Raw genomic sequence first — 71688 nt, forward strand, 5'->3', positions numbered from 1 at the left:
CAGTGTCACGGGCACTGGGTTCACTGGGAGGTGCAGTGCCGCTGGCAGTGGGTTCACTGCAGGCTGCAGTGCCACTGGCACTGGGTTCACTGGAGGGTGCAGTTCCTCGGGCACTGGGTTCACTGGAGGGTGCAGTGCCGCGGGCTCTGGGTTCACTGCAGACTGCAGTGCCACGTGTACTGGGTTCACTACAGGCTGCAGTGCTGCTGGCACTGGGTTCACTGGAGGGTGCAGTGTCGTGGGCACTGGATTCATTGGTGGGTGCAGAGCCACGGTCTCTGGGTTCACTGCAGACTGCAGTGCCACTTATACTGGGTACACTGCAGGCTTCAGTGCCGCTGGCACTGGGTTCACTGGAGGGTGCAGTGCCACGGGCACTAGGTTCACTGAAGGGTGCAGTGCCTCGGGCACAGGGTTCACTGGAGCGTGCAGTGGCGTGGGCACTGGGTTTACTGCAGACTGCAGTGCCACGGTAATTGGGTTCATTGCAGGCTGCAGTGCCGCTCGCACTGGGTTCACTGGAGCCTGCAGTGCCGCGTGCACTGGGTTCACTACAGACTGCAGTACCACGGGTACTGGGTCCACTGCAGGCTGCAGTGCCGCTGGCACTGGGTTCACTGGAGGCTGCAGTGCTGTGGCACAAGGTTCACTGCACGATGCCCTGCCAGGGGAACTGGGTTTAGTGGAGGGTACAGAGCTTCGGGCACAGGGTTCAGCGGAATGCAGTGCTGCGGGAACTGGATGCACTGGAGGGTGCAGTGCCGCTGGCACTGGGTTCACTGGACGGTGCAGTGCCACGGGCATGGGTTCACTGGAGGGTGCAGTGCCGCTGCACTGGGTCGCTGCAGACTGCAGTGCCACAGACCCTGGGTTCCCTTCAGGCTGCAGTGCCGCTCGCACTGTGTTCATTTGAGGGTGCAGTGTCATGGGCACTGGGTTCACTGGAGGCTGCAGTGCTGTGGTACTAAGTTTACTGCATGCTGCAGTGCCAGGGGAACTGGGTTCACAGGATGGTGCAGTGCCTCGGGCACAGGGTTTACTGGAGGGTGCAGTGCCGCGGGCACTTGGTTCACTGAAGGGTGCTGTGCCTCGGGCAGTGGGTTCACTGGAGGTTGCCGTGCCGTGGGCACTGGGTTCACTGGATGGTGCACTGCAGCAAGCACTGGTTTCACTGGAGGGTGTAGTGTTTGGGCACTGTGTTCACTGGAAGGTGCACGGCTGTTGGCACTGGATTCACCTCACACTACAGTGCCACAGGCACTCGGTTCTCTGGAGGGTGCAGTGTCGCTAGCAGTGGGTTCACTGGAGGGTGCAGTGTCATGGGCACTGGATTCACTGGGGGGTTCAGTGTCACGGGCACTGGGTTCACTGGGAGGTGCAGTGCCGCTGGCACTGAGTTCACTGGAGGGTGCAGTGTCACGGTCACTGGGTTCACTGGGTGGTGCAGTGCCACGGGCACTGGTTTCACTGCAGAATGCAGTGCCGCCGGTGCTGGGTTCACTGAAGGGTGCAGTTCTGTGGGCACTGGGTTCAGTGGAGGGTCCAGTGCCGCGCGCACTGGGTACATTCCAGACTGCAGTGCCGCTGGCACTGGGTTCACTGCAGACTGGAATGCCGCGGGCACTGGGTTCCCTGCAGACTGGAATGCCGCGGGCACTGGGTTCCCTGGAGAGTGCAGTGTCACTGGCACTGGGTTTTCTGGATGGTGCAATGCCGCGAGCACTGTGTTCACGGGAGGGTGCAGTGTCATGGGCACTGTGTACATGGAGACTGAAGTGCTGTGGCACTAGTTTCGCTGCATGCTGCAGTGCCAGGGGACGTGGGTTCACTGGAGGGTACAGTGTCTCGGGCACATGGTTCATTGGGGAATGCAGTGTCTTGGACACTGGGTTCACTGAATGGTGCAGTACCGCGGGCACTGGGTTCACTGCAGACTGCAGTGCCATGGGTATTGGGTTCACTGCAGGCTGCAGTGCCGCTGGCACTGGGTTCACTGGAGGGTGCAGTGTTGCGGGCACTGGGTTCACTGGAGGGTGCAGTGCCGCGCGCTCTGGGTTCACTGCAGACTGCAGTGCCACGTGTACTGGGTTCACTGCAGGCTGCAGTGCCGCTGGCACTGGGTTGACTGGAGGGTGCAGTGCCACGGGCACTGCGTTCACTGTAGACTGCAGTGCCACGGTCACTGGGTTCACTGCAGGCTGAAGTGCCGCTGGCACTGGGTTCACTGGAGGGTCAGTGTCGCAGGTACTGTGTTCACTTGAGGATGTAGTGCGTCTGGCAGTGGGTTCACTGGAGGCTGCATTGCCTTGAGCACTGGGTTCACTGGAAGCTACCATGCCACAGATCCAGGTGCACTGCAGGGTGCCGTTCCGCAGGCACTGTGTTCATTCTAGGCTCCAGGGCCGCGAGCAGTGTTTTCACTGGAGGATGCAGTACTGTGGGCACCGGGTTCCCTGGAGGATTCAGTGCCACGGACACTGGGTTCACTAGATGCTCCTATGCTGCTGGCAATGGGTTCCCTGGAGAATCCAGTGCTGTGGCCCTGGTTTCACTGGAGGATGCAGCTCCATGGGCCCTGGGTTCCCTGGAGGCTGCAATGCTGCTGGCACTTGGTTCACTGGAGGCTGCAGTGCTGCGGGCAGTGGGTTCACTGGAGGTTCCAGTGCCTCGGGTACTGGGTTCATTGGATGATGCAGTGCCGCAGGCACTGTGTTCACCAGAAGATGCAACTCCTTGGGCATTGGTTTCACTGTAGGCTGTAGTGCCTCGGCCTGAGGGTTCACTGTTAGCAGCAGTGGTGGCGCAGTGGGTGTCCTGCAAGCAGAAGTGCTTCGGGGAGTGGATTCAATGTCAGCTTCACTGCATTGGACAATGGGTTCATTGGAGGCGGCAGGGCCTCAGGCACTGGGTGCACTGTAGGATCCATTGCCGCAGGCATTGGATTCACAGTAGGATTCAGTGTCGAGGGCACTGGGTTCTCTGGAGGCTGCAGTGCCACCGGCAGTGTGTTCACTGGATCTCCAGTGCTGTGGGCCCTGGTTTCACTGGAGGATGCAGTGCCGCCGGCATTGGGTTCACTGGAGGATGCAGTATCGAGGGCATTGTTTTCACTGGAGGCTCCAGTGCCACAGGCACTACGTTCACTGGAGGAGTCTATGTCCCAGTCACTGGGTTCACTGGAAGCTGCCGTGTCACGGTCACTTGGCTCACTGGAGTCTCCAGTACCGCGGGCACTGGGTTCACTGGATGATGTAGTGCCGCAGGCACTGTGTTCACTGGAGGATGCACCTTCGCAGGCCCTGGGTTCACTGTAGCCTCCAGTGCCACGGGCACTAGGTTCACTGGATGATGCAGTGTCACGGGCCTTGTTTTCACTGGAGTGCCGATATCAGGCACTGAGATTGACGACTGCAGTCACTCGGAGTCACCGCAGACACTGAGTGTGACTTTGACTTCAGTCACTGGGAATGGCTATGACATCAGCCACTGGGAGTAACTTGACTTGTCAGTGGTAGTGACATCAGGATTGATTTCAGTCACTGGGAGTTACTTCGAGAGTGACTTCCGTCAGTGGGAGTGACTTCAGTCATTAGGGGTGAGTGACTTCACTCACTGGGCATGACCTCAGGCACTGGGTATGCCTGTGCCCTTCAGGCAGGGGGCTAGCCTTCAGGCACAGGGTGAGAATTCAGGCGTGGGGCGTGCCTTCAGGCAAGGGGCGTGCCTTCAGGCACTGGGCGGGGCTTCATGCATGGGGCAAGGCTTCAGGCACGGGGCTTGCTTTCAGGTGCTTGGCTTGACTTCAGGCACGGGGCTTGTCTTCAGGCACGGGGCTTGAGTACAGGCACCTGGAGCTGTTTCAGGCAAGAGGCATGCCTTCAGGAACAGGGCGCGGCTTCAGGCGCAGGGAGCGTCTTTAGGCACGTGGCGCACCTTCAACCATGGGGCTTGTCATCAGGCACTGGGAGCACCTTCAGGTACAGCAAGCGGCTTCTTGCACAGGGAGCAACTTAAGGCACAGGGGGAGTCTCTGCTATAGGCACGGAGCGCCCTCTGGCGAGGGGTGCGCTGTCAGGCATGGTATGCGCCTTCAGGGAGTGCCTGTGCTCTTCATTCAAGGGGAGCGCCTTCAGGCATGGAACATGCCTTCAGGCACAGGGTGTGCCTTCAGGCACTGGGCGAGGCATTATGCATGGAGCGCTGCTTCAGTCAAGGGGCTTGCTTTCAGGCAGTGGGCTTGCCTACAGGCATACAGAGCTCTATCAGGCATGGGTCCTGTCTTCTGGAACAGGGAGTGGCTTCAGGCACAGGGAACATCTTCAGGCAAGGGGTGCACCTTCAGCCATGGGGCTTGTCTTCAGGTACTGGGAGCGCCTTCAGGCACAGGGAGCAGCTTCATGCAAGGGGCGTGCCTTCAGGCAAGGGGAACATCTGTGCTCTTCAGGCATGGGGCACGCAGTCAGGCATGGGGCGAACCATCAGGCATAGGGAGTGGCTTCAGGCATGATGCATGGCTTCAGGCAAGAGGAGGTCCTGTGCCATTCAGACAAGGGGAGTACCTGTCACACTCAGGCACGGAATGCCCCATCCTGCAGGGGAGCTCAGTCAGACTCAGGGCATGCCTTCAGGCATGGGGTATGCCTTTAGAGAGTGCTGGTGACTTTCAGGCAAGGGGAGTGCCTTCAGACAAGGGGAGTGCCTTCAGGCATTGGAGGCTCTGTCCTGTGAGCACAGAGCCTGGGGTTTCTGTGCTGGGAGTACAGAGCATGGAGGGGCTTCTTGGGATTCTATGTCTCCCTCTCTGTCCTTCCCCAGGAGGCTCTGTGGTGAGAGCACAGAGCCTGGCGCCTGCTTGGGGTTCTGTGTCTCCCTCTCACTCTGTCCTTCCCCTGGAGTGTCTTCAGGCACTGGGAGTGCCAATTTCAGGCACTGGGAGTGATGACTGCAGTCCCTGTGAGTGGAGATTCCAGTCACTGGGAGTAACTGCAGACACTGAGAATGACTTTGACTTCAGTCTCTGGGAGTGTCTGTGACATCAGTCACTGGGAATGACTTTGACTTCAGTCACTGGGAGTGACTTCATTCACTGGGAGTGACTTTGGGAGTGACTTCAGTCACTGGGAGTGACTTCGAGAGGGACTTCCCTCACTGGGAGTGACTTTGGGCATGACTTCTGTCACTGGGAGTGACATCTGGAGTGACTCTCATCACTGGGAGTGATTTCAAGAGGGACTTCCCTCACTGGGAGTGACTTCAGGCGGACTTCTGTCCCTGGGAGTGATATCTGGAGTGACTTCCGTCACTGGCAGTCACTTAGGGAGTGACTTTCATCACTGGAAGTGACTTCGGGAGAGACTTCCGTCACTGGGAGTGACTTTGGGATGACTTCCTTCACTGGGAGTGACTTTGTCTTCAGTCACTGGGAGTGACTTTGACTTCATTCCCTGGGATTGACTTTGGGAGTGACTTCATTCACTGGGCATGACTTCAGACATTGGGAGTGACTGACTTCAGTCACTGGGAATGCCTTCAGGCACTGGGCATGCCTAACCCTTCATGCAAGGGGCGAGCCTTCAGGCATGGGGCAAGCCTTCAGGCAGGGGCGAACCTGCAGGCATTGGACCTGCCTTCAGTCATGGGACATGGCTTCATGCTCGGGGCATAGCTTTAGGCAAGGGGCTTGCCTTCAGGTAAGGGGCTTGTCTTTAGGCATGGGGCATGCCTTCAGGCCCTCTGGGGGACCCAGAGGAGGGTGCATGGGAGGGTGCCAGTCATGCTTATTCTTTGGGTGCCAAGGCCAGCCTCTTGTGTGGGCCACTCTTCGGTTGGTCCTCAGCAACCCCCTTGTGCAGGTCCCTCTGGGCTTTGGAAATGACATGGTGATGTTCCCCGTTCCATGCCAAGTAAGCCTGCACCACATCTGGGGCCCATGTGCGTGGTTTTCTCCGAGTTAGGAATTGGGTCCCCATCGGGAATGAGCCATAGCTAGGGCAAGGGTTTGATCCAGGGACGGGACGTAAGCAAGGCCGAAGGAACAACAATCCCTTTACCTCCATGGAGGGCTGAATGAGGGTTCATGCACGGATGTGGGTCACGATAGGGTTAGCGTTAGACTTAGGGTGAGATTCCAATTGAGGAGTATGGAGTGGGTCATGATTAGGGTGAGGGATAGCTCCAAGGAGTCCCCAGGTGATGAACCCCATGCAGTGCAGTGGTCTCCTGGGAGGGCTCAGTGGAGGGCACATGGGAGGGTACTGGTCAGGTTTAGTCTTTGGTTACCAGTGCCAGCCTTGCATGTGGGCCATTTTTGGGCCTCAGCAAGCACTTTGACACCTCCCTCTGCTATTTGGACATGACATGGTGGTGGTCCACGCTCCATGTGGAGTAATCCTGCACCGCTTCTGGGCCACAGGTGCGTGATATTCTCTGCATTAGGAATTGGATCCCCATCGGGATAGAGAAATAGCTAGGGTTAGAGTTAGATCCAGGGACATAAGCAAGGCCAAAGCAACAAGAATCCATTTATCTCCAGTGAGTATGAATGAGGGCCAGCGGTAGCTGGTCAGGTGTAGGGTTAGTGTTAGAATTGGGGTGAGGTTTAGGTTGAGAAATACAGCGAGGATCATGGTGAGGGTTAGGGGTAGGTTCCAGGAGGCGCTTAAGTGCAGAAACCTAAGTAGTGCAGTGGTCTCCTAGAGGGTTGAGTGGAGGGTGCAAAAGATGGTGCCATTCCTTCTTAGTCTTAGGGTGTCAAGGCCACCCTTTGGTGTAGGACACTCCTTAGTTGGGCCTCAGCAGAGCCCTTGTTCAGCTCCCTCTTAGCTTTGGAAATGACATGGTGATGTTCCAGGTTCCAAGCCGAGTGATTTACACCATGAGCATGCTGTTGTCAGTCATTGGAATTGGGTTCCCATGAGGAGGGAGACATAGCTAGGGTTAGGGTTCAGTGCAGGGACATAACCAGGGCAGACTGACTCCAGTCTCATGAATTTCATGGAGGGCTTAAGTGAGAAATCTTGCGAGGGTACGGGTCTGGTATAGAGTTAGTGTGAGAGATAGGTTTAGGTTTAGGTTGAAGGTTCAGGGTTCTGGTTACGGTTGGGGTTAGGTCCCAGGAGGCTCCGGATGCTGAACCCGCAGCAGTGCAGTGGTCTCCCTGAAGTGCTGACTGGAGTACACAATGGATGCTGCGGGTCAGGATTAGTCTTTCGGTTGCCAGGCCAGACAACTCTTTCTGGCACTCTTCGGGTAAGCCTCAGGAATGCTCTCGGGCACAACGGAGGCTGCCGGTCAGGATTAGTCTTTGGGTTCCAAGGCTGGACAAGTGTATTGGACACTCTTTGGGGGAGACCTCAGGAATCCTCTTATGCAGCAGCAGCCGGGCTTTGGAAATGACATGGTGATGTTCCACGTTCCACGCTGAGTGATCCTGCACTGCTTCTCGACCCCATGTGCATTCTATTGTCAGACATTGGGATTGGGTACTAATGGAGAGTGAGTTTTAGCTAGGGTTAGGGTTCAGTGCAGGGATGTGGCCAGAGCCAAAGGACTCCAGTCTCGTGATCTCCCTCGAGGGCTGAAGTGAGGGCACATGCGCTGGTGTGGGTCTGGTGTAGAGGTATTGTGAGATATATGGTCAGGTGAGATTGAGGGTTATCATCAGGGTTATGGTTAGGGTTAGGGTAGGTCAAAGAAGGATCCAGGCGCTGTACCCACAGCAGTGCAGTTGTCTCCCCGAAGGGCTGAGTCAGTGCACAATGGAGGCTGCTCGTCAGAATTAGTCTCTGGGTTCCAAGGACGGACAATTCTATAAGGTTTGGTGTAGATAGGTGGGTCTAGTGTGATAGAAACTGTTAGATTTAGGTTGAGGGTTATGGTTAGGGTTATGGTTAGGTTTAGAGTTAGGTCCCAGGAGTCTCCAGGCGCTGAACCCTGCACAGCAGTGCAGTCGTCTCCTGGAAGGGTTGAGCGGAGTGCACAATGGAGGCTGCCAGTCAGGAATAGTCTTCGTTTTCCAAGGCCAGACAACTGTATTGGGCACTCTTCAGTTAGGCCTGTTGAATCCTCGAGTGCAGTGGCAGCCGGGCTTTTGAAATGACATGATGATGTTCCACATTCCACACCAAGTATTCCTGCACTGCTTCTCAATTCATGTGTGTGCTGATGTCAGACTGTGAATTGGGTCCCCATGGGGAAGGAGCCTTAGCCAGGGTTAGGGTTTGGAGCAGGGAAGTCACCAGGGCCAAAGCAACTCCAGTCTAGTGATATTCCTCAAGGGCTGACCTGAGATCCCATGCGAGGGTGCGGTTCAAGTGTAGGGTTAGGGTTAGAAACAGGGTTACGATTAGGTTGAGGGTTATGGTTAGGGGTACAGTTAGGGTTTTCTTCATTCCCAAGGCTCCATGCGCTGAACCCACAGCAGTGCAGTTGCCTCCACAAATGACTGAGTGGTGTGCACAACCGAGGCTGCAGGTCAGGATTAATCTTTGGGTTCTAAGGACAGACAACTGTATCTGGTCTGGTGTAGATAGGTGTGTCTAGTGTGAGTGATAGGGTTAGGTTTAGGTTGAGGGTTAGCATTGGGTCCTGGTTAGCATTAGGGTTAGGTCCCAGGACGTTCCAGGCACTGAAACCACAGCAGAGTAGTTGTCTCCCCAAAGGGCAGAAGGGAGTACACAAGGGAGGGTGCTGGTCAGGAGTAGTATTTTGGTTCCAAGACCAGACAACTGTATGGGTCACCCATCGTTAGGCCTCAGGAATCCTCTTGTGCAGCTGCAGCCGCGCTTTGGAAATACATGGTGATGTCTACATTCAATGCTGACTGTTCATGAACCGTTTCTGGTCCTGGTGTGTGTGCTGTTATTAGTCTTTCGATATGGATCCCCATGGGGAGAGGGCCTTAGGTTATAGTTTTAGATTTAGCGGATAGAGTTAGAGCGTTAGGATGAGGGTTTTAGGGTTAGAGTTAGAGGCTTAGGGTTAGAGGGTTAGGGTAAGATTAGGGTTAGTTCGGGTTATGTTTATGGTTAGTTAGAGGTAGGGCTAGGGTTAGGGGAAGGGTAGGGGCAGGATTTAGCATTAGGGTATGGTTAGGGTTAGGTGTTAGGTTTAGGTGGTGGGATTTTGTTTAGTGATAGGGTTGGAGTTGGGCAAGGAGTAGGTCATGCTTGCATCCCCACTTTGAGCGGGAAGGTGTTCATATGTGGACACCGCCCTCCATGTTCAAGGGATTGTGTTCTTGCGCTCGCCCCAGTGTCTCTGCACTGTAGGTTGTTCTTGCCTCGCCCATTCCAGCTTTGCTCTGGAGTTTTTCACACCGTCACCCCACCCCCTCTCGGTATGGTAAGATTTCATGTTCCACCCAATCGCTTTTGGTGCAAGGGGTGTGTTCACACATGCGACCCTCCACACTCTCTATGTGCGATGGTGTCACCCATGAGCCTCACAGATCCTTAGATTGGGATTACTGATGCCAGTATTAAATCATGAATATCTATTTTCACTTTCACAACTGAAGAAGTAGGCGTTTTTTAAGGTAAGGTTTATGGTTAGCATTAATGTTAGGTGTCAGTTAAGGTTTAGGGCATGGTGCAATCCCCCTTGGTGTGGGATGGCGTGACGATTGTGTCCCATCTGCTTCATTTATCCGCGATGTAGCAGTGATATTCCTTTTAATTCAGATGATTTCCTTGGCACCCGGATGTCTCTGAGTTACGCGTCCCACTTCGTCTTGGTTCATGATCTCTCGGTTTCTGGTTTTGATCCCTGGGTAGCCACTGTGCCTATAGCTGGGAATCTGGAGCCTGCTTCAGATACTATCTGTCTCTCTCTCTCTCTGCCCATGCCCCACTTGTGTTCTTTGTGTCTTTCAAAAATTAATGTACCTAAAATCATTTTCAATCTGATATTTCCTGGATGGTTCTTTTCACTTTCATTGCTGAAGAAGCAGGCGTCTGTCTCGTTCATTGTTCTTTTGTTATCTTTGGCATAGCTGACACATATATGACATTTCCCCAGCCAGCATCGGGGATGTGCAGCATTTCTCCTACCAGCCGGACACCTCTCATCCACTGTAACACTGCATTCCTCTAGAGCATCCCACATGCTCTCGGAAACTGGATTGTAACTGTGGATGGTAGCAGTGTCCCATAGTCTTCTGATGGTATTTCAGGAGGTTCCTCATTCGCATCTTTGGTTACCTGAGTGTCTTCTGACATCTCTCATGTTTCCACTAGGCCGCTGCTATGATGCTCAACAGGGAACCTGAAGCACACAGGGATTCAGGAGCAGACCAACTACCGCTTGGCTCCCACAAATGGTTGCCTTGGAGCTCTTTATGGAAGAGGAGAAAACACCCACCACCACCGTTTCACAACCCTGCACCGAATGTGGAGACAACAATCACCCACCCCCAAAGGAAACTCTAGCAGGGTACATGTATCAAACCTAAGGTGTTGGTTATGTATTTTGGGTCAATAAGTGAGGTTGTACTTTTGACTGGTAAGTGTACATCTAAATCCCTCAGGGGGGATATTCTCTGAGGTCACCCCAACCTAAATTGTTGGCCCATGGGGAGATGTGTTGTCCCTATTGACTGTATTGATGTTGTCTCTGTAGGCCAGTGAATTAAAGCTCCATAGGGTCTTGTCCTGTTCATGCCTCTTCACGGGAAATTCCATTTCACCTATTGAAAAAGACAGCAAAGGAGTAGTGTTGCCACTATTAAATCTGACGTTTCATGAATGAGTCTTTTCACTTTCATGGCTGAAGAAGCAGCATCTCTTATAATGAGGGTTAGGGTTTGGATTACCCTGAGGATTAGGGTAAGGGTTAAGTCATGCTTGCATCCCCGTTTTGGCAAGGGAGGTACGTCACACCTGACCCCCACCACCCTCCTTGCGGAAGGGTGTTCAGGCATGCAGCCTGCCTCCCCTCCACAAGGGAGTAGTGATGCCACTACTTAATGTGTTGTTTCATGAATGGCTCTTTTCCCTTTCACAGCTGAAGAAGCAGGCATTTCTTAAGGTAAGTGTTATGGTTAGGATTGCCGTTCATGGTTAGGGTAAGGGATAGGCCATGCCTGCACCCTCCCTTGGAGTGGGAGGGCGTTCACACATGAGCCACGCAACCCCTCATCTCGGGAGGGTGTTCACCAATAGGAACCAGTCCCCTTCAGCGGGGGGGATGTTGATGTATGCGCCTGCACCCATCTCGTGTGCGAGGGTGTTCATGCATGGACACCACAACCCTTGGCGAGGGAGGGCATTTGTCCATGCACCATGCCCTCCTTGGCTCAGGAGGTGTTCACGCATGAGCATAGTGCCCCCTTAGCTTGAGAGGGTGTTCAGGTAGGTGCATGAACCTGCCCCCCAGAGTGGGAGGGGGTTCACGCATGTGCCCTCCCCCCTTAGGCACTGGAGGGGGTCACCTGTGCACAGCACCACTAGTCAGCAAGGGAGTAGTGATGCCACTATTAAATCTGACGTTTCATGGACGGCTGTTTTCACTTTCACAGCTGAAGAAGCATGCATCTCTTAAGGTCAGGGGTAGGGTTAGCATTACAGTTAGGGGTTAAGATAAGGGCTAGGTCATGCTTGCTCTCTCCCCTCAGCACGGGAAGACTTCACACATCACCCCACTATCCTGAGCAAGGGAGAGAGTTCACCCTTTCACCCAATCCCTGAGAGTGGTAAAATATTGAAGCACGTGCTCCACTCCACTTCCGTTGGGGGGGCTTTCACACATGCGTAGATGCCCCCTTCAGGACAGATTCTTCACATATGTGCATGACCACCTGTCGGGTCGGGAGGGTGTTCAATCATGGGCACACCCCACCTCTGCATGGGAGATGGTTCATGCATGTGTCTTGCTCATCTCAGCAGGGAGGGTTTTTACGCATGTGCACAGCCCCACCTTGGTGTGGGAGGAGGTCACCCATGCAGAGCGCCACCCTTCAATCAGGGAATAGTGATGCCATCATTAAATGTGACGTTTCATGAATGGTTCTTTTCAATTTCACAGCTGAAGTAGCAGACAACTCTTAAGGTAAGGGTCTGGGTTAGCATTACCAATAACGGTTAGGGTAAGGGTTAGGTCGTGCTTCCACACCCAACCCCTTGTCTCTATAGTGTATTCACGCAATAGCACCGCCCCTCAATGTGGGAGAATATTCATGCATGTGTCCCACCCCCTTCAGGGTGGGAGGGTGTTCACACATGTGCCCCATCCTCTTCAGCTTGTAAGTGCGTTCACGCATTCTCACATTTGCACCACCCGTCCCAAGGTGAGGGAGGGTGTTGACACATGTGCCCTTCTCCCTCGGCATGGGAGGTGGTTCACACATGCTCCTCATCCCCTCGGTGATGGAGGGTGTCACCCATGAACAGTGCCACCCCTCGGAGAGGGAGTACTGTTGCCACTATCAAATGTGACCTTTCCTCAATGATTCTTTTCACTTTCACAGCTGAAGAAGCATGCATCACTTAAGGCAAGGGTTAGGGTTAGCATTACATTTAGGCTTTAGGGTATGGGTTAGGTCATGCTTGCTCCCCCTCTCTGCACGAGAGGTGTTTCACTAATACTCCATGCCCCCCCTGGCACAGATGGGTACAGCCCTCCGTCCGTGTAGAAGGGTGTTCTCACGCACAACCCTCCTTGTTGACGGAGGGCATTTGTGCACGCACCCTGCCCCATTAGTGCGGGATTTTGTTCTCGTGTGTGTAAGGCCCCCCTCCTGGCAGAAGGGCATTCACCCATGTGCACCATCCCCTCACTTTGGCATGGGAAGGTGTTGACCTATGTGACGTGACACATCAGCATGGGGGAATATTCACGCATCTGCCCCGAACCCCTCTGCCCGGGAGGGTGTTCATGCATGTGCACAGACACCAGTCAGTGAGGGACAGTATTCATGCATGCGCACAACAACCCCTCCATGAAGGAGGGAAGTCACAATGCGCTATGCATCCCTCAACAAGGGAATGGTTCAAGCATGTGCCGCATACCCATTTTGGCTTGGGAGGGTGTTGACCTATGCACCTTACCCCCTCAGCGCTGGAGGGTGTTCATAGATGTGCACAGCCTCCGTTGTGGCGGACGTGTGAACCCCGGCTAGGGGAGGGATGCCATTCACACGTAGGCCCCACCCATACCCCTGGGTGCTGTTCACACATGTGCACAGCTCTCCCTACTGGCGGAAGAGTGTTCACACATGCACAAAACTCCTGCTCCAAGAGGTAGGGCGTTTCCACATGAGCACAATCCCCATCAGTGAGGGAGGGCATGCATGCATGCTCCTTACACACTACCACAGGAGGCAGTACAGGCATGCGCACAGCCCCCCTTACTGGTGTATGTTCACGCATGCACACAGCTCCCCTCAATGAGGGAAGGCATTTGCACATGCGCCCCCCTCCCCTGGGCAAGGAAGGGTGTTCAGGCATGCACAGAACCACCACCTCAGCCAGGGAGGTCGTTGGTGCATGCGCCCTGCCCCACTTAGCACAGGAGGTGGTTCAGGCTTCCGCCTGGCCCCCTGTCAGCATGTGAGTCGGTCACCCATGCACAGCGCCACCCCTCAGGGAGGAAGTACTGATGTCACTATTGAATGTGATATTTCATGAATGGTTCTTTTCACTTTCACAGCTGAAGAAACACAGCTGAAGAAATGCGGCCAGGGAGGGCGTTGACGTATGCTCCCCGCTCCCCTTGCCAGGATGCTGTTCACACATGTGCAAAGTCCCCCCTCCTTGCCAAAGGGGGTCCAAGCATGACCACAACCCCTGCTCTGTGAGGCAGACCATTTGTACAGGCACACAACCCTCCCTCAGCAAGGGACAGTGTTCATGCTTGGCCCCAGTCACCTCGGTGGGAAGGGTGTTCACACATGCACATAACCCCCCTCAGCACGGAGGGCGTTCAAACATGTGCCCCACCCCACTTGACGCCAGAGGTGGTTCAGGATTCTGCCTTGCCCCTGCTTGGTGTGTGAGATGGTCACCCATGCACAGTGCCACCTTTTAGGGAGAGAGTAGTGGTGTCACTATTAAATGTGATATTTCACGAATGGTTCTTTCACTTTCACAACTGAAGAAACACACATCTCTTAAGGTAAGTGTTAGGGTTGGCACTGACATAAGGGGTAGGGTAAGGCTTAGGTAGTACTTCCTCCACCCTGGGTATGAAAGGTTTTCAAGCATTATCTTTCCCCCCCTTAGGACAGGAGGGAGTTAACACTTGCGCCCTCCCACATCAAGGGAGGGGGTCACCATTGCACCACTGTCTCTGTGATGGACGGGTGTCACTCATGTTCTTTCCCACACCTTGGCACGGGAGGTGATCATGCATGTGCCCCTTCTGCATCCCTTCATCGGCGATGTAGCCTTGATGTTCCTTTTAGGCCAGACGTATTTTGCACTGCCTCGGCCTCTCAGTGGATTAAGTTTCCCACTTCAGGTCATGGTCTCACGGTTTGTGGTTTCAAACCCTTGGTTCACCTCTGTGCTGATGACTCTGAACATGGAGCCTGCTTCAAATACTGTGTCTCACTTTCTGTCTGCCCCTTCCCCACGTGTGTTCTGTCTGTCTGTCTATCTCTCTCTCAAAAAAAACAGTGAAGAAAAAAACATTTTAAAGCAGCTCCATCAGTCTACTTGTCTTCTTGCCATATATCCACCTCTTCACGGGATGGTCCATTTCACCGATTGGAAGAGACAGTAAAACCCTCGTGTGGCCATTCAAATGAGTCACTATTTAGGAAACAAGTGATTATGCTACTTTTCCACGGTCAGGATACCATGGCCATTTTATGATTGTCCCTAGGCAGGCGGGGCCTCTAAAACTAGAAATGCTAGAGGTGATTTTACTGGTAAACAGGTGGGGTTTGTGTTCACCGAGTTCCTTTTACTTCGTTTCATCTTTCCTTGATTGCCTATCTGTGTTGGGTCAACAATTGGTTTGATATTGACTTTACAGTTAGGTTATTTTTATCTAATGGTTAACTATCCATGGTTATCTGCTCTGATAGAGCTTAAGCAAGTACAAATATTTCATGTTGCACATACTAGCATTAGTGTTTCCTGTGCACCTGCAGCTGTTTCTCCTGGCCCACGGGGAGCAATCACTTCCCATCCAGCACCACCTGCTTTGTCTTCCTATGCCTAGCAGTGCACGTGCCGGTGCCTGCAGAACTTCCCTTGTTTCTCTGTCAGCTGAGTCTGAATGGGCTTCCTCTCCCACTCGTCCCTACTTCTCATCTCTTTAATGGATGACACACATCGCTGAAGGTCACAGTGAAGTCTCAAACTTCAGTATGTGGATTACGTGGCACCATTTTACGGTCTCACTTGATTACCCCCTTTCTTTAAAAATTACTTCCTTCCTCCTCCCACCGTCTGGGCCACTGCTCACCAGTGTCTGTGTTGGTAGGTCCTCGTCTTCTTCCTGTCCCCCATCTGCTTTCCATCCGCCCTTACTCTGTGGTGATCTCAGCTAGCCTCAGGCTTCTATATGCCAGCATCTGGGGCCTCTAAGTCTTTATGCGCTGCCCACAGCTGTTCATGTCTCCAGACACCTGACTCCAGCTGTGCACCACACAGGTGCTGCCCTCCCCAGACTCTGCTACCTCCCTGTAGGCCTCTCCTATTCCCCTCCCCTTTTTTACTGGGCTGCTGCCACACTGGCCCCTCCCTGTTCCCTGAGATTGTGAGCCACATACTCCTGCTTCAGGTCTTTGCACTCACTTTGCCTCTCTCTGTCGGGGATATACTTCCACGTGCCAACAAGACATACTCCCTCATTTCCGTCATAACCTTGCTCTGACATCACCTGCTCAGTGGAGTCTCTGCTTGCTCTCTATGTAAAACTGAAAACTGTTCCTTCTCTGACCTGAACACCCCATATCCCTTTCCTGCATTCTTTTTCTTCCTGGCCCTTGGCACCATCTGTTTTTCTTTCTTGCTTGCTGGATGTGGCCTACTGTAGTCCCTGCCAGATTGTTGGCTCCATGGGATCCAAAGACCAAACTAGCTTTGTTTAGGGCTGGTTCCTTAGGGCCCTCGAATAGTGCCCAACTCCTTCAAAGGCTCACACACCATTTGCTGAGCAAGTAAATATTAGGATTTCTTATTATTTTGCTGGGTCCGCCATCACAATGTACCACAGACTGGGTGGCTTAAGCAACAGAAATTGATTTATTTATTTTCTCACACTTCAGATCAAGGTGTGGCCAGGGTGGGTGTCCTCTCTCCATGACTGGTGGATGGCCTCCTTTCCACTGTCTTCACGTGGTCTTCCTTCTGTGTGTGTAGTTGCCCACTCTCTTCCTATAGGACACCGGTTATCAGACTAGAGTCCCTCCCCACAAATGAGCTCATTCGACCTCCACTTTACCTTTCAAGATCTGGTATCCAAGTACAGTCCCATGGGTAGTTAGGACTTCAATGTATGGTTTTGGGGGGCAAATCCATTCCATAATAGGTTTCTGTCTGTTGTACCTAGTCACTACCTACATGGGTTTTTCTTTTTTCCTCTATGCCCTTGTGCCCGTTATTTGCTCACACAGTGCTAATCCCAGTTTGCCCTTAGCTCAAGTTATAACTCTATTTATTTGTATAGGCTTGCATCTTCCCTCTACCTCTATACTCCAAGTTCCTGGCTGGCACTGGAATTACATCTTCAGCATGGACATCATAACCTCCAGGTGAGGTAAGTATGATTATTTTCATTTTGAAAATCAATAGTCTGAAGCTCAAAAGAGAGTAGGTCATGTTTCTGAGATCACAGTACTAGTAAGTGCTGTCCTTTGGATAACTTTGTTCTTATGGGCTCCAAAGCCCACTTTCTTTCATCTACCATATGTCCCCAAGATGAACGGGGAAAAGCCATACTTCAGCCTGGTATAATATAAGCAATTGTACGTGTAAAGCTGGTGTAACAATTCAGGAAATGGGATTAAGTTTAGTATCTGAGTAATTATACCCACAGGTTGAATTTCATTCTCACATCCTTTGATTTTTTACTGCTGTAATTTCTGTTATCCTTAATGATTATATAAACGTATTCTTCCCTTTGCAAAATTTAGCCAGTAAGAATACTGAGTGAGTTTGTTTCCTTTGTAACAGGTCTGAATTATACAATGAATTCATAATGTCAAGATAATAGCGGTTATTTTTTTCCTACAATATAGAGGAAAAGGTCATTGCCTTTGTTGTAAGAGTTTACCATGTGTTCTTGGTAACATGACTGAGCTGTATTGGTGAAAACAAGTTGTAGATTTTGAAAGCCAGTTATTTATAGTTAAGAGAGTATCGTTCTTTCTTTGGGTGCAGCTGATTGTTTGAAATAGAACTTAGGATTTGTCTGCATAGATTGTCTATTTCAGAATGATCTTTGTTTTAAAAAGTATGTTATATTTGCATTCATGCAAGTTGTGCCATCATTAAATTGACAGGAAAGCAGCTGTTAATAGTTGTCATTTGGACATGTAGATGGAAATCCTAAGGGTCATGGTGTGACTCCTTACACGTGTTGAGCTCTGGTTTCATTTGGCATTTCCAAACCATTGCCATGACCTTATGAATGTTGATCAAGTGGCCATATAATGGTTGTTTTAAATTGGCATCAGTGGTGTAGAGATGATTCTTAAGTTGTGTATGAGGAAGCTGTTGGTTTTCTGCTTCTATGTCTGTGTAGCTCCTAAAAATAGAAGACTAGCGCATCTTATCAAAATTACTTTTGTTCAAAGTCATTGCAACTTGTGAATGAGCTAAAGGCTTAGATAATAGTACTTTTGGAGTCTGATATTTGGAAATTTAAAATAGGTCTTCGGGTATCTGTGTGGCTCCGTTGGGTAATCATCTGACTTTGGCACAGGTCATGATCTCACTGTTCGTGACTTTGAGCTCCATGTTGGGCTCTGTGCTGGCAGTTGGGAGCCTGGAGCCTGATTGCGATTCTGTGTTCCCTCTCTCTGCCCTTCCCTGGCTCATGCTCTTTCTCTCTCTCTCAAATATAAACTTAAACATAGAAAATAGGTCTAGAATAAATCTGTAGACCATAACATATTTATAGGTGACTGCTGATTGAAACAAAGAAATAGCCTGAAATTCCAAAAATACATTACTGTTGTTTCCCTAGGCTCCCATGAAATGCCAGGTTGACCATTAAGCTGAATACAAGCAGTAATCTTTTAGTAACTTGGAAGAGATACGCATACTATCATAGCTAGTAAGGTTTGGTATATGTCGTTTTGGTAGACTTATTTTCTTTAATGATCAAAAAATTGATTTCAGGTCTCTTTTACTTGGGTATTCAGGATTAAGAGAAGTTACCCAAGGCAAATGAATTAAGACCATTTTAAAACTGACCTGGACTTAAAAAACCAGAGACTGGAGTCATGATAAAGATAGTTTGAACATGCCATTTCATCAAAAAAAAAAAAAAAAAATACAGCTCCTGAATGACAATCATCATGTTGGAGGAGAGTTTCTGGTGTTCCCTCCACAAATGGTGCATGATTTTCAGTCAAGGATACAGCCTCACTGACTGTACTTTTACTGACATGATGGTTCAGATACCAACAATGTTGTCTGTTGGGATTGTCTTTTACAAAACTGATATCCTTTCAGTTTTCAGCTTAATTAATATATTAAGGAGAAAAAAATGTTTCCCTCTTTCTGAAAAATAATTCCATTTGTATTTAGAGTTATCATTAAACATAGTATTTCTAAAAATGGCTAATAAATTGGAAGTGAATATAAATTTGCTTGTGAAGTTATCAAATGGAAAACTGTTGCCAAAGCAGTTATTTTATGTTTTATAGGAAAACTAATCTTTTATGTCCTTACTGCATTTATGTTATATCCTATTCACTTTTATTTCATGCTATTTGTGTGTGTGTGTGTGTGTGTGTGTGTGTTTGCAACTAAGTGAAATGTGCAATATTTGGTCATTTAAATAGATTCACTAATTTAGGCAAAGTCAGCCATAAACAAATGCAATACATTATGTCCAAAGTAGTCAAGCAGATTTTGCATCATGAGTAAAACTTGCTTATGTTAAATGAATTTGCTTTTCTCTTTTCTTTTTAACAAGCCAAGTCAAAGGTGAATATATTCTTTCTGCTCACCTTGAGGCAGGGCAAGAGCAGATTTGTGTCAGAGTGCACTGTCCGTATTTATGACAAACTAGGGAAATTAAGAAAGCCACTTAGGTACAAACCTTAGTGGGGACTCATGACTGATACCTTTTCAACAATATTCTGTTGGGATATCTTTTATTAACTGGGTTAATTTTTTTTAATCTTTAGTTAATTTATTTTTAAAATTTACATCCAAGTTAGCATAATGTGGAACAATGATCGCAGTAGTAGATTACTTAAAGTCCCTTACCCATTTAGCACATCAGCCCTCCCACAGTCCTTCCAGTAACCCTGTTTATTCTCCACATTTAAGAGGTTTTTTTTAATGTTTTTGTCCCCCTCCATGTTTTTATATTATTTTGCTTCCCATCCCTTATATTCATCTGTTTTGTATCTTAAAGTCCTCATATGTGTGAGGTCCTATAATATTTGTCTTTCTCTGACTAAATTCGCTTAGCATAATACCCTCTAGTTCCATCCATGCAGGTTAAATGGCAACATTTTATTCTTTTGGATTGCTAAGCAATACTCTATTGTGTGTGTGTGTGTGTGTGTGTGTGTGTGTGTGTGTGTGTGTGTGTGTGTATACACCACATCTTCTTTATCCATTCATCCATCGATGGACATTTGCGTTTTTTTCTATACTTTAGCTGTTGTTGATGGTGCTTCTATTACTTTGGGGTTCACCTTTCCCTTCAAAATAGCACATCTGTATCATTTGGATAAATACCTAGTAGTGCAACTGCTGGGTTGTAGGGTAGTCCTCTTTTTCAATTTGTGAGAAACCTACTTACTGGTTTCCAGAGTGACTGTGCCAGTTTGCATTCCCGCCAGCAGTGCAAGAGTTCCTCTTTCTCCGCTTCCTCGCCAACATCTGTTGTTGCCTGAGTTGTTAGTGTTAGCCATTCTCACAGGGGTGAGGTGTTATCTCATTGTGTTTTTGATTTGTACTTCCATGATGATGAGTGATGTTGAGCATTTTTTCATGTTTCATTTGGCCATCTGGATGTCATCCTTGGAAAGTGTTTGCTCATGTCTTGGCTCATTTCTACACTGGATTACTTGTTTTTTTGGGTGTTGAGTTTGATATGTTCTTTATAGATTTTGCATACTAATCCTTTATCTCATATGTCGTTTGCAAATATCTTCTCCCATTCTGTTGGTTGCCTTTTAGTTTTGCTGATTGTTTCCTTCACTGTGCAGAAGCTTTTTATTTTGATGAGGTCCTAATCATTCATTTTTGCTTTTGTTTCCCTTGCCTCTGGAGACTTGTTGACTAAGAAGTTGTGGAAGCAAACATCAAAGAGGTTTCTGCCAGCTTTCTCCTCGAGGGTTTTGATGGCTTCCTATGTTAAATTTAGGTCTTTCATCCATTTTGAGTGTCTTTCGTCCATTTTGAGTGTGAGAAAGTGGTCCAGACTCATTCTTCTGTATGTCGCTGTCCAGTTTTCCCAGCACTCTTGCTGAGGAGACTGTATTTATTCCATTGGATAGTCTATCCTTTTTGTCAAAGATTACTTGGCCGTACGTTTCTGGGTCCATTTCTGTGTTCCTATTCTCTTCCACTCATCTGAGTGTCTGTTCTTGTGCCAAGAGCATACTGTCTTGGTGATTACTGCTTTGTAATACAGCTTGAAGTCCAGGATTGTGATGCCTCCTTCTTTGGTTTTCTTTTTCAAGATAGCTTTGGCTATTCAGGGTCTTTTCTGGTTCCATACATATTGTAGGATTCTTTGTTGTAGCTCTGTGAAGAATGATGGTGTTATTTTGATAGGTATTGTGTTGACTATGTAGATTGTTCTGGGTACTATTGACATTTTAACACTATTTGTTCTCCTATCCAGGAGCATGCAATGTTTGTCTTTTCTGTGTGTTTGCCATCTGCAGTTGCTTTCATAAGCTTTCTATAGTTTTCAGTGTATAGATTTTTCAACTATTTGGTTAGATTTATTCCTAGGTATTTTATGGGTTTTGGTGCAATTTTAAATGGGATCGATCCCCTGATCCCATTTCTCTGGCTTCATTGTTGGTGCGTAGGAATGTAACTGATTTCTGTGCATTGATTTTATATCCTGCCAGTTTGCTAAATTCCTGTATTATTTCTAGCAGTTTTTTGTTGACTATTGTGGGTTTTCCACATAGAGTTTCATGCCATCTATGAAGAGTGAAAGGTTGAGCTCCTCCTGGACGATTTGGATGCCTTTTATTTCTTTGTGTTATTTGATTGCTGAGGCTAAGACTTCCAATAGTATGTTGAATGCCAGTGGCGAGAGTGGACATGCTTGTCTTGTGCCTGACCTTAGGAGGAAAGCTCTCAGTTTTGCCCCTTTGAGGATGATATTAGCTTCGGGTCTTTCATATATGCCTTTTGTGATCTCGAGGTATGATCCTTCTATCCCTACGTTCTTGAGGGATTTTATCAAGAAAGGATGCTGTATTTTGTCAAATGCTTTCTCTGCATCTATTGAGAGGATCATGTTGTTCTTGTCCTTTCTTTTATCGATGTGATAAGTCACATTGATTGTTTTGTGGATATTGAACCCGATTTGCATTCCAGGTATTAATCCCACTTGGTCGTGGTGAGTAACGTTTAAATGTATTGTTGGATCGGGTTGGTTCATATCTTGTGGAAGATTTTTGTATCCATGTTCATCATGAAAATTTGTGTATTCATCTCCTTTTTAGTGGGTCTTTTTCTGGTTTTGGAATCAAGGTAATGCTGGATTCAGAGAAAACGTTTGGAAGTTTTCCTTCCATTTCTTTTTTTGGGACAGCTTCAAGAGCATCGGTGTTAACTCTTCCTTAAATGTTTGGTAGAATTTCCCTGGAAAGCCATCTAGCCCTAAGCTCTTTTTCTTGGGAAATTTTTGATTACTAATTCAATGTCTTTACTGGTTATGGGTCTGTTCAAATTTTCTATTTCTTCCTGTTTCAGTTTTGTTAGTTTATATATTTCTAGGAATTTGTCTGTTTCTTCCAGATTGTCCATTTTATTGGCATATATTTGCTGATAATATTCTCTTATTATTTGTATTTCTGCTGTGTTGGTTGTGACCTCTCCTCTTTCATTCGTGATTTTATTTCTTTGGTTCCTTTTTTGATCCAACTGGCTAGTGGTTTATCAATGTTATTAATTATTTCAAAGAACAAGCTTCTGGTTTCATTGATCTGTTCTACTCTTTTGTGTGTGGGTGGAGGGTGGTTATTTGTTGTTTTTTTTTTTTTTCTGTGTGTGTTATTGTTTTTGTCTTCAGTTTCGATAGCATTGATTTTTGCTGTAATCTTTATCATTTCTTGTCTTCTGCTGGTTTTGGTTTTATTTGTTGTTCTCTTTCCAGCTCTTTAAGGTATAAAGTTGGGCTGTGTATCTGAGACTTTTTACCTCTTTTGGAAGGCCTGGATTGCTATAAACTTCCTCTTATGACAACCTTTTCTGAATTCCAGAGGCTTAGGGGTGTGGTGTTATCCGCTTCGTTGGCTTCCATGTATTTTTTAATTTTCTCTTTAACTTCTTGGTTCACCCATTCATTCCTTTTTTTTAATTTTATTTTTTATGTTTTAAAATTTACATCCAAATTAGTTAGCATATAGTGCAACAATGATTTCATGAGTATATTCCTTAATGCCCCTTACCCATTTACCCAACCCCCTCCCACATCCCATCCAGTAACACTCTGTCTGTCCTACATAGTTATGAGTCCATTCTGTTTTGTCCCCCTCACTGTTTTTATTTTATTTTTGTTTCCCTTCCCTTATGTTCATATGTTTTGTCTCTTAAAGTCCTCATGTGAGTGAAGTCATATGATTTTTGTCTTTCTCTAATTTCACTTAACATAATACCTTACAGTTCTAACCACGTAGTTGCAAATGGCAAGATTTCAGTCTTTTTGAGATATAGATATATATATATATATATATATATATATATATATATCTCGCATATCTTATATATATAAGTGATATATATATCACTTATACATATCTATATATCTATATATCTATATATCTATCTATATCTATATATATTTATATCACTTCTTTATCCATTCTTCTATTGGTGGACATTTGGGCTCTTTCCATACTTTGGCTATTGTTGATAGTGCTGCTATAATCATGGGTGTGGTGCATGTGTCCCTTCAAAACAGCACACCTGTATCCCTTCAATAAATGCCTAGCAGTGCAATTGTTGGGTCGTAGGGTAGTTCTGTTTTTAGTTTTTTGAGGAAACTCCATACTGTTTACAGAGTGGCTGCACCAGCTTGTATTGCACCATTCATTCTTTAGTAGTATGTTCTTTAGTCTCCAAGTGTTTGTTATCTTTCCAAATTTTTTCTTGTGGTTGTTTTTGAGTTTTATAGCATTGTGGTCTGATAATATGCACGGTATGATCTCGAACTTTTTGTACTTGTTGAGGGCTGATTTGTTTTCCAGTATGATATCTATTCTGCAGACGTTCCATGTGTCCTGGAGAAGAATGTACATTCTGCTGCTTTATGATGAAATGTTCTGAATATAACTGTTAAGTCCATCTGGTCCAGTGTCTCACTCAAATCCATTGTTTGTTTGTTGATTTTCTGTTTAAATGATCTTTCTGTTGTCATAATGGGGTGTTGAAGTCCCATACTATTATGGTTTTATTATCAATGAGCTTCTTTATATTTGTGATTAATTGATTCATATCTTTGGGTGCTTTCACATTGGGAGCATAAGTGTTTACAATTGTTAAGTCTTCTTGGTGGGTAGACCCCCTCAATTAAGATACAACACACTTATTCATCTCTTGTTACAGTCTTTATTTTGAAGTCTAGATTGTCTGATATGAGTAAGGCTACTCTGTCTTTCTTTGGCTATCATTAACATGATAGATGGTTCTGCAGCCCCTTACTTTCAATCTGAAGGTGAGTTTAGGTCTAATATGGGTCTCTTGTAAACAGCATATAGATGGATCTTGTTTTTTTCCCCACCCTGTTACCTTGTGTCTTTTGATTGGAGCATCTATGCCATTGACGTTTAGAGTGAATACTCACAGATATGAGATTATTGCCATTATGTGTCTTGTAGCGTTGGATTTTGTGGTGGTATTTGTTTGTGCTATCCAGTCTTTGGTACTTTTGATGTTTTTTTATTCTTTTTTTTTTTTTTATCTTTTCTCCCCTCAGGGAGCCCCTCAGGTTCCATGCCAAGTGTTTCTGCACCTATTTTCGAACCTGTGTGCGTGTTGTAGTCAGACTTTGGAGTTGGGTCCCATGGGGAGAGAGCCATAGCTACGGCTAGGGTTCGGACCAGGGACATCGACAGGGCTAAGGCGACACCAGTATCATGAATTCCATGGAGGACTGAGGTGACGGCACATGCACAGCTGTGGGCCTGCTGTAAGAGTTAGTGTGATAGATAGGGTTAGGAGCAGGTTGAGGGCTAGGGTTAGGATTACGGTTAGGGTTAGGGTGTGTCCCAGGAGACTCCAGGCACTGACCCCACATCAGAGCAACTGTCTCCCCGAAGGGCTGAGTAGAGTACACAAGGGAGGATGCCGGTCAGGATTAGTCTTTAAGTTCCAAGGCCAGACAAATGTATGGGTCACCCTTCAGGGAGGCCTCAGGAATCCTCTTGGGCAGCTGCAGCCAGGCCTTTGAAAGGACATGGTGATGTTCCAGTTTTTTTGCCGAGTGATTCTGTATCGCTTCATGCACCCAGACACGTGGCGTTTTCAGACTTTGGTATTGGGTCCCCATGGGGAGAGACCTTAGCTAAATTTAGGTTTCGATTGAGTGACCTCACCAGTGCCAACGCGAATCCAGTGTCGTGATCTCCATGGAGGGTTGAAGTGAGGGTCCTTGCTAAGGTGCAGGTCATGAGCAGGTTTGAATTGAGATAGGGTTAGGTATCTGTTGAGATTTCTGGCTAGTGTTAGGGTTAGGGTTAGTTCCCAGGGGGATCCAAGCGCTGACCGCACAGCAATGCAGTTGTCTCCCTGACGGGCTGAGTGAGGGCACAGTGGATCGTGCTTGTCAGGATTAATTTTTGGTTTCAGTATCCAGACAACTGTATGGGCCACTGGTCGGGTAGGCCTCAGGAATTCTCAGGGGCAGCTACAGTGGGGCTTGGAAACAAGATAGTGATGTTCCAGGTTCTATGCCGGGTGATCTTGCACCGCTTCAGGCCCCTAGGCACGTGGGGTTGTCATACTTTGGTATTGGGTACCCATGGGGAGAGAGCCTTAGCTAGGGTTAGGGTTCAATCCAGGGACGTCAACACTGGTGACCTTCCTGGAGGGCTGAAGTGAGGGCCCATGTGACGGTGCGCTTCGAGTATAGGGTTAGAGTTCGAGATAGGGTTTGGGTTCGCCTGAGGGTTCTGGTTAGAGTTTCTGTTAGGTTTAGGTCTCAGGAGCCTCCAGACACTGAACCCAAGGTAGTACAGATGTTTCCCCGAGGGGCTGAGTGGAAGACACAAGGGAGGGTACCGGTCATGATTAGCCTTTGGATTCTAGGCCACACATATATATGGGCCACCCTTCGGGTAGGCCTCGGTAAACCTCTCTTGCAGCTGCAGTCACCCTTAGAAAATGACATACTGATGTTCCACGTTCCATGCCGAGTATTTCTGCACCGATTCTTGAACCCTTGAGTGGGCTGTTGTCAGACTTTTGAATTGGGTCCCCATGGTGAGAGATTCTTAGCTAGGGTTAGGATTTGGTCCAGGGAAATAGACCCGGCTCAAGCGACTCCAGTTTTGTGATCTCCCTCAAGGGCTGAAATGAGGGCACATGGGAGGTGCACGTCAAGTGTATGGTTAGTGTTAGAGAATGGGTTAAGTGTAGGGTGAGTGTTACGATTAGGGTTATGTTTAGGGTTAGTGTCAGGTCCCAGGAGGCTCCAGGCACTGACACCACAGCAGAGCCTTTGTCTCCCCAAAGGGCTGAGTGGGGGACACAAGGGAGGGTGCTGGTCAGGATTAGTCTTTGGGTTTCAAGGCCAGATGAATGTATGGGCCATCCTTCGGGTAGGCCTCAGGAATCCTCTTGTGCAGATGCAGTCACGCTTTGGAAACGACATGGTGATGTTACACGCTCCATACCGAGTATTTCTGCACCGATTCTTGAACCCATCTGCGTGGTATTGTCAGACTTTGGAATTGGCACCCCATGGGAAGAGAGGCTTAGCTGGGTTTAGGATTGGGTCCAGGGAAGTTGCCAGGGCTGAAGCGACACCAGTGTTTTTAATTCCATGGAAGGTGAAGTGAGGGAAAATGTGTGGCTGTGAGTCCGCTATAGAGTTAGTGTGCTAGATAGGGTTAGGTGTAGGGTGAGGGTTATGGTTTGGGTCATGGATAGGGTTTGGGATAGGTCCCAGGAGACTCCAGGCACTGAACCCACAGTAGACCAGTTGTCTCCCTGAAGGGTTGACCTCACTACACAAAGGAGGGTGCCGGTCAGCATTAGGCTTTGGGTTCCAAGACTAGAAAAATGTTTTGGCCACCCTACACGTAGGCCTCAGGAATCCTCTCATGCAGCTGCAGTCGCGCTTTGCAAATGACATGGTGAATTTCCATGTTCCATGCCGAGTATTTTTGCACTGATTGTCGATCTCATGTGTGTGCTGTTGTCAGATTTGAAATTTATTCCACATGGGGAGAGATTGTGCTGCTCTTTGGCAGGTATACTCCAAGTCTGCCCTGTGGGGAGGTGTCCTGCGGCCACCTCTCTCACTGCCCCAGGCCCTGTTGGATTTTCCCCCTCCCCCACTAGCTGGACTTCCTCAAGTTCTGAACCCAGGCATCAGGCATCGTGTTGCCCCCAGGTCCTGAAGTCTGTACCTGGCAGAGGTGGACTGCTGATATTGATTTTTAAAAATTGACAATAAGGTCCATATCCTCCCTCTGGGACTAGTGGTGTGCATCCCAATCGTGGGTTGCTATCCTCCTGTCCACAACTAATCTGAGGATTCCAGAAGGTAGGTGAACACTATAAAACACTCTAGTCTTCTCTTACATCAAATTCAAAGACATTTTCTTGTCCCAGCTTTCTTTTAATTCTGAAGAGATGGCAATTAGTAATTGAAGGCATAATGGTCCTATAGGATATTTACCTATATGACTGCTGGACATTATTTCATCCATCTGTGTCCCTAAAGCACATTTCATTGGAAATATTAGCCAAGGATACATACTGTAAATTCACAACTGATTCATAGCTCCCTGTAAGTTTCATTCTGACCTTGTCACATATGTGTCATCAAAGATATTATTAGTGACTTTTCAGGTAAGCTCCCCACATCAAGATGGTGATGTTAGAGAATCTGGTATAAATGGAATTTCACAGATCCCAAATTAGGAATTATTTTTCATTTTTAATGTTTCTTTTCTCTTTTTTTGAGAGAGCCTGAGCTGGGGAGGGGGGAGAGAGTGGGAGATACCGAATCTGAGGCAGGCTCGAGACCCTGAGCTCTCAAGACAGACCCTGACGCGGGGCTCAAACTCATGGACTGCAAGATCACGACTTGCGTCAAAGTCGGACGCTTAACCGACTAAGCCACCCAAGCGCCCCAGGAAGGATAGTTTATTGGCAAAGAGGGAGAAATTAAAGATAGTGTAAAGGATGTCTATTTTTAATTGAAATATTGTTCACACATTTGTTGTATGAGTTTTAGGCATACATTGTAGTCATTCCATATGTCTATGAATTATATTGTACTTAAGCACAAGTGTAGCTATCCTGTGAAAGCATGCAACAGTATTATTATACGATTGACTCCATTACATTGGCTGTCCCTTGTATCCCTAGGACTCATTCATTCCATAGCTGTCGCCGGTATCTCTCTCAAAGGTGTTCATTCTTTATCTAACCTAAGTATGTTGGTGGTAAACACAATTACCACTTGCTCAGCAAGTGTAAATTGGCGGTCTATTTTTCTGTGAACATTGCTTAAACCATTACAAGTGATGTCATTACGTTAATAAATTCGGTTTCTTTCTTCACTCACAAGAAAGAAGGAAAAGATTTCTTTGTGTCCCAGGCCCTGTCATTAAAACCTTTCCCAATGTGGAGAACAGGTTTAGTTGCCCAGGCACCTTCAGTGTCTCAGCTGAGTGACCAGGGCCTTGCACATTGCAAAAATTCCCATGATGGCCAACAGAGAGAGCTCGAGCACCACAGACCCGGAGAGGCTGGTTCCTCTGCCCAGGCAGTGATGGCCAGCAGAAGGCGCACCATCGGCTTTTCTGACCCAGGGCACCTGAGAGCAGGAAGGGCTTTGATTGCTCCCAGAGTACTCAGGGCCTCTGCCGCTGCCTGAGTACAGAGAGCAGAGCTGCATTTCCAGCAGGTTGTGCCGCCCGCCCCAGGGGAGATCTTGGGAGCTTTGTAGCAACTTGGCATCTCCTGAGTCGCCAGAATTTGTCTTATTGTACTGAGTGCTGAGGAATGGGCGCTGGGTGGCTTCCCTGGGCAAGCTGGTTGCTGAGATGCACAGGCCCTTGCATTTTCTGGGCTGTTCCTGTGTTTCATTCCTCCCCTTCCTGGACAGTATTTGAACAAGACATATTTTACTAAAGGTCTTGTGGATTGCAGAGTCCCACGACATCACCTCAAGATGCAGTCGATGGTTTGTTCCAGATTCAGGCTTGTTTCCGGGAAGAAACCCTGACAGAAATTCAGAAGAACAGGAGCTGCATTCCGTTAGGACATGAATACATGAAATGCTCGTCTTGGGAACTCCTAGAAGAATGAGCTGGGACCCACTTTCCGAGTCCTGCTAGAACCAGTGACCGAGGTAAGGGCACAAACTGTCCCCCACATCATACATGCTTTTTAAAAAGTTTCATGGTTATTTTTCCAACCTAATTAAGTGATTGCAAACTACAGAAAACCTGGTAGGTACCTGTCATTAACGTACGTTATCTTTAATTTAAATTGCAGTGAGTGAAGATACAGTGTAATATTAGTTTCAGGTGTAAAATATAGAGCAACCCTTCCACACGTCATCCGGTGCTCATCCCAGGTGCACTTCTTAATCTCCAGCAGCTGTTTCACCCATTCCCCACCTTGCTCTGGAAGCCCTCAGTTTGTTTCCCAGAGTCTGTTTGTCACTGCCCCCCCCCCGCTTTGTTTTGTTTTATTTCCATGTGTTAGTGAAATCATTGGGTATTTGTCTTTGTCTGAAAGGCTTATTTCACCCAGGATAACATTCTCTCGCTCCATCAAGCTCATGGCAAATGACAAGATTTCATGTTTTTACGGCCTAATAATATTACATTCCATAGACCACATCTCAATTTATTCATCAGTTGATGGATGCTTGGATAGTTTCTGTAACTTGGCTGTTGTAGAAAATGCTGCTGTAAACATCGTGGTGCATGTATCCCTTTGCAGATTTTGTATTCTTTGTGGAAATACCTTGTAGTGAAATTGCTGGATCGTAAGGTACTTGCATTTCCAGTTTTGTTTTTTTTTTTTTTTTAGAAATCTCCATAATGTTTTCCAGACTGGCTGCACCAGTTTGCGTTCTTACCCACAGTACAAGAGGATTATTCTTTCCCCACTTCCTTGGCAACACCTGCTGTTTCATCCTTCATTGATTTTCGTCATTGTGACAGATGTGTTGTGTTATCTCATTGTACTTCTGAATTGTATTTCCCTGAAGATCAGTATTGTTGAGTATTTTTTCATGTGTCTCTTGGCCAGGTATATGTCTTCCTTCGGGAAATGTCCATTCGTGTCTTCTGCCCATTTTTAATCAGATTTCTCATTGTTTGGGTGCTGTATAACTGTATATATTTTGGGCACTAACCCTTTATCTGATGTCGTTTGCAAATATCATTCTGTAGGTGTTTTAGTTTTGTTGATTATTTCCTAGGTGACGGAAGGTTTTAATTTTTATGAAGTCTCATTATTTTTGCTTGCGTTTCCCTTACCTCTAGAGATATATCTACAAAGACATTTGCACAGGCAATGTCAAATAAGATACTACCCGTGTTATCCTCTGGGATTTTTATGGTTTCCGGTTTCACATATAGGTCTTTGTCCATGTTGGATTTATTTTTGTGTACGTTGTAAGAAAGTGGTCCATTGTTGTTTTTGTTTTGTTTTGCAGGATGCTGTCCAGTTTTTCCAAAACCATATGTTGAGGAGCCTTTTTTAAAGTTTATTTACTTATTTTTGAGAGAGAGCATGCAGAAGAGGGGCAGAGAGAAATGGAGACAGAGAATCCTACCCATGCTCTGCACTGCCCTGAGATCATAACCTATGCTGAATTAAAAATCACACACTTTGTTGACTGAGCCACCCCTGTGTCCCAAGACTATCTTTTTTTCCAGTGGATGTTCTTTCCTGCTTTGTTGAGAATTAATTGACCATATAGGTGTGAGTTCATTTCTGCGTTCCTATTGATCTATGCCTCTGTGGTTTTTTGTTGTTGTTTTGTCAGTACCATACTGTTCTGATCAGTACAGCTTTGTAATATTACCTGAAGTCTGGAATTGTGATGTCTCCAGCTTTGCTTTTCTTCTTCAAGTTTGTTTTGGCTGTTTGGGGACTTTTGTTATTCCATACAAATTTTGAAATGATTTGTTCTTGTTCTGTCACAAATGTTTTTGTTAGTGTGATAGGGATTTCATTATATGTGTAGATTGTTTTGAGAAGTGTAGACATTTTAACAGTATTTTGTGCTTCCCATCCATGAACATGAAATGTATGTCCATTTCTTTGTGTCCTCTTCCATTTCTTTCATCAGTGTTTCATAGATTTTAGAGTACAGGTCTTTCAATTATTTGGTTAGGTTTATTCCGGGTTTCTTGTGGTATTTGTGAGCCTGTCAATGGGATGGATCCCTTACTTTCTCTCTGTGTTAATTCATGATTTGTGTTAGAAATGCAATACATCTATGTAGCTTGATTTCTGTATATTGTGACTTGTGGAATTCATATATCAATTCTAGCAATTTTTAAGGGAATCTTTCATGTTTTTTATAGAACACATCATGTCAGTTCCAAACAGTGAAAGCGCTACTTCTTCCTTGCCGATTTGGATGCCTCTTATTTCTTTTTGTTGTCTGAGTGCTGTGGTTAGGGTTTCCCGTACTATGTGGAAAAACAGTGTGAGACGTGTCATCCCTGTTTTGTCCCTGACCTTGGAGGAAAATTTTTCAATTTTTCCCCATTGAGGATGAGATGAGCTGTGGGTTTTTCCTAGATGACCTTTATTATGTGCAGGTAGGTTGACTCTCAATGTACTTTGCTGAGGGGTTTTATCATGAATGGATGTGACATTTTGTCAAATAGTTTTCCCGCATCTGTTGAAAGCATCGTATTGTTCTTATCCTTTCTCCTATTACTGTGGTGCATCATGTTGATTGATCTGTGAATGTGGAACCACCCTTGCAGCCTAGGAATATATCCCACTTGATTATGGCAAATGATTCTATTAATGTATTGTTGACTTTAATTTGAAGGTATTTTAATAAGAATTTCGTCATACATAGCCATCAGGTGATTGGGCTGCAGTGTTATTTAAAAATTTTTTAAACATCTTTTTAAATGCTTATTTCTTTCCTTAGATAGAGTACATAAAAGTGAGGGAGGGGCAGAGAGACAGGGAGAGAGAGAATCCTGGCCATGTCCCACACTGTCATGGCAGGGTCCAACATGGGACTCGAACCCACGCACAGCAAGATAATGTCCTAGTCCGAAATTAAGAGTTGGACAGTAAACACCCCGAGGCACACAGGCGCCCCGCCAGTTTTCGGTTTTAGTGGAAGCTTCATCTCGTTTTGGTATCAGGGTAATGATGGCCTCATTAGATGAATTTATAAGTTTTCCTTCTTTTTTATTTTTCGTAATAATTTGAGGAGAATACATATTACCTCTTTCTTAAATGGATGGTAGAATTCATTCAGTTAAACCATCTGGCCCAGAACTCTTGTGTTGGGGGGAGATTTTTTTTATTACTGATTTGATTTCTTTCTGTTTTCAGATTTTATGCATCTTCCTGTTTCAGTTTTGGTAGTTTGTGTGTTTCTAGGAATTTGTCCATTTTTCTCAGTGTCCAATTTGTTGCATATAGTTGTTCATAACATTAACTTCTAACTGTATTTTTGTGGTGTGGACTGTTATTTCTCCTTTCTTATTTGTGATTTTATTTATTGGAGTCCTTTCTCTCTTCTTACTGAAAAGTCTGCCTAGAAGTTTTCATGTTGATTAGTGTTTTCAAAGAACAAGCCCCTGGTTTCATTGATTTTGTCTAGTGTCTTTTTGGTTTAAATATCCCTTATTTCTGTCTGAATCTCTATTACTTCCTTTCTTCTGCTGTTCTTCTTCTAATATGTGACCTAGAATATGATCAATTCTGGAGAATGTCCCATGTGCGCTTGAAAAGAATATGTACTCTGCCATTTTAGTATGGAGTGTTCTAAATATATCTATTAAACCCATCTGGTCCAGTGTGTCATTCAAAGCCATTGTTTCCTTGTTGATTTTCTGTTTACAGCTTCTGTCCATTGATGTGAGTGATGTGTTAAAGTCCTCTACTATCGTTATAGTATAAAAAATGAGTTCCTTTATGGTTGTTGTTAAATATTTTATATACTTGGTGATCGCATGTTGGGTGCATCAAAATTTACAATCATTGGATCTTCTTGTTTCATTGTCCCCTTTAGTATGAGATAGCGTCTGTCTTCATCTCTTGTTATAGCTTTATTTATTTATTTATTTATTTATTTATTTATTTATTTAAATTTAAGTCATAGTTGACATACAGTGCATTCTCGGATTTGGGAGCAGAATTTGGTGATTCATCCCTTACATACAATACCCAGTGCTCATCACAACAAGTGCTCTCCTTAATACTCATCCCACATCTAGCCCAGTGCTGACCCATTTCCCTTCATCAACCTTCGTTTTTTTTTCTCTAACATTAAGAGAGTCTGTGGTTTGTTACCACTCTTCTCGTTTCCTGCCCCCTTCCCATGTTTTCATCTGTTTTGTTTCTTCAATTCCATATGAGTGAAATCATATATTTGTCTTTCTCTGATTGACATATTTCACTTAGCATAATACATGCTAGCTCCATCCACATCATTGCAAATGGCAAGATTTCATTCTTCTTGAAGTTGAGTTATATTTCTTTGTATATACATATGTTTGTATATATGAACGTACACATATGTACATATGTATATATGCGTATACATACACACACACACACACACACACACACACACACACACCACAACTTCTTTATACCTTCATTAGTTGATGGATACTTGGGCTTTCTCTATAATTTGGCTACAGTTGATAATGCTGCTATAAATACTGGGTTCATGAAATGTCACTATTAGGTATTTACCCAAAGTGTACCAAAATAGAGTCTCAGTTTTAAAGGTTATTTTGCCTGATACAAGCATTGCTACTGGCTTTCTTTTGACATTATTGGCATAATAAATGTTTCTTCATTCCCTCACTTTAAATCTGAAAGTGACTTAAGTCCAAATAAAGCTTTGTAGGCAGCATCTAAATAGGTGTTGTTTTTGTTTGTTTGTTTGTTTGTTTGTTTTGTCCATTCTGACTCCCTATCCAATGTCTTATGATTGGAGCATTTAGTCCATGTACATTTAGAGTGATTATTAATAGGTATATATTTAGTGCCATTCTACTAGTTGTTTTGCCATTGTTTCTTGATGTTTTCTCTGATCCTTTCTTGTCTGTCACACTTTTAGTCCTAGATTTCCACTCAAAGAGCCCAATTTCAATATTCTTTTCTTTTGACTGGTAGTACATTTCTTTACTTCTTTTTAATATTTCTTTTTTTTAATATAAGCCCACGTTAGTTACTTTAGAGTGGAATACAGTTTCAGCAGTAGAATTTAGTGATCCATCAAGTACAAAATATACCCAATACTCATCCCAAGTGCGCCCGTAATGCCCATCACCCATTTAGCCCATACCCCTATTCAGTAACCCCCCTGGAACCCTGAGTTTCTTCTCTGTATTTCACAGTCTCTTATCGTTTGACTCCCTCTCTGTTTGTATCTTATTTTTGCTTTCCTTTCACTACGTTCATCAGTTGTATTAAATTCCACAGATGAGAGAAATCATATGATGTGTGTCTTTCTCTAACATATTTTGCTTAGCATAATCAAGTCCGGTTCCATCCATGTTGTTTCAAATAGCAAGATTTCATTCTTTTTGACCGCCGAGTAATATTCCATTGTATGAATATACCACATCTTCTTTATCCATTCATCTGTCAATGGTCATTTGGGCTCTTTGCATAATTTAGTTATTGTTGATAATGTTGCTATAAACATTGCAGTGCATGTTCCACTTGGACTCAGCGTTAGTGTATCCTTTGGATAAATACGTAGTAGTGCAATTGCTGGGGCCTAGTGTAGTTCTATTTTAAGTTTTTCTGACAAATCTCCATACTATCTCCAGAGTGTCTACATCACTTTCCATTCCCATCAGCATTTCAAAAGCGTTCCCTTTCTCTGCATCCTTGCCAACATCTGTCTTTTTCAGAGATGTTAATTTTAGCCATTCTGATAGGTGTGAGGGGATATCTCATTGTGGTTTCGATTTGTATTTCAGTGATGACAAGTGAGATTGAGCATCTTTTCATGTGTGACCAATCTGGATGTCATCTTTCTTAAAGTGTCTGTTCACATCTTTTGCCCATTTCTTCACCGGATTATTTGGTTTTTGGGTGTTGAGTGTGATAATTTTTTATAGATTTTGAATACGAACCCTTCATCTGATATGTCACCTGCAAATATCTTCTCCCATTTCATTCAGTGGCCTTTCAGTTTTGCTGATTGTGTCCTCTGCTGTTCAGAAGCTTTTTATCTTGAGGTCCTAATAGTTCATTTTGGTTTTTATTGCCCTTGCTTTGGAGACATGACAAGCAAGAAGTTGTTGTGGCCAGGATCAAGGAGGTAGATTGCCTGTTTTCTACTCTAGGATTTTGATGGTCCCTTTCTTACATTTATATCTTTCATGCATTTTGAGGTGTGTGTGTGTGTGTGTGTGTGTGTGTGTGTGTGTGTGTGTGTGTGTGTGTGGTTTAAGAACATAGTCCAGGTCCAATCTTCTCACTGCTTAGTTTTCCCAGTACCATTTGCTGAAGAGACTTTTGTTTTTCCATTGGATATTCTTTCCAGTGTTATCAAAGATTACTCGGCCATATGTTTGAGGGTCCATTTATGGGTTCCCCATTCCATTCCATTGATGTCTGTGTCCGTTTTTGTTCCCGTACCATACTGTCTTGATGATTGCGGTTTTCTGATACACCATAAACTCCAGATTTTAATGTCTCCAGCTTTGTTTTCTTTTTCAACATGACTTTGGCAATTTGGGGTCTTTTCTGGCTCCCTACAAATTTTAGGGTTGTTTGTTCTAGTTCTGTGAGGAATGCTGGTGTTATTTTGATAGGGATTGCATTGAATGTGTCGATTGCTTTGGGTAGTATTGACATTTTAATAATATTTGTTCTTCTCACCCATGAGCATGGAATATTTTTCCGTTTCTTTGTGTTTCTTCCATTTCTTTCATAGATGTTGTGTGGTTTGTTCCTTTATTTTTTTATCTTTGTTTATTTTTGAGAGAGAGAGAGAGAGAAAGAGAGAGCACATGAGCAGGGGAGGGGCAGAAAGAGAAAGAGAGGGAGACACAGACTCTGAAGCATGCTCCAGGCTCTGAGCTGTCAGCACAGTGCCCATCACGGGACTCAGACCCACAAATATGGGATCATGTCTTGAACCGAAGTCGGCACTTAACCGACTGAGCCACCCAGGCGCCCCTCTATTGTTTTAAGTGTACTGATCTTTTTCCCGTTTGGTTATGTTTACCCCTGGGTATTTGATGGTTTTCAGTGCAGTTGTAAAGTACATCAATCCTTGATTTCTCTCTGCTGACTCATTATTGGTGTATAGAAATGCAGTCAACTTCTGTATATTGATTTTATATCCTGAGACTTTCCTGAATTCCAGTATCAGTCCTAACAGTTTTTCCATGGAGTCTTTTGGATTTCCTTGGAAAGTATCATGTCTGAAAACAGGGAAAGTTTGACCTTCCTTGCCAATTTGGACGCCTTGTATTTCCTTTTGTTGTCTGCTTGTTGAGGTTAGGACTTCCAACAGTTTGTGGAATAACAGTGGTGAGAGTGGACATCCCAGTCGTGTTCCTGACCTTAGGGGGAAAGCTCTCAGTTTTTCCTCATTGAAGATGATACTAGTTGTGGGACTTTCGTATCTGGACATACTGATATTCAGACAAGATCTTTCTATCCTTCATTTCATGCGTGCTTTTTTTTTCATCAAGAAAGGATGGTGCATTGTGTCAAATGCTCTTTCTGCATCTATTGAGAGGATCATATGGTTGTTATCCTTTCTTTTCTCAATGTGATGTATCACATCAGTTGATTTGCAGATATTGAATTGGTGGTGCATTCCAGGAACAAATCCAATTCATTGTGGTGAATAATTATTTGTATGTATTGTTGGATCCGGTTAACTACTTTTTGTTGAGAATTTTTGCATCCAGGTTCATCAGGGAAATTGGTCTGTAGTTTCCGTTTTGGTGGGATCTTTGTCCAGTTTGGACTCAAGGCCAAGCTGGCCTCATAGAATGAGTTTGGAAGTGTTCCTTCCATGTCTCTGGCCATGACCTTATCTTGTTCTTTCATTTGGGATGCATTCCTCTTGTCTTGGCATTTTGGCTGAGTATTTGCCTTCTCTGTGTTACAAAAGCTCATTATGTTAGCTGCCTGTGATATGAATGGCTTTATGAAATGGGGGTCATCTAGTGTCCAGGGCCTGACACATCAGGGAGTGTCTGTGGTGTGTGTTGCGTACACTGTTTTGTGTTCTGGCTGCACTTTCCTTCAGGCCAGTTGTATGGACAGTGTATGGTCTTTGGCCAGAATGTCCTGAGTTTTATCTAGGTCAGCTCCGATCTGCTTCTTAAATGAGACTTGAAATGACTGCCACTCGAAGTGAAGCTCTTCAGAACTGTCTGGTCAAGAGAGGTGGTGTGGTCATGAGCTTCCGCTGGTCTTCTGGGGAAGGGGACACCTCCATTGGGACTTAGGCAAGCCTGATTGACCTAGAAGGCCAGTCTCACCAGAGCACAGGAATGTGGGGTTGGTGTAAGCATCTTAGGCAGCCAGTGTGGGGATGACATTGTTTCCAGCAGATGGCTCTGTGTTTATGCTGTGGGGAAGAGGAGGAAAATGTTCCCACACAGCTCCTCTGTCCTACCTCCTTTGTCCCCTTGTTGTGAACACTGCCTCTCAGGGATGCTCTCCATGATGAGTGTATAATTGCCCCACTGTTTGCACCAGGTGATGTACAGGTCACTGTTTCCATACCATCTGCCTGTAAGTAGTTTGCTGCCTTCTCTCAAGGATTAGACCATTGCCCTCAGGGCTGTATCCCAGCCAAGCCTGCTAACCTTTGAAACTCCACATTCTCGGGGTCTGGATCGCTTGGTTAAATGTCCGAGTCTTGATCCTGGCTCAGATCATGACCTCGTGGTCATGGGCTTCTCTCTCTCCCTCTATTCCTGCCCCTGCCTTGCATGTGCTCTCTTTCTCTCTCTCTCTCTCAAAATAAATAAACTTAAAACAAATTTAGTGGCATGGAATACCTTATTTAGGCGAGATTTCCTCCTTGAGGGAATGGCAGGGGTCTATCAGTTAAATTTCCAGCAATGACTAGGAATTTCATTGCTGACTGGTTAAAGGTTACATTCCTACAGGAATGAATTTAGGGTTAGTGACATGAGGCCATAACGTAAGGAACTCCATGATGGTCCTGTGAATTTTCTTTACATTCCAAACCCATATTTTTGCACATCAATTTTTTTATTAAAAACATAACCCTAAGTAATATTTTAGCCATCTACTGCCGGCCCAATGATCATATCCTGTAAATCTGCGACCATCTCCTAATCATAGATGGAGATCAACTCTGTGGTTCTAAGATTTTTGTGACTCTAAATTATATTGATGTATGTTACTAAGGTCTTTGTGAGTCTAGGTTACTGCTGGCCTCCTGAAATCTTGACCGAGGGACACCCAGCCAGGTTTCTGAGCCATCACTTAGGCACAGAAGCACCCTTTCCAAGTCACCTCTTCCTAAAGCGTGCCTTTCCCTCTGGTACTTCTGGGTCTTACCCTTTTGCAGATCACATGCTGTGATGGACAACCCCTCATGAAAACCTGTCAAAGTGGGCGAGAGAAACCTGCTTGCCTGTGACTGCCACTTCATGGTCACATCTTTTCCTTCTGAAACCCCTTGAACACCCTATCATTCTTCCAGCCTTTGAACATCTCTTCAATTTGAAAATATTTCATTCTCTTGTATTCCTGCTAAAAAAATATGCGTGAAAATATTAAAGCAAGGATTCTTTACAATAAGTGAGCCAGTCACAATGATCCATCTGGCCGTGTGTACGTATGTTTTCTTTTTTGGACACTGTTCAGGCATGAAGTTAAGTACATCCTGTAAAATCTGAGTTTCATTCATTATCTAGGATAACCGCCTTTATGGAAAGCCATTTAATGACATGTTCATTCCAGATCCGAAAAACACTTAATTTACATACCACATAATACAGTGGTGTCTACATATGTTATTACCTTAAAATATGTAAAGTGGATGTTTCTGTGAAGTGTATATCATGCACTGAGTTTTCTGTACCATGAATGCTATTATTTAAATTACACAATATGTAAGAACAACAAGATTAGGTACATGGCCATCACTAGTAACTAATACTAGAACTAGTCATATAATATTAGGTGTTGAAAACATAAAACCATGATTACTAATAATCTTTTCAATCGTGGTGGGTTTCTAGTTACCAGAAAAATTGGGAAGATATTATTGAGTCTCCACATACATCAGAGTGTTTTCTGACTATTGATGTCCTCTAAGTTGATACATGATCACAGTCAATATCCCAAAGAGATATGGTACTATTAACTAACTTTGTATTTGTATTCAGATTGCTTCACTTTTAACCTCTTCTGTCCCAGACTCATCCCAGCTGGCATATTACAGTCATTCTGTCTCCTTCGGCTTCACTTGGCCATGGCGATTTTTAGATTTTTCCATATTTTTCATAATCTGCAAAGTTTTGAGGGTACGTTTGTAGAATGTATTTTGTAGAATGATCCTTGGTTGGGATATGTCTAACGTTTGTTCAAATGCTTAGGCTGACTACTGTGTTTTGGAGCAGAAGATCCAGAGGCATAGTTCCATCCATAATTATCATTTCACATAAAGGTTGTTTACTCTGAAGATTTGGGTCTTTTGTGGTTCTGTACAAATTTTAGGACCGTTCTAGTTCTATGAAAAATGATGTTGCTATTTTGATGGCGATGGCATTAGTTGTGTCAGTTGCTGTGGGAAGTATAGACATTTCCATGAAATTTGTACTTCCGATCCATGAGTATGGAATATCCTTCCATTTTTTTGTGTCATCTTGTATTTCTTTCATCACTGTTTTATAATTTTCAGAGTATAGGTCGCTCACCAGCTTGGATAGATTTATTCATAGATACCTTATTATTTGGTGTACAACTGTAAATGGGACTGTTTTCTTAATTTCTCTCTCTACTGCTTCGTTATTGTCTAGAAATGCAACAGATTTCTGTACAATGATTTTGTATCCGGTGACATTGCTGTATTCATTTATCACTTCTAGCAGTTATTGGGTGGACTCTTTAGGGTTTTCTATATATAGTGTCATGTAATCTGCAAAGTGTGAAAGATTCACTTCTTCCAGATTTGGATTAGTTTTTCTTTTCTGTTCTTTCTTTTTTTTCCTTTTCTTTTTTTTCTTTTCTTTTACTTTAATTTACTTTATGTTGTTTTGTTTCGTTTCGTTTTGTTTGATTTATCTGCCGGCTGTACCTTGGACTTCCAATGCTATGTTTATTAAAAGTGGTAAGAGTAAACATCCTTGTGTTTTCCCTGACCTTATAGGAAAAGCTCTCAGATTTTCTCCATTCAGGTTGATTATAGCTGCAGGGTTTTCATAGAAAACATTTATTGCATTGATGTATGTTCCCTGTAAACCTACTTTAGGGGGTTATAATCATGAATGGATGTTGTAGTATGTCAAATGCTTTTTCTTCATGTATTGAAATGACCGTATGGTTCTTTTCTTTTAACGTTTATTAATTTTGAGAGAGACAGAGTGTGAGCAGGGAAGGGGCAGAAAGAGAGTGGGAGACACAGAGTTCAATGGAGGCTCTTGGCTCTGAGCTTTCAGCACAGAGTCCGATGTGGGACTTGAACTCACGAAGCATGGGGTCATGTCCTGAGCTGATGTCGGACTGCTAAAGGATTGAGCCACCCAGGTGCCCCGATCATATGGTTCTTGTCCTTTCTCCTGTTGATATATTGTATCACATTGATTGATTTGCAAATACTGAACCACCCTTGCAGCTTGGGAATAAATCCCACTTAATTGTGGGATATATTTATAGTTGTTATATCTCCTTTTCGACTGTACCCTTTACTGTTATATAACGTCCTCCTTTGTCTCTTGTTATGTACTTTGTTTTAAGTGTATTTTTTCTGATACAAGTATTGCTACTCTAGTTTTTTTTTTTTTTTTCATCTGTTCTTACACCCTATGTCTCTAGATTGGAGCGTTCATTCCATTTACCTTCAGAGAAATGATTGCTATGTATGTATGTATGTATTGCCATTATATTACCTGTATTCTTGTGGTTTCTAATGATTTTCTCCGATCCTTTCTTGTCTGTCTTTCATGTTTTGCTTATTTTCTTTAGTGAAGTATTTTAATTTATTTATCTTTATTCTTAGCATATTTGTGACTGGTTTCTGATATATGGTTACTGCTGGGTTATGTATATAACCTCTTCTGTGTTTAGCAGTTTGTATTAAGCTGATGGTCATTTACCTTGGAACGCATTATTTTCTCCTCCCTAGGTTTTTGGTAGATGTTATTATATTTCAAATCCATATCTGTGAGTTCCTTAACTATTTTTTACAAAAATATTCATGTTTTACTTGATTTGTGTCTTTTACCTCTATAGTGTCACTTTTGGTCTCTCCACTCAAAGAGTCCCTCTTCATATTTCTTGCAGGACTGGTTTAGTGGTACAAACACCTTTAGTTTTTGTTTGGGAAAGTCTGTGTCTCCTTCCATTCTGAATGATAGACTTGTTGGATAGAGTATTCTTGGCTGCTAATTTTTCCATTCAGCACTTTGAATATGTGATGTCACTTGCTTCTCGCTTGCCAAGTATCTGTTCAGAAATCTGGTAGCTAGCCTTATGGGTCTTCCCTTCTAAGTGAAGGTCTCTTTGTGTTGCTGCATTTAAGAGTTTTTCTTTATTGTCACTGTAATTTGCAAGTTTGCTTACAATATGTCTGGATGTTGGCCTGATTTTGTTCATTTCGATGTGAATTCTCTAGCCTCCCGGATGTGGACGTTTGTTTCCTCCCCCAATTAGGGCATTTTTCAGCTATTGTTTCCACAAATAAATTTTCTGCCCCCTTTTCTCTTTCTTCTGCGACTCCTACAATATCAATATTGTTGTCTTTGCTGCAGTCACTGAGTTCCCTTAGTCTCATCTCACGTTGCAGAATTCTGTTCTCTCTCTTTGGTTCAATGTGATTCATTTCCATTACTCAGTCTTCGAGGTCACTGGTTTGCTCCTCTGCTTCTTCCGTCCCTTTGTTAGTTCCAGCAAGTGTGTCTCTCCTTTATTGTGTCCTCAATGTCTACTGTACTATTTCTTATCTCTAGTCAGGGGTCTCACTCTTCTACTCATTTCGCAACTCTAATGAGTATCCTTATGATCATTGCTTTCAAATCTGTATCAGGTATGTTACCTACATCTCTTTGGCTTAGAACTCTGGCTGTGACTTTCACTAGGTCTTTCATTGTGGAAAAACATCTCTGTGTGTCCATTTTGTCTTTCTCTCTGTCTCTGTTTCTCTGTGTTAAGAAAGTCAGCTGTACCTTCTGCTCTTGAAACTAATAACGTTATGAAGAAGAGGTCCTGGAGAACTCAGCAGTGCACGTCTCCATTTATAGGACCTGGACCTTCAGGAGGCTATCGTATGGGTACTGTTCACAGCCTGCTGTTGTGTCTGGGTTACTTTTCCTTTTAGTGCAGGTGTCTGCACTGATTGCATGCTGTTGTGGGCTGTGCTTCATCTCATTGGTTTTAGTGGGACCCAGGCAGGCCAGCTGTGGGGTGGTATGCCTGCTGGATAACTTGGGCACAGGGCAGGAGTGTTAGCAAAATTTCACAGGGCTACAAGTCCTATGCCAGATTTCCCGATGTCCTTTGGTGGCTGGGGGCTGTGGACCAGCGGTGGAAGCTAGGGGCTTGAGGATATGCACAGAGCATGTCTGTGCCTGGGGACATGTGGCTTAGTGAGACAGATGAGGGTGCCTAGATATGTACAGCTGGGTGAGGTGCAGATGTGCACAGCATGTTGTGGCAGCTATGCATGCAGCTTGTCAGACAGGGTGACCTTGTGGTTTGAAAAATGTTTGGCCTGAGACCAACAGGCTTGGTTTGGTGAGTCCCCTAGTGAACCCTTGGGACTGGCACACTGCTAATGGGTTAGTTAGCAAGAGTCTGTGCAGCCTCACCCTCCTGTGGGTGCTCCTATGCTTATTCTGGGAGGCTGGGGGAGAAGAATGGTGCCTGTGAGCTCCCTCGTTGTTGGAGAAGTCCTCCAACACACTCCGGAATCAGCATGAATACATCTGTCTCCTGTTCCCTCAGCATTGTGCAACATGCCATGTTTACATTGCCTCTCTACACACGCAGGGATCTGGCTATCACTCATCCTCCTGGATCTCCCAGTGCTGGGTCATTTGACCTCCAAAGCTCCTGTATCTGAACACAAAGGCATTCAGCCCCTCTAAGTTCTAATGCCCAATGTTATGGAGATTAGTCTTCCCTGTATGACCTCCCTGGTGTGGGGCTCACTTTTTCTGCCCCTTCTGCAGGCAGACAGCCTCCACCTTTCTGACATTCCTAACCTTTCTGGTGCAGCTTCTCTCTACTTCGGTGTGGAGTTTGTTCTGCCAGTCTTTGGATCGCTCTTTGGTTCATGGACTTGGATGTGGCTGTTATGCAGTTGAAAACATGGGACAGGGTGAGCTCAGGGTCCTCTTACTTTGCTATTATTAATTTTTTAAATGTCTTATTATTTTGCATTTTTGAGACGTGGGAAGACAGACTCCTATCACACATGCACTTCAGGATTGGAAAGGAACTTTCCCACATTTGCTTCTATTATTTTATGTTTTGAAACTCTCTTTAATGAGGTATAATTACATCTAACAAACCTCAAGTTAAAGGGTATACTTTGATGAGATTGAGGGTACAGGACCATGGGTACAGCACCATGAAATCATATGGTTTCTCCCTAAACCTTCCATCATGATCCCTTTGTGTCTAATGCTAATGTTGCTTTTGAAGTAAGGACTACTTTTTTTCCCCCCACGTTTTCACATATTGCCCAGGTGTCTGAAAGCTGGCATTGGGGTATCTCCTTTTCCAATAGTCTATATTCCTATAAGTTTTGCAGTCGGTTTACCTTCGGACTTTTGCTTCTATTGTATCTCTCTGTATGTTCACATACTCTCGTTGCAATACTTTAATGATGAGGTCTTCATCGTCGCTTTAATTTTCACTAAATGGTATGAGCTGCAGTTCCACTTATGACAGAAGCACAGGCTTCCTATGATATGTATTCCTATGATTCCTATGATATGTGTTCAAGAGTAAGGCAGATATCCTGAGCACTTGAGCTGAGAATGTCACCCTGTCTTTTGCCGGCCCTCTTCCCTTCCCTGCGAGACAAGAATCTTCTTTTGTTCACACAGAAATGTGGGTGAAGTCAGTAGAAAACATTGCCTTCTCTCCTCTTCCCTTTATCTCTCAAAATCCTTGCCACTATCTTCTGCCTTTCCCTTTCTCTGACTCAATCTCCCAGGCCCACAGTTCCACTGCAGCCATGATCAGGGTGTCCTCCAGCTGCTGGCCTCTGCCCTGTCCATCCCTCAGTGAGAAATCTGGAGTAGGATTATGCATTTCACAGGACTGATCAAGAAATATGTGATCCTCAGAGACCTCCTGCACAAGGTTGCTGTCCGTGGAGACATGGCATCCTGAGGGAGGATCTGACTCCATGTATGGCCTCCTCACTCATCTCCCACAGTCACTGCTGGTCCCTGATCCTTACCCACCATTACAAATCAGCCATATGCTAGGGTCAGGTACCTGTCTATCTGACCCCAAGCACCAGGAGTCAGTGAATATTTCTAAAATAAATGAGGACAGGCACCCCATGCATCTAGATATAGGAAGTTACCATCACCCGAGAAAACTCTCTCGGGCTCCTCTGCAAAAAGGGCGATCTTGCTACTATCCTACATCACTGCAACTTCTGCTAGTTTGTTACCTGTGTGTATAGGAACCACACTGTGTACATTCGATGGGGGGTGAGAGGAGGTCCTCCTAGAAGCAAACACTGAAACAGAGACAGAACAGTGAAAGTACTATGAAGGGATACTAAGAAAAACAAAGTGGAGAGCTCAGGGTTAGCAGAGAAAGCATGCAGGCAGATCTGACACATTTTTAAGATATATAATCACCATACTCTGTCACCTCACACAGTCCTCTTCAAATTTCAAAATAGTTGTCATATAAGGCAGTGAGATTTAAGAGATTTGGGGTTATTTCCCTATGGTCTTATGTTTTCCTACATGCATTCCCTCTTCGGTACTTAATCTGTGGCCTCAGATGAACACTTTAGTGTGGATGCATCTGCGAGTCTATATGTAATGGAATATGATTGTCTTCAGATCTCAGATGTAGAACTCTGATATACACATTCTCGTAATTATCTTTTTCTTTCTTTGTCTGGCAGGGCCTGAATCTTAATACAATAAGTGTGCCGTTGTCTTCTTTAAAGTGGTGATCCCCAATCCCTGGGTGGAGGCGTTAACCGTCTTAGTTTAATGAACTTCTGTGACTATCTTTTTTTGATGATCATTTGTGTAGAGATATCTTAATTGAAACTGTGAGAAGGGTGAGTGGATATTTCCCAGACATTTTGCAGATGCATTCTGTATTCAATGTCTTCTTTTCATTATGTCCTTAGAAACAAATATTACCCCTCTTTCACAGATAACCCATCTCAGGCTCTGTGTAGGTCCCACTGAGAATTGGTATTCTGGCTGAGATAGCAGGAACACAGGGAAACCCTCGGGATGTTGTGAGAGAAGTTTAAGGAGATAGATGCAGAGCCGTAGTCAGGTGATGTCAGGGGTCCAGCAGGGGTGGCATCTGGGCATCCCTGAATTGTAGGTTTACCCAGGCTAAAGGCCAATGCAGGCACTCAGCTGATCTAGATCCTGTCTTCACTTTTAGTCTCACTGAAGGATATGAACTTATGCAGACAAGCATTTCCTTAAGATCAAGTTAAATTTTCTATATATCCAGGGCATTTTTTCACCCATAAATATCCAGAACCTTCAGACAACGCAGGGAGACAACAACCTTTTTAGATGATCACCTGGGTGCACTTTGACAAATATGACATTTTGGAGAGGAACCTTGCATTGTGCACTGAGAGTGATCCCACATAGTAGCTCCGTGTGGAACTCATGCTCCCTGCTCAGGCTGTGGTCAGGAATGGGCTGCAACTGCATCTCACTGAACCCAGGACCCTCCCCTCTGCACTTCCTCAAACTCTGCTTACTGTCCTCTAATTTCTCAAATTTCTATTCTTGTGTGATTCAAGTTTCCCCCACTCCTTCACTGGTGCTTTCAACATGGTGACCACAAGGTCTATGTCATGTAATGCATGTGCCCCATTTCACACAGGACACCTAAGTCACCTACACTTAGGGGTGCATCTCATCCTTCACAGAACTCAAAACATTGTGTCTGTAAAATATGCACCAGTACGCCCGATACATCTGTCTTTGTGTAAAAATCCTCTTTCTTGTTGACAGGAGAAACCTAAAGCTGACCTCATTATGGGGAAATGATACAGTCCATTGAACATATGTCCTGAGAAACTTGAGATATGTTACAAAGTCCTCAGGCAGTTTTGCAGTTGAATTGCCAAGCCCTAACAACCATCTCTACATTTTTCCCACAAAGTGTTTCACGAAGTAGATGAATATGCTTTAGAAATCCCTAACCACTTCAGTTTATCTACCCAAATAGAGGAGGTGGAGGATGGGGGGGGGTGGTTCATAGCCCATGACTGGTGATGAAGGACTGTCCATGGGGTTAGGGTTAGGGGTTAGGGTTAGCGGTTCGGGGTTAGGGTTAGGGTTAGATTAGATGGTTACATTTAAAGGGTTAGGATTACGGTGAAGGTTAGGTTTAGGGTTTAGGGGCTAGGGTTGGGGTGTAGCTTAGGGTTAGGGTAGGGCTTAGGTGTTAGTGTTAGTATCAGCATTAGCTTCAGGGTTAGGGTCACGGTCAGGGTAGTTGTAGGGGCAGGGGATAGGGATTAGGATTTAGGTTTTATTGTTTAGAGTTTAGGTTTTAGGTTTTGGGGTAGGGGTTAGGTTTTCGTGGTTACGTGTTAGTGGCTAGGTTTTAAGGTTATGGTTAGCGTCAGTGTTTGGTTAGGGTTAGTGTTTAGTATTTATGGTTTGGGGATTAGGGTTAGTGGTTAGTGTTCAGGTCTAGGGTTTAAGTTTATGGTTACAGTTAGGATTTGGATCGGATTTGTGGTTTAGGGTTCAGCGTTTCGGTTAGGGTTTGTATTATTGTTGCGGATGGTGTTAATGTATATTAGTGCCATGGTTTGGGTTAGGGATAGGATTTAGGGCTAGGATTAAGGTTTGTGTTTGGGTTAGGGTTAGGGTTAGTAGTTAGGATTAGGCCCTAGGATATTGCAGGGGCTGAACCCACAGCATTGCAATTGTCTTCCCAAAGGGCTGAGGTGAGGTTCCAAGGTCGGTTGCCTGTCACGATTAGTCTTTTGGTTCCAATCCAGACAACTGTATGGGAGAGTGGTCTGGTAGGCCTCAGGAATATTCTTGGGCAGCTGCAGCCAGGTTTTTGAAATGACATGGTGATGGTCCAGGTTCTAAGCCGAGTGATCCTGCACCACTTCTGGACCCCAGGGCGTGGTGTTGTCAGACTTTGTTATTGGGTCGCATGGGTAGAGAGCCTTAACTAGGGTTATGGTTTGTTACAGGGACGTCGCCAGGGTGTAAGCGACTCTAGTTTCGTGATCTCCCTCTAGGACTGAATTGAGGACCCATGCGATGGTGCTTTTCAACTGTAGGTTTAGGGTTGAGATAGTGTTAGGATTCAGTTGAGGGTTCTGTTTAGGTTTAGGCATAGGTTTAGGGTTACGTTCCAGGAGACACTAGGCGCTGAAACCAGAGCAGTGTAGTTGTTTCCCCGAAAGTCTAATTTGAAGGAACAATGGATGGTGCCGATTAGGATTAGTCTTTGAGTTCCAAGGCTAGACAACTGTATGGGCCACTAGTCGGGTAGGCCTCTTGAAATCTCTCTGGATCTTCAACCGGTCCTTCAAAAGAACATAGTATATTACATGTCCTATGCGGAGTTATCCTGCACCGCTTTTGTTCCCCAGGCATTTGGTGTTGTCATATGTTGTTATTGGGTCTAATATCGAGAGAGACTTATCTAAGGTTAGGGTTCTGTCCAGTGACATTTCCAGCTCCAAGCGAAACCAGTCTCGTCATCTCCCTCGAGGTCTGAAGTGAGGGCCAATATGATGATGCGGAGCAATTGTAGGGTTTGGGTTTGAGTTAGGTTCGGTTTCAGTTGAGGTTTCTGATGAGGGTTAGAAGTAGGGTTCGGATTTTGTTCCCAGGAGGTTCAAGGCGCTAAACACATAGCAGTGCACTTGTCTCCCTGAAGGGCTGAGTTGAGGGCACAAGGGAGGGTGCCGGTCAGGGTTTGTCTTTGGGTTCCAAGGCCAGACAACTCTATGGGCCACTGGTCAGTTAGGCCTCAGGAATACTTTTGAGTACCTGAAACCCAGCCTTGGAAATGACATGGTGATGTTCCAGGTTCTATGTGGAATGATCCTGCACCGCTTCTGGACCCCAGGCGCATGGTGTTGTCAGATTTTGGTACTCGGTCCCATGGGAAGAGAGCCTTAGCTAGGGTTAGGGTTTGGTCCAGGGACGTCACCAGAGCTGAAGCAACTCCCGTCTCGTGATCTTCCTTGAGGGCTGAAGTGAGGGCCTGGGTGATGGTACGGGTCAAGTGTACGGTTAGGTTTCGAGACTGGGTTAGGTTTTGGTTGGCGGTTCTGGTTGGGGTTAGGGTTACGGTTAGGTCCCAAGAGGCTCCAGGCACTGAACCTACAGCAGTGTGGTTGTCTACCCAACGGGTTGAGTTGAGGGCTCAAGTGAGGGTGCTGGTCAGGATTAGTCTTTGGGTTCCTATGCCAGATATCTCTATGGGCCACTGGTTGGGTAGGCGTCAGGATTCCTCTCAGATAGCTGCAGTCGGGTTTTGGAAACGACATGGTGATGATCCAGATTATTTGTTGAGTTATCCTGCACCATTTCTGCACCCCAGGCGCTTGGTGTTGTCAGACTTTGGTATGGGGTCCCCATTGGGAAAGAATCTTAGCTTGTGATAGGTTTCGGTCTAGGGACATCGCCAGGGCCAAAGCAACTCCAGTCTTGTGATCTCCCTCGAGGGCTGAAGTGAGGGCCCATGTGATGGTGCAGCTCAACTGTAGGGTTAGTTTTCGAGATAGGGTTAGGTTTTGGTTGAGAGTTCTGGTTAGCATTAGGTCCAAACAGGCTCCAGGAGCTGAAGCCACAGCAGTGCAGTTGACTCCCCAAGGACTGATGTGAGGGCACAAGGGAGGGTGCCCTCAGGATGAGTCTTTGGATTCCAAGGCCAGACAACGCTGTGGGACAGTGTTTGGATATTCCTCAGGAATACTCTTGAACAGCTGCCACCGGGCCTTGGAAATGACATGGTGATGTTCCAGATTCTATGCTGAGTGATCCTGCACTGCTTCTGGACCATAGGCACGTGGTGTTGTCACTTTGGTATTGGGTCCTTATGGGGAGAGAGCCTTATCTAGGGATAAGGTTCGGTCCAGAGACAACACCAGGGCCGAAGCGACTCCAGTCTCGTGATCTCCCTCGAGGGCTGAATTGAGGGTCCTTGCAATGGTGTGAGTCATGGCTTTGGGTTCGAGATACCGTTAGGTTTCTCTTGAGGGTTCTGGTTAGGGTTAGGGTTAGGTCCCAGGATTCTCCCTGCGCTGAACCCACAGCAGTGCAGATGTCTCCCTGCAAGGCTGAGTTGAGGGCACAAGGGAGGGTGCCGCTCAGGATTGGTCTTTGGGTCCCAGGCCATACAATTCTATGGATCACTCGTCAGTTAGGACTCAGGAATTCTCTTGTGTACCTGTATTCAGGCCTTGGAAATGGTGATGTTCCAGTTTCTATGCTGAATGATCCTACATCGCTTCTGGACCCCAAGCACGTGGTGTTGTGAGACTTTGGTGGGTCCCAATGGGGAGAGAGCCCTAGCTAGGGTTAGGGTTTGGTCCAGGGATATCCCCAGATGCAAAGTGACTCAAGTCTCGTGATCTCCCTCGAGGGCTGAAGTGAGGGCCCATGTGACGGTGCGGGTCAAGTGTAGCATTAGGTTTCAGTTGAGGGTTCTGGTTAGGGGTAGGGTTAGGTCCCAGGAAGCTCCTGGCTCTGAGTCCACAGCAGTGCAGTTGTCTCCCCGAAGGGCTGAGTTGAGGGCACATGGGAGGATGCCGTTCATTTTTAGTATTTCCGTCCCATTTCCAGACAACTGTATAGGCCATTGGTTGTGTAGGCCTCAGCAATCATTTCAGAAAGCTGCAGCCCGGCCTGAGAAATGACATGGTGAAGTTCCAGGTTCTATATGAAATGATCCTTCACTGCTTCTGGACCCCAGGTGTGTGGTGTTGTCAGACTTTGGTTTTGGGTGCCCATGGGTAAGAGCCTTAGCTAGAGTATGGTTCCATCCAGGGTTGTCGCCAGGCTGAAACAACACCACTGTTGTGAATTCAATGGAGGGCTGATGTGTGGCTGTGAGTCTGCTATAGAGTTAGTGTGCTAGATACGGTTAGGCTTAGGGTGAGGGTTATGTTTCGGTTCACCGTTAGTGTTAAGTCCCAGGTGAGTGAAGGCAGTGACTCTACAGCAAAGCAGTTGTCTTTCTGAAGGCCTGAGTGCAGTACAGAAGGGAGGGTTTTCGTTCGCATTAATCTTTGGGTACCAAAGCCAGACAAACATATGGCCCACCCTTTGGGTAGGCCTCAGGATTCTTCTCGTGCAGCTGCTGTCGTGCTTTGCATATGACATGGTGATGTTCCATGTTTCATGCCTAGTATTTATGCACCGATTCTTGATCCCATGTATGTGCTGATGACAGACGTTGTAAATGAGTCCCCCTGGGGATAGACACTTAGCTAGGGTCAGGGTTCAGTATAGGGAAGTCGCCAAGTCCGAAGCGACACCAGTGTTTTGAATTCCATGGAGCGCTGAATTGAGGGCACATGCGTGGCTGTGAATCTGGTTTAGAATTAGTGTACTAGATAGGGTTAGGGGTAGGGTGAAGGTTATGGTTAGGGTTATGATTAGGGTTAGGGTCAGGTCTCAGGAGGCTCTAGGCACTGAACCCACAACACTGGTGTTATCTCCACGAAGGGGTGAGTGGTGTCCCCAAGGGAGGGTGTCAATCAGGACTAGTCTTTGGCTTCCAAGGCCAGACAAATGTAAGTGTCACCCTTCGGGTGTGTCTCAGGATTCGTCTTGTGCAGCTGCAGTCGCGCTTTTAAAATGAGATAGTGATGTTCCACCTTCCATGTCGAGTATTTCGGTACAGATTCTCGAAACCGTGTGCATGCTGTTGTCAGACTTGGAATTGGGTCCCGACGGGGAGAGAGCCTTACCTAGGGTTTGTGTTAGGTCCAGGGAAGTCAGCAGGAGCGAATCGACTCCAGTTTCGTGATCTCCCTCGAGGACTGAATTGAGGGACCATGCGACAGTTCGGGTCAAGTGTAGGATTTGGGTTAATGTTAGGGTTAGGTGTAGGGTGAGGGTTATGTTTAGGGTTACGTTAGGGCTGGGGTTAGGTCCCAGGAGTCTCTAGGCACTGACCCCACCACAGAGCAGTTGTCTCCCCGATGGGCTGAGTGGAGTACACAAAGGAAGGTGCCAGTCAGGATTAGTGTTTGGTTTCCGTTGCCAAACGAATATTGGGCAAGCTTCATATAGGCCTCAGGAATCCTCTCATTCAGCTGCAGTTCCTCTTTGAAAATGACATAGTGATGTTCCACGTTCCACGTCAAGTATTTCTGCACCATTACTCGAACCCATGTGCGTGCTCTTGTCAGACTTTGCAATTGGGTCCCCATGGGACAGAGCCTCAGTTAGGGTTAGGTTTCGGTCCAGGGGAGTCACCATGGCAGAAGCCATAGCAGTGTTGTGAATTCCATGGGGGCTGAAGTGGGGGTATGTGTGTGGCTATCGGTCTGGTGTAGCTTATCAAGGTTGATAGGGTTAGGTGTAGGGTAAGAATTATGTTTAGGATTAGGGTTAGGTTTAGGTCCCATAAGACTCCAGACACTGATCCCACAGCAGAGCTGGTGTTAACCCGAGGGGCTGAGTGGAGTACCCAAGAGAGGGTGTCGATCAGGATTAGCCTTTGACTTCCAAGGCCAGAGAAATGTATGTGTCACCCTGCGTGTAGGACTCAGGAAGCCTCTCGTGCAGCTGCAGTCGCGCTTTGGAAATGACATGGTGATGTTCCACGTTCCATGCCAAGTATTTCTGCACTGATTCTCAAGCCCGTGTGCATACTGTTGTCAGATTTTGGAATTGGGTCCCCAAGACTTAGCTAGCCTTGGGGTTTGGTCCAGGGAAGTCGCCAGTCCCGAAGCAACTCCAGTTTCGTGATCTCCCTCGAGGGCTGAATTGAGGGCACATGCGAGGGTGTCGTTCAATATAGGGTAGGGTTAGATATAGGGGTAGGTGTAGGGTGAGGGTAATTGTTAGCGGTATGGTTAGGGTTACAGTTTGGAAATAACATGGTGATGATATATATTCCATGCCAAGTATTTCCACACCTGTTTCGAACCCTTGTGTGTGCTATTGTCAGATTTTGGACTTGTTTCCCCATGGGAGAGACACTTAGATAGGTTTAGGGTTTGGTCCAGGAATGTCACCAGGGCCAAAGCAACTCCAGTGTTGTGAATTCCATGGAGCTCTGAAGTCAGGGCACATGCGCAGCTGTGGGTCTGGTGTAGATTTAATGAGATAGATAGGGTTCAGTGTAGGGTGATATTTATGGTTAGGGTTACTGTTAGGTTTAGGTTTAGGTCCGATGAGACTCCAGACACTGACCCCAAACAGAGCAGGTGTCAACCTGAAGGGCTGAGTGTAGTACACAAGGGAGGGTGTCCGTCAGTCTTCGTATTTGGGTTCCAAGACCAAACAAATGTATGGGCCACCCTTTGGGTAGGCCTCAGGATTCCTCCCCTGCAGCTGTAGTCGCGCTTTGGAAGTGACATGGTGATGTTCCAAGTTCCATGCCAACTATTTCTGGACCAATTCTTAAACCAGTGTGAGAGCTGTTGTCAGACATTGGAATTAGGTCCCAATGCATACAGAGCCATAGCTAGGGTTAGAGTTCATTCCAGCGGTGTGGCTGTGGCCGAAGAGACTCCAGTCTCGTGATCTCGCTGCAGGGCTGAATTGAGTGCCCATGCGAGTATGCGGGTCAAGTGAAGTGTTTGGGTTAGAGATAGGGTTAGGTGTAGGTTGAAGTTTACCATTAGGGTTAGGGTTAGGTCCTAACCCAGCAAGCTCCAGGCACTGAACGCACAACAGAACAATTGTCTCCCCGAAGGGCTGAGTGTAGGATACAAGGGAGGGTGCCTTTTAGGATTAGTCTTTGGGTTCCAAGACCAGGAAAATGTATGGGCCACCCTTTGGTTAGGCCTCAGGAATCCTCTTGTGCAACTGCAGCTGTGCTTTTGAAATGACATGGTTATGTTCCACGTTCCATGCTGAGTATTTTTGCACCAATTCTCGAACCCTTGTGGGTGGTGTTGTCAGATTTTAGAATTGGGTCCCCATGGGGAGAAAGCTTTATGTAGGGTTAGAGTTCAGTCCAAGGAAGTCGACAGGGCTGAACCGACTCCAGTCTCATGATCTCCCTCGAGGGCTGTGTTGAGGGCCCTAGAAAAGGTGGGGGTCAAGTATAGGGTTCAATTAGAGATAGGGTTAGGTGTAAGTTGAAGGTTATGTTTTGGGTTACGGTTAGGGTTAGTTTTAGGTCCCAGGAGGCTCCAGGCACTGAACCCACAACAGTGCAGTTGTCTCTCCGAAGGGATGAATAGAGTACATAAAGGAGCGTGCCGGTCAGTATCACTTCATAGGATCCAAGGCCAGAGAGATGTTTGGGCCACCCTTGGAATAGGCCTTAGGAATCCTGTCGTGCAGCTGCAATCACACTTTGCAAAAGATATGGTGATGTTCCATGTTCCATGCCGAGTATTGTTGCACCGATTCTCGAACCCGTGTGCGTGCTGTTGTCAGACTTTTGAACTGGGTCCCCATGGGGATAGACACTTAGCTGGGGTAAGAGTTCCTTACAGGGAATTGCTAAGGCCGAAGTGATACCAATGTTGTTAATTCCATGGAGGGCTGAAGTGAGGGCACATATGCGGCTGTGCATCTGGTTTACTTTTCATGTGCTAGATAGGGTAGGTTGAGGGTTATGTTTAGGGTTATGTTTACAGTTAGTGTTAGGTCCCAGGAGGCTCTCCATCCATGTAGTTTCAAATGGCAAGATTTTATCCTTTTTGATGGCTAAGTAATATACCATGGTGTGTGTATGTATGTATGTATGTGTATACACACACACACACATATACATACTATCTATGTATGTATGTATGTATGTATGTATGTATGTATGTATGTATGTATGTATATATACCACGTCTTTATCCATTCATCCATCGATGGACATTTGGGCCTTTTCCTTACTTTAGCTATTGTTGATAGTACTGCTATAAACTTTGGGGTTCACGTGTCCCTTCGAAGTAGCATATCTGTATCCCTTGCATAAATACCTACTAGTGCACCTGCTGGGTTGTTGAACAGTCTTCTTTTTCATTTTTTGAGGAACGTACATACTGTTTTCCAGAGTGGCTCCACCAGCAGTGCAAGCCAGTGCACCAGCAGTGCAAGAGTTCCTCTTTCTCCATTTCCTTGCCAACATCTGTTGTTGCCTGCGTTGTTAATGTTAGCCATTCTCACAGGGGTGAGGGGGTGTTTCATTGTGGTTTTAATTTGTATTTTCCTGATGATGAGTGTTTTTGAGTATTTTTTCATGTGTCGGTTGGCCATCTGGATGTCTTCCTTGGAGGAGTGTTTGCTCGTGTCTTTGCCCATTTCTTCCCTGGATTACTTGTTTTTTGGTATGTTCTTGAGTTTGGTATGTTCTTTATAGATTTTGAATACTAATCCTTTATCTCATATGTCGTTTGCAAATATCTTCTCCCATTCTGTTGGTTGCCTTTTAGTTTTGCTGATTGTTTCCTTCTCTGTGCAGAAGCTTTTTATTTTGATGAGGTCCTAATACTTCAGTTTTGCTTTTGTTTTCCTTGCCTCTGGAGATGTGTTGGGTAAGAAGATGTGGACGCCAACATTAAGAGGTTTTTGCCTGCTTTCCCCTTGAGGATTTTGACGGCTGCCTATCTTACATTTAGGTCTTACATCCGTTTTGAGTGTCTTTTTGTGTGAGAAAGTGGTCCAGGCTCATTCTTCTGCATATCACTGTCCAGTTTTCCCAGCACACTTGCTGAGGAGACTGTCTTTATTCCATTGGATCTTCTTTCTTTTGGTCAAAGATTAGTTGGCCATACATCTGTGGGTCCAATTCTGTGTTCCTGTTCTGTTCCATTGATCTGAGTGTCTGTTCTTATGCCAGTACCGTACTGTCTTGATGATTACAGCTTTGTAATACAGGTGGAAGTCCAGGATTGTGATACCTCCTACTTAGGTTTTCTTTTTCAAGATTGCTTTGGCTATTCGGGGTCTTTTCTGGTTCCACACAAATTGAAGGATTGTTTTTTGTAACTCTGTGGAGAATGCTGGTGTTATTTCGATAGGCATTCAGTTGAATATATAGATTGCTTTGGGTACTATTGACATTTTAACAATAGTTGTTCTTCCTATCCAGGTGCATGGAATGTTTTTCATTTTTGTGTGTTTGTCATCTTCAATTTCTTTCATAATATTTCTATAGATTTCAGTGTATAGATTTTTCACCTCTTTGGTTAGATTTATTCCTAGGTGTTTTATGGGTTTTGGGGCAATTGTAAACGGGATGGATTCTGTGATTTCTCTTTCTGTTGCTTCTTTGTTTGTGTATAAGAATGCAACTAATTTCTGGGCATTAATTTTATACCCTGCCACTTTGCTGAATTCATGGATCATTTAACAGTTTTTTGGTGGAACCCTTTTATCAAGAAAGGGTGCTGTATTTTGTCAAATGCTTTCTCTGCATCTATTGAGTGCATCATGTGGTTCTTGTCCCTTCTTTTATTGATGTGATGAATCACATTGATTATTTTGTGGATATCGATCCAGCCTTGCATTCCAGGTTAAATCCCACTTGGTCGTGGTGAATAAAGTTTAAATGTATCATTGGATCTGGTTGGCTAATATCTTGTGGAAGATTTTTGCACCCATGTTCATCATGAAAATTGGTCTATCCTTCTAGTTTTTAGTGGGATCTTTGTCTAGTTTTGGAATCCAGGTAATGCCAACTCATAGGAAGAGTTTGGATGTTTCCTTCCATTTCTATTTTTGGGACAGCTTCAAGAGAATAGGTGTTAACTCGTCCTTAAATGTTTGGTAGAATTCCCCTGGAGAGCCATCTGGCCCTGGGCTCTTGTTTTTTGGGGAGATTTTTGATTACTAATTCAATTCTTTACTGGTTATGGGTCTGTTCAAATTTTCTATTTCTTCCTCTTTCAGTTTTCATAGTTTGTGTGTTTCTAGGAATTTGTCCATTTCTTCCAGATTGTCCATTTGGTATATAATTGCTGATAATATTCTCTTATTCTTGTTTGTATTTCTCCTGTGTTGGTTGTGATCTCTCCTCTTTCATTCTTGATTTTATTTATTTGGGTCCTTTCCTTATTCTTTTTGATCCAACTGGCTGGTGGTTTATCAATTTTATTAATTATTTCAAAGAACTAGCTTCTGGTTACATTGATCTCTTCTACTGTTTGTGTGTGGGGGGGGGGTTGTTTTTGTTTTTGTTTTCAGTTTTGAAAGCATTGATTTTTGCTGTAATCTTTATCATTTCTTGTCTTCTGCTGGATTTGGATTTTATTTGATGATCTTTTTTCCATTACTTTAAGGTATAAGCTTACGTTGTGTATCTGAGACTTTTCTTCCCTCTTTAGGAAGGCCTGGATTGCTGAACTTCCTCTTATGACTACCTTTGTTGCATCCCAGAGGTTTTGGACTGTGGTGTTATCAGTTTTATTGGTTTCCATGTACTTTTTAATTTTCCCTTTAACTTCTTGGTTCACCCATTCATTCTTTCTTTTTTTAATTTTAGTTTTTATTATTTACAATTTACATCCAAATTAGTTACCGTATAGTGCAACAGTTATTTCATGAGTAGATTCCTTAGTGCCCCTTACCCATTTAGTCCATCCCCCCCCACAACCCCTCCAGTAACACCATGTTTTTTCTCCATATTTATGTGTGCTCTTCTTTTGTACACCTCCCTGTTTTTATTTTTGTTTCCCTTCCATTATATGTTCATCTGTTTTGTGTCTCAAAGACCTCCTATGAGTGAAGTTATATGATATTTGTCTTTCTCTGACTACTAATTTCACTTAGCAGAATACCCTCTGGTTCCAACCATGTAGTTCCAAATGGCAAGATTTCATTCTTTTTGATTGCTGAGTAATACTCCATCACACACACGCACACACACACACCACATCTTCTTTATCCATTCATCCATCAATGGACATTTGGGCTTTTTCCATACTTTGGCTATTGTTGATCATGGTGCTATAATCATGGGGGTGCATGTGTCCCTTCAAAACAGCACACCTGTATCCCTTAGATAAATGCCTTGTATTGCAATTGCTGTGTCGTAGGATGGTTCTCTTTGTAGCTTTTTGAGGAGCCTCCGTAGTGTTTTCCAGAGTGGCTGCAGCAGCTTGCATTCCACTATTCATTGTTCCATAGGATGTTCTTCAGTCTACAAGTATTTGTTATCTTTCCAAATTTTTTCTTGTGGTTGATTTAGAGTTTCATAGCATTGGGGTCTGAAACTGTGCACGGTATGATCTCTATCTTTTTGTACTTGTTGAGTACAAGTAAACATAAAATTATTTATGTTTATTTATTTTAGAGAGAGAGAGACAGGGGCAGAGAGAGAGGGAGACACAGAATCCAAAGCAGGCCTCAGGCTCTGAGCTGTCAGCACAGAGTCAGACACAGGGCTCAAACTCACAAACCATGAGATGACCACCTGAGCTGAAGTCAGATGCTTAACTGAATGAGCCTCGCAGGCACCCACTGTAGTGACATTTTAAATTTTTTTTTTTTTTAACGTTTATTTATTTTTGAGACAGAGAGAAACAGAGCATGAACAGGGGAGGGGCAGAGAGAGAGGGAGACACAGAATCTGAAACAGGCTCCAGGCTCTGAGCTGTCAGCACAGAGCCCGACGCGGGGCTCGAACTCACGGACTGTGAGATCATGACCTGAGCCGAAGTCGGATGCTTAACCGACCGAGCCACCCAGGCACCCCTGTAGTGACATTTTAAATGACACCGTTCAAAGTGCACTTGCTACCTTGCAAACTCAGAGAGAGAGAAAGAAATGTGAAGAATCAGGAAGTAGTTAAGAGTTGGCTGCTGAGTTTTACCGTAATTTGGCTTTGGAGGGGTTTTGTTCATTGGGTGAAGTGAGCACAGCATAGATGCCTGCCATTTACCACAGTAGACAGTGGGCCTCTGGGAGCCAAAACTCTTTCTGAGCAATGAGATGGAATTTTACTAGGACCGCCAAGATGAGATTTGCTATTTCAAGGACTAGGAGTTATCTTTTATTTTCACAACTCGGTAATTATCACATCATTCAACTCTGCCCTCCAAGATATGTAGAAAATACCCGAATATAGTTGAGAGAGAAAGGGTGATAGCCAAAGTGTATAATCCTTTCCCTTTAAAAAATATGTTTAAGTTATGCTTTATGATTTTTTTTTAATTTTAGTGAGGGAGCATGCAAGTGGGGGAGAGGGAAAGAGAGAGAATCTTAAGCAGGATTCACACTCAGTGTGGAGCCCAACACAGGTCTGGATCACATGATCCTACAATCGTGACCTGACACAAAATCAAGAATTTGATGCTTAACTGACTGAGCCACCCAGGTGCGCAATAGTCTCTTTCTCTCTGAATGCTGAATAGTAAATTTTCAACGTGAATGGGGGATAAACAGGCATACATACATACACCACTAAGAAAGCCATGAGTTGTTAGACATGAACTATTTTCCATCATCTTTGTCTTCTAGTTATATTCATGCCTCTAAAGTGTTTGTTGATTGCAATGCCCGATCTTGCTGTGTGAGGTACAAATTGTTGTGTGATCAGTTTTCCGTGAAAGTCTTTCCTCATATCTGTCTTAACCACAAGGTGCCAATGTTGAATTCGAGGATGTAGAGCTAAGAGCCTTGAGGTCCAATAACTGTCAACTGGAAGTTATATTTTCTGTTGGGGAGAAATCCCCATATGATGGCAATGACTTTGCATTGGCAAGGGAAAGAATACTTTCATGCCTTCATGGTTCTTGCGCTTTTTGTGTCTCACCAAAATCAAGACTCAGGTCATGTGCATGTTTATCATGAAAACACCTTTTTTTTTTTTTCCAGAAAATAAAAACGCCCTGGAAGACAAGTGTAATGCATTGAGGTCTGTGAAAGCCACAAAGGAAGCAAAAGTCAAACAGCTGAAAGAGAAAGCACATAACCTGGAATAATTCTATGAACAAAGAAAAGTGCCTACAAAAAAAGTAAGATGGGGGCGCTTGGGTGGCTCAGTCGGTTGAACGCCCAAATTCGGCTCAGGTCATGATCTCACAGTCCCATAAGCTCAAGCCCCATGTCGGGCTCTGTGTTGACAGTTCAGAGCCTGGAGCTTGCTTTGGATTCTGTATCTTCCTCTGGCCCTACCCAACTCGCACTCTGTCTCTATCAAAAAATGAATAAAAGTTAAAAAAATTTTAGAAAAGTAAGATGTTCATGTGAGAACTGTCACAAGGACCGTATTGTATGGGAGAACATGGCAGCCAGTAGAGATAATTGTATTTCTTTTGGAACTGGGTCCAGAGTATTTTTGCCCAATGCATTCAGTAGAATTGGACCTTCCCTTCCTACCTTGCTTTCTGTAATGTAACCTGCATTTTCCTTTCTCCTAAGTGCTTGCCACACATTGTGTCATGTTTTGGGGGCGGCAGAGGGAAGGTACCATCATTAATAACGTTAATACCTGGATCCACTCTGGATCCATCTACACTGTCCTATAGGTTTCAATCGCATCACACTGTTTTGTCACCCAGAAATTAGGTCATTTTTGTTCAGGACCAGACATGGGTCAAAAATGTGTGGGGAAAAAAATGAATTAACTTGCTGCAGAAACAATGGAAGTTGCTTTCTGGAAAGTGGGTAGGGGTACCAGCAGTACTGGATCCCTGCATCCATTCTGCCAGTGAGATTGCTCACTGCAGGCCCAATCCCTAAGAAAGTCAAGTTGTTTCCTGTCCCCTGATTTTTCAAGTGTAACTTTTCTGAGTCTTGGCCAAAGCCCGCAGCTTCACTAGGGCTCATCTTTGCTGGCCTCCCCTGAACTACACTTGTTTACTTCTAAGTCTGTGCCCATAAAGTTGTTCAGCTTCTTTGCCATTCACATGTATGCCCCCCACATCAATGATGAGTCCTAGGGAGTTTGGGTCCAACTGCCAGGCTGGCTTTGTCCTGGGCTTCCTTCTTCTCCATCTTGGTCTTGTGTGTCTTCGTGGGGTTGTCAGATATTTGGTGCATTCAGTCACATGTTTCCTCCTTTGTACAGTATTTCCTTTTGTTCTCAGGAGGAGATGGGGGACTTTAGAGTCCCTCACTCGTGTTGGAAAGTGAAGTCTTCTCTTCCCTGGAGACTCACCTTTATGTTCGTCCTTCCCACAGCTGGGGTTAGGGCTTGCTCTCACTGGCATCTTGTTTTTGTTAACTCGTAAGCTCTTTCTGTTAGTGGGTACAGCACCCTGACCACCTCTCTATCTTCAACCCCTTACAACAGAGCCACTACATTACAACCACTCCAGCAAGCATTTGCCCAAGGACTGCCTGAGAGGCCAGAAGGAAATGCATGTGCCTTTCTCTGTCTAGTGCTTTTGTGTCATTTGCGAAGAGATTTTCAATTTTGCGTATGATTCTTGAGTACATCAAGTGTCAAGTTGAAACCATCTCAGTCAACACCACAAAGAAAATCGTCTGAGGGCAACACAGCAACCCAGCCTTGCCAAGCATTGCCTTCTGCTGCCTTCACTATCCATGGAATGAGTCTTGTTAAAGTAGATTTGGCTCCATGAAGTTGAGAGTTTTCCACCTGAAATCTCTTTCCTGGAAGTAAACCCAGACTGTGTGACAGTTCATATCAGGTTGTACGTCAGGAGATGATATTGTTCTAAGAATGGCCTTTTGAAGATGGAGGCAGGGGTTGCAGTCCTGAACGCTAGCGATGTCTGGGAGTGAGCTGCAATGATAGTGAAGCCATATTCTGGAAGGTCGTCTGCCTGTGATCACCAGGAAGGTGATTGCCTGTGTCATGGTACAGCTTTTGGACTGAGAATCAGGGCTCCCCACGGAGGTGTAAGACTAGTGTTGATCCCTTGATTCATCCTAATGGGTACAGTTGGTCAGATACGGTTTTTCACTCACTGATGAAATGAGTCTTCACCATATCAAACAAAAGACCAACTCTTGGAAGGCAGAAAGTGCAATGTTCTTTGATGACTTTATGATAAAGAGAGGAAACGAGAACTAGAAAGACAGTTCCAATAGTAGAGACGTGGCAGCAGACAGAAGTTGAATTTTCTTGAACTTAAATGGAGTGTTCACTTCATTTCTCTGATTCGGTTGTCAGTCTGTGCATTTATGGGAGAAGTGGGGGAAGGGATATTTGCATAGGCCTTCAAGAGTTCTGGGAGGTAAAAAGGGGGAACTTCTGGACCTTGTTCCTGACTGTGTATGTATCTTTCCCATCTTAGGAAGCTTTAAATGACACTGTGAACTGGTGGCAAAGAAGAATCAGCAGCTGCAGGTAAAATTTGAAAATAGAGACAGAAGGGGCGCCTGGGTGGCTCAGTCGTTTAAGCGTCCAACTTCAGCTCAGGCCATAACTTCACAGTCCGGGAGTTCGAGCCCCGTGTCAGGCTCTGTGCTGACAGGTCAGAGCCTGGAGTCTGTTTCAGATTTTGTTACATCTCTCTCTGTCCCTCCCCCGCTCATGCATGTGCTCTCTCTCTCTCTCTCTGTCTCAAAAATAAATAAACATTAGGGAAAAAAAGAAAATAGCTACAGAAGAAATAAACAAGTACAAGTGAGTTCAGCTACTAATTACCAGGAGCTCATGAAACCGCTGTTATTTTTTGGTTTTTAATCTTTTGTAAAGTTTAAAGTCAACATATGCATAGAGTATTAACAGATAAAAAAGGTAAGTTTTAGAAAGAGTAAAACAATTAAGTTTCTAAACATTTGCAGATCTCAAGTAGTGACCAGACTATGTGGAAACGTTGTCCATGCTAACATTCCTCGGGGGTGGTGTCAATTGTCACAATCTGTAGGAAAGCAGTGTGTCGTACAATGAATCATGCCCATCAACGTGGTAGTGCCATTTCATGGCCCTCGTCTTTGCAACCCTGGGAAACATGGTGAGGATATAAGTTATAGAAGAATAGAGCTTTATGATAAAAGACACTTGTCACATGATGAGTTAGAGAAAGATTGAAAATGGGAAGGAATTCTATGAACTCTGAACCCTACAGGCATGGGATAATGAGTAAGGAAAGGATGTAACAATAGCTTTGATCCTACTGTACATTGATAATCATGGGCAAAGTGTTTCATGTGTAAGAATAAATTGTACCAGGGGACAGATATGAGGTTGTTGGGAACGTGGGCAGCTTATTTAAAATCATACCCAATATTGGGCCTTATCTGACAAGAGCAATTGTAACTCACAGGCAACAAATGGAACAAACACGGGAACAGCTGCAGCAGGCAGAGCTCCCCTTTAGATACCAGGTAACCTGAGTTCTGCCTGACATACTGAACCCTTAGCACCTCACGCGGGTGAGTGTAGTGGCCCTTGGAATCCCTAACCACGGGCTTTTCATTGTTGGCTTTTTCACTTGCAGTTCATGAGAAGAATGCTCAGGACAACGAGGTAAGTGTTTTCTTGTTTCCTCCTCTTTCTTTGGTGCACAGTGTGGCACCACCTTCCGACTGAAGGTGGATGTGTTTTTTCTCCCCCCAGATCAAGACTCAGATCTGGGACAGGGAGATCGCTTACTTGAAATACAGGTGTGGTCATTTGATTTGCGTTTTTATGGGTGTTTCCAGGGATGACGCCTGCACTGTTAGTCGTCTAGTAGACGACGTGGTGTTGCAACTCTTATAGAAGTCCATTATGTTTCTGTATCCAAGACTGGACGGGATGGAACCAAAGAGGCTGCCTGAGGGATACACGAGGCAGAAACCAATCACTGCAAGAACCCTCCAAGGAGAGGTAAGGAGCACGTTGTGATGTGCCGCAGTCCAATTTCTGCTGTGCAGCCTGTTCCTGTGTGTGATCATCGTGTGGTCTGGAAAGAATCACACGCACTAAGGACGGCAGGTGGTCTGAAGGGGTGACAGAAGAGTGTTTTCCTCTGGTGCCACAGACAGTGAGGCACTTGTCCCTGTGACTGGTGGAGCTCATGCCCCTCCTCTGATGGTGACCCTCCCACCTCCTCTAGCATCCCCCTGTCTGAAGAGCCTGGAAACTTTCTTCCCACCCGGATACAATGTGAAGACTTTAGTTTATTTGAGGAGAAGGTCATTTATTCACTAGTTTGAAAAGTCTTTCTTTTTGTTTGTTTTGGGAACTGTAGCCCTACATCCCGCCATTCAAGTTCCATAAAGCTTAGCTTAGTCCTCTGATGGTATTAGTGCAACTCTGCAGCTTCACTGCTAACTTCTCGCAGTTTTCCTTTTCTCAATAGTGTCAAATTAGTCTTTCCTTATATAATAACTGCTGTGGAAGGCAGCTTGTAGATAAGCTGGGAGATTGAACAATTTGCCTGAAGAAATGCACCCTTCTTGAGGACTCATTGAGGATATACCCCAATCCAGTGTTCTCAATGTTATTCTTTTTTGTTAAGTTTATTTATTTTGAGAGACGCATAGACAGAATGCCAAGCAGGCGTCACACCGTCAGTGAGGAACGCAACGCTGGGCTTGAATGCACAAGCTGTGAGATCGTGACCTGAGCCAAAATTAAGAGTCGGATGCTGAATCCAAGCATCCTCAGACGAATTCCTGATCTCTAATGCAATCGTGATTTCCCATGATGTATACTGAGAAAACTGTTTTACTGGTGAAGTCTAAATTGCTAGTTGCGCCTGACCTGTCCACAGTGATGTGATTAATTATGAAACAACATGAACTAGGGCACCGTGAGGTCTTTATCAAGGTGAGGGGACGGTTCTCCCCCTTATCCTTGGGGGTCACCTGAGGCATGTGGGATACCCTCTGCCTCTGGCCAGGGACCTGACTGTAGGGAAAAGTTTAAGATATTTGAGGAATGAGTTAAAGGATTGTTTTCATTCCGCACAGTCCTCTAAAAGCAGAATAAACCTCTGTCCCTTCTAGGGTCTTTAGTAGATCGAGAAACTGCTGAAACCTCTGTGGGTTACAGCGGCTCTGACTGTACCAAGAATGCAGACAAGGGCAAGGTAAATGCCGGGGCCATTCTCAGTTGTCACTCTTTTGGGAAACCCTCATCTTTATGTACAGTATGGTCTCCCGGCCTTGTCTCGTTTTGCGTGTTGTGTGATATGTCTGTTTGTTCTTTCTTTTCCAAATGCAGGCTTCTCCATTTTTAGTCTGTCAGCTTTCTGTGGTAAGTTTAGAAGCCAAAAGCGCTTAGAGACTGAGTACCTTAAGGTTTGTCTGTGAGTTTCAGGAAATAATGAGAGGAGGATGACTGCACACTCCAAACAGAGGTCTCCTGGCCTGGGTGATCCCTTCCAGACCTCACCTCTGTGGGAACAGTGTGGCTGCTGTGTCTTCCGTTCTTGATTCTGGCTAGGAGATGGACCTGTTAGAAACGACATCATGACTCCAACTTTCTATTATGTGCCCTGTGCCATTTAGAGCGGTCCTAGAGAAAGCCAATATCATCACTCATCACCTTTCCGTCTTTGTTGGTAAATGACTTGTCTGGAATCCTCCAGCTATACCTTAGGTAAAAATATTTTGAACACTGTGTCCTTCAATTGTGTTTCTATGAGCAGTTTCTGGTTGTGTCCCCAGTCACTGTTTGTTAGAGCTGATAGAGTCTCATGACACATACCAGTTTTATACCAAAACTCTTGCATGAAATCTGTTATGTGAATTTCTCCCTCTTTTTTCCATTGCACATAATGACTCTGTGTCCTGTAGTATGCTTAAAGTCAGAATTCCCTATGAATTAAGATGAACACATCTGAGCTTTGTAGACATTCACCACAAGTAACTCGTTCTTCACAGAAGACTCTCCTTCCCCTGCAAGATTCCAGGCATCCTCCACTCCCCAGAGGTCTCTGAGGCCTTTGACAACACTTCAAGAGGGAAGACTCCTTTCTCAGGGAGAAGAGCAGAGGAGGCACAGTGAGGGTCCGGCTGCAGCATATTTTGCCAGGAGTGGCTGTGATTCCATGAGCAGAATATGAGCCGTGTATTCCCACTCATTTTTTTGTGTTCTTAATATAGCAAAAGCAGAGCACCTGGAGTCGCTGTAGAGGAGGGATGCAGGGTGAACCTGGACATCGATGGCTGCCTGTCTGGAGAATGCTACTTCATTAGTCTGTAATTACTTCTGTTAACCCTCTAGGACAGGACCCTTGCCATTTTCTTCCACAGACGTGGGCAGTGATGTGTGGTGGCAGTAGGTTAACCTCTTGCATCTACTACCTCAAGCTGTAGGTGCTATCCAGTGGCAGGGACAGAGTTTTCAGGTACTGACGCTACTCTCTTGGATCCTGGTGGCAGAGAAGGTGGCAGGTGCTGACACCTTCTTCTCTGGGTTACAGCTGCTTTTGGTATTGGTGCTCTTGTCTGGCATAGGGATGTAGCTGTCACTTCTGTTCTGCAGGGCAGTCTGGATCCTGGGGACCTCCTCCGTTAACTGGACGATTCTGCATGCCCTACCCTGGAGACACCCCGCCCCCATGGGCTATTAGGCACGTCCACCTCGTGAACCTTAGTGGCCCTGAGGCCACCCAGAATCCCTCCACCTGCAACACTTGGTAAGACGATCTGAGCACTAGGAGTTGACTTGTAAAACACACTCACCTTATTTTGTGACTGTTAGGTCTTGGGCCAAGGTGCAGAGGCGGTACCACAGACCATTGTGATGCAAGGGGAATGTGTCCACTGCCATTACCACATGCCTCAAGTTTCTCAGGATCTCATCTTCGTCTTTTCCCCCACCATGGGTTGGTACAGGCGTCTCTTGTAGAGAAGGAATGGGGCCGTATGCAGAAAATCAGACATAGCGCTTCAGCAGAAATGCCCTGTACACAGTCCACGTGCTGGCATCTGTGAGGCATGAGGCACAATGTAACGTATGTCCATCTAGTTGTGCCCCCAGCCATCCATAGTTGTTCGATGAGTGATGAATGCATCTGAGTCAGGGCTTTTAGGAGTCTTCTTCAAGTTCTTTTTGGGATCACCGGAGGCATGTGGGACACCCTGTGCATGTAATTTGGGATCTCACTGGGACAAAGAGTTTACGTTGTCGGAAGTTTGAGGGGAGGGTTTTTTGTTTTGTTTTGACCTCCAAATAGTCTACTCAAATCAGAATAAACCTGCATCCCTTCTGGGGCTTTTTGCAGATCCAGAAGTAGGTATCACAACCAAGAGTGACATCGACACTGGCTCTGCCAAAACTGCCAAGAAGCACAAAGTAAATGCTGTGGCCATTTTCAGTTTTAAGTCTCTACAGACAGCCACATCTTTCTGTACAGGACACTCTCCTGCCCTTGTCTCTGTTTTTGTGTGTCGTATGGTCTGTCTGCTGTTTTTGTTTTTTTGTTTTTTCCCCAAATGCAAAACCTTTACTGCCGAGTCTACAGGCTTCTCCGTTTCCCAGCTGGCATCTTTTTGTAATAACTTGAGCAGCTAAGAGTGCCTAAAGGTGGGGACCATAGGGCTTTTCTAATGTGTTCCGTTAAGAAATCAAGGAAGATGACACCACACTCCATTTGGAAGTTTCCTACCTTGCCTCATTCTTTGTGGATCTCCTCCATGTGGAATCTTTGCTCTTGCTGTGTCTTCCTCTCCTGTTTCCTTCTATTGAGGATTTTAACGTGCTCACAAAAATCTGTGGGTATCGTTACAATATGAAAATGCGAACTGCCTTCACTCCAACTTATATTTTTGCATGTGTCCTTTAGAATGTAAATTTCATACCCATCAGCATTTTGGTAAACATGCTGTCCAGAATCCCTTCAGGTGTGCCCTGGGCACAAACACTCTGAACTATGATAGAAAACATGCACGGAAACTTAAGTTGTGAAGAGAAAAAATCCAAAATTACCTGTGTGGCAAGTCCCCACGGTGTCCTTCACTTGTGTTCACATGAGCACGTTCTCTCGTGTCCTGTGTCACAGGTACAGCTAAAACATGGAAACTTACACGAGACATCAAAGTGCATTTGTGCTAATTTTGCCTTTTAGAATTTCAGCTCATTTTTCCAGAGGACACAATTACCCTGCAAAGTGTACTGCACTTAAGCTGAGAAGTACCTCCGAAGTAAAATAAATTAGCTGAACCCAACTAACATGTATAGGTTACCTGTTTCTCTAAGAGCACGCTTTCCCAGGTCCTCTGCAGGCCCTCAGGATCCCCATCTCCCCATGTGTCTTTGTGTCCATGGATAGCACTTCCAGAGAGGAGGAGAGCCCATTGTCGGGACAGAAGTAGTTTGGGCACAGGCAGGGGCTTAGAGGCAGAGCTCTGAGCCACGAGGGTATGATTCCATGTGTGGACACTGGGATTGTCATTCCTTCTCATTCTGTAGTTCTTCACAGACACAATAAACAGCCTCTGTGGTGGAGGGGATGAAGGGTGGAGTGTGATCCTGGACATAGTTGCTTTCCTATCTGGAATATGCTACTTTGTTAATTTAGTATTCAGCCTATAAATCTTCTAGGAAAAGGGCCCTTGCTGTTTCTACGTTTCCAGACACGTGGGGACACTAGTTTATCCCAATCCCATCCATTCTTCACCTCAAAGCTGTAAGTGGAACCCAAAGTATGGGAAGAGATTTTTGGCGCTGATGCTGCCCTCTTGGAACCTGGTGGTGGGGAAGCTAGTAGGATATGAGCACTGCTGCTTTGGGTTTCCGCTTTTTGCTGGTGTTGGTGCTCTCTTCTGTCCTATGAACATACCTCTCATTTCTTTTCCGCAGGCTCTTTTGTATGCAAGAGTCCTGGTCCTTTCCCAGGATTGCCTTGCAGGCTGTACCCCGCAGACCACCCTTCACCACCAGTCATGGGCTATAGGCCACATCCCCCTCCTCCATCTACTCTATTTGTTAAGAGGACCTGAACTGGCTGAGTGGCTGGTAAAGTATATTGATCTTCTTCATGATTGACTTTGTGGCAATGATGTAGAGACAGTTGTGAGTCCTGGCAATCCAACTACAAACTGCCTGAGGACACTGTAGCATATCTCAAGTTTCTCAGGACATACATACAATGGGCAGTGGCATGTCCCTGTAATACAGTGAGCTATACGTTTCTCTTGTCAAGTGAAAGAGGAGTTTTTACACAAAAGTAGACGTATCAGCAGTACTGGTGGGTATGTTGGAGACACAATGTGTTGGGGTCTGTCATGAATGAAGTGCACCCCTAACTTTTAGAGCATCAGGTGTCCTGTGTGAAAGAGGGACATTCATTACTTGTGATCACCAGTGAGGATCCAGGGCAAAACCGGGGGAGCCTTGAATCATACAGGAATAGAAGGGAAGTCGAGCACAGTAAGCAGAGTTTGAGGAGGTGCAGAGGGGAGGGTGTTGGGGTCAGGGAGATGCAGTTGGAGGTCATTCTGGCCACAGCCTGAGCAGGGAGTGTGAGGTCCATACGGAACTGCTATGTGGGATCGCTCTCAGTGCACGCAGGTCATCACCTAAAAAGAGTCTCGTCTCCCTGGATTTTCCTGAAGGTTCTGGATATTTGTGGGGGGAAAAGAGCCCTGGATATATGGGGTATTTAACTTGGTCTTATGAAAATGCTGTATGCCCAAGTTCATATCCCTCAAGAGACTAAAAGTGGAGACAGGGTCTAGATCAGCTGAGTCATCCTACGATTCAGGGCTGGCCAGATGACACCACTGCTGGACCCCTGTCATCACCCTGACTACAGCTTTGCATCTCCTCAAACTTCTCTCACAATATTATGACAGCTGTGTTATCTGTGAAAACAGGGGTAATATTTGTTTCTAAGAACAAGAGAAAAAGAAGACATTCAGTGCAGAAAGCGTCTGCAAAATCTCTGGGAAGGGTCCCCCCATGAAGATCTCTCCACACAATGATCCTCCAAAAAAGATGGTCATGGGAGTTCATGAAACTAAGACTGTTAACAACTCAGCCCAGGGAGTGGGAATCACTGTTTTAAAATATAAGACAATGTCCCTCGTTTTTCTATTAGAATTCGGGCCCTGTCACACAATGAAAGGAAAGATAATTATGGGAATGTGTACATTCAGAGGCCTAGATCTGAGGACAATCATTTTCTAGTACACATAATCTCACAGATGCAGCCACACACTACAGTGTTCATCTGAGGCCACAGATAAACTACAGAAGACAGAATGCATGTAGGAAAACATAAGACCACGGAAATAAACCAAAATCTCTTTGCCTTATAGGACAACTCTGTTGACAGTGAAGAGGACTGTGCACGGTGACAGACAATCGTGTTTGTATATACATTTTAAGAAGGTGTCAGATCTACCTGAATGCTTTCCCTGCCCATCCTGTCCCCTCCACTTTGTCCTTCCTACTGTCCCCTAATCTACCTTTCATCGTTTTGTCTCTGTGTCAGCGTCTGCTTCTAGGGCCATCTACTCTCGCTCCCCATTGAGTGCACACAGGGGGGGTTCCTGTACACAAATGAGGGAGGATAGAAGCAAGATCACCCTGTGTGCAGGGGAGCCTGAGGGAGTTTTCCAGGGCGATGGGAACTCCCTATATCTAGATGGATGGGGTGCTTATGCTCAATTATTTTGGAAATATTCCCTGACTCCATGGTGCCTTGGGATCAGACAGGTACCTGTCCTTAGGGAATGGCTGAGATCTAATGGTGGAGAAGGATGAGGGACCAGCAGTGACTGTCGAGAGGAGTGAGGGTCAGACCCACGCCCAGGGTGCCAGGTCCCCACAGACAGCACCACGTGTAGGAGGGCTCTGAGGAGCAGAGATTTCTTGATCAGACCCCTGAACTACATAATCCTCCTGTAGTTTCCTCACTGAGCGATGGCTAGAGCAGAGGCCAGCAGCTGGAGGACACCCTGATCATGGCTGGAGTGGAGCAGTGGGCCTGGGGGATTGAGTCAGGGAAAGGGACAGGGAGTCTGAAAGACAAATGGAAGAGAGGGGACCCTTCTCTGCTGACTTCACCTACATTTCTGTGTGACCAAAACGAGACCCTTGGCTCCCAGGGAAGGGAAGAGGGCTGGCAAAACACCGAGTGACATACTCAGCCCAAGTGTCCACGGTATCTGCCTTGCTCTTGAGTACCTAACACAGGAAGCACGTGCTTTCTGTCATAATTGGAACTGCAGCTCATACCATTTAGTGAAAATCAATCCAAGTACGCATCCCTCAGCATTAAAGTACTGCAACAAAATTAAGTGAACACACTGAAAGATACAACGCAGGATAAAGTCCAAAGGTAGATCGACGGCAATACTTACGGGAATACAGTCTATCCGAAAAGGAGGTAGGTACCCAAGTGCAGGCCTTCAGCCACCTGGCCGATAGCTGAAAACGTAAAAAAAAAAAAAAAAAAAAAAAGTCCTTACTCCAAAAGCAACATTAGCGCTAGACACAAAGGGATCATGATTAAGGTTTAGAGAGCAACCCTATGACTTCATGGTGCTGTATCCATGAGAACAAGTCTCATCAAATGATACCCTTTCATTTGAGGCTCTTTGTTATATGTAAATTATACCTCATTAAAGAGAGTTTCAAAGCACAAAATACTAGAAGCAAATGTGGGAACGTTCCTTTCTAATCCTGAAGTGCACGGGTGAGATGAGTCTGTCTGCGCATGTCTCAAAAGTCCAAAATAATACACTTAAAAAATTAATAATAGCAGAGGAGGAGGACCCTGTGCTCACCCTGTCCCATGTGTTCAACTGCATAACATCCACATCCAAGTCCATGAACCAGAGAGGGATCCAAGACTGGCACAACAAACTCCACACCTAACTAGAAGCTGCAGCAGGAAGGTTAGAAAGGTCAGAAAGGTGGAGGCTGGCTGCCTGCAGAAGGAGCAGAGAAAGTGAGCCCTCACACGAGGGAGCTGACACAGGGAAGACTAATCTCCATAACATTTGGCATGAAAACCCAGAGGGGCTGAATTCCCTTGAGTTTACATCCTGGTGCTTTGGAGGTCAGCTGACCCAGCACCGGGTGATCCAGAAGGATGAGTGATAGCCAGGTCCCTGCCTGTGTAGAGAGGCAACGTAAACATGGCATTTCACACAATGCTTAGGCCACAGGAGACACATGTATTCAAGCTGATTCTTGACTCAGCTGGCCTGCCTGGGTCCCACTGACACCACTGAGAGCAAGCAGAGCCCACAACAGACACGCAATCAGTGCAGACCCCTGCACTGAAAGGAAAAGCAACCCAGACACAAGAGCAGGGAGTGAGCAATTCCCACACGATATCCTCCTGAAGGTCCAGGGCCTATAAATGGAGCCATGCACTGCTGAGGACTCCAGGACCTCTTTTTCATAACGGCATTAATTTCAAGATCAGAAGGCACAGCTGACTTTCTTAACGCAGAGGAATAGAGCCAGAGACACAGACACAATGCACACACAGAGATGTGTATCCACAGTGAAAGACCTAGTCAAAGCCACAGCCAGAGATCTAAGCCAAAGAGATAGAAGTAACATACCTGATACA

General features: G+C 45.3%; 3 long non-coding RNA genes across 5 annotated transcripts; 2 read left to right on the plus strand and 1 right to left on the minus strand.

Annotated features, from left to right (window-relative positions):
- The first annotated feature begins 14000 nt into the window (after positions 1-14000).
- LOC147571202 (uncharacterized) lies at positions 14001-59269 on the plus strand. 2 transcript variants are annotated; one of them, XR_015247617.1, is made up of 4 exons: positions 14001-14109; positions 16615-16704; positions 28752-28908; positions 59123-59269. It is a non-coding gene; the product is annotated as an uncharacterized LOC147571202 (long non-coding RNA). The 2 variants fall into 2 exon arrangements; XR_015247616.1 differs by lacking the exon at positions 14001-14109 and having other exon boundaries at positions 16480-16704.
- A 3601-nt stretch (positions 59270-62870) lies between these two features.
- Positions 62871-68079, plus strand: LOC147571203 (uncharacterized). 2 transcript variants are annotated; one of them, XR_015247618.1, is made up of 4 exons: positions 62871-63032; positions 65640-65793; positions 67225-67331; positions 67959-68072. It is a non-coding gene; the product is annotated as an uncharacterized LOC147571203 (long non-coding RNA). The 2 variants fall into 2 exon arrangements; XR_015247619.1 differs by lacking the exon at positions 67225-67331 and having other exon boundaries at positions 67959-68079.
- Positions 65500-70935, minus strand: LOC147571204 (uncharacterized). Its single transcript, XR_015247620.1, has 5 exons — positions 70892-70935; positions 70466-70532; positions 67086-67178; positions 65840-66085; positions 65500-65696 (listed from the first exon to the last, which is right to left on the minus strand). It is a non-coding gene; the product is annotated as an uncharacterized LOC147571204 (long non-coding RNA).
- Positions 70936-71688: the final 753 nt, after the last annotated feature.

This window comes from Puma concolor, unplaced genomic scaffold (genome assembly GCF_028749965.1).
Source record: "Puma concolor isolate L17-30 unplaced genomic scaffold, mPumCon1.1.hap2 unalloc_scaffold_45, whole genome shotgun sequence".
Classification (NCBI taxonomy): domain Eukaryota; kingdom Metazoa; phylum Chordata; class Mammalia; order Carnivora; family Felidae; genus Puma; species Puma concolor.